At 47.8% G+C, this 62,965-nt stretch overlaps 10 protein-coding genes across 10 annotated transcripts in view; 4 read left to right on the top strand and 6 right to left on the bottom strand.

Annotated features, from left to right (window-relative positions):
- Positions 1–25,211: 25,211 nt before the first annotated feature.
- Positions 25,212–26,870, top strand: N7506_000123 (dynamin family protein; the record flags this gene model as incomplete). Its single annotated transcript, XM_056949419.1, has 3 exons — positions 25,212–25,568; positions 25,622–26,218; positions 26,274–26,870. Coding segments are annotated over 3 exons (1,551 nt in total), but the record flags the coding sequence as incomplete, so codon positions are not given.
- A 553-nt stretch (positions 26,871–27,423) lies between these two features.
- N7506_000122 (uncharacterized protein) lies at positions 27,424–32,982 on the top strand (the record flags this gene model as incomplete). Its single annotated transcript, XM_056949418.1, has 4 exons — positions 27,424–29,476; positions 29,517–30,655; positions 31,304–32,011; positions 32,965–32,982. The coding sequence occupies 4 exons, from the start codon at positions 27,424–27,426 to the stop codon at positions 32,980–32,982; spliced, it is 3,918 nt and encodes a 1,305-aa protein (XP_056815333.1).
- Positions 32,983–33,309: 327 nt separating this feature from the next.
- On the bottom strand, positions 33,310–34,678 carry N7506_000121 (Maltose/galactoside acetyltransferase; the record flags this gene model as incomplete). The annotated part of the gene is made up of 4 exons (XM_056949417.1): positions 33,310–33,659; positions 33,715–33,800; positions 33,871–33,902; positions 33,950–34,678. 4 exons carry the CDS (start codon positions 34,676–34,678, stop codon positions 33,310–33,312), a joined length of 1,197 nt encoding a protein of 398 aa, XP_056815332.1.
- A 4,239-nt stretch (positions 34,679–38,917) lies between these two features.
- On the bottom strand, positions 38,918–40,356 carry N7506_000120 (uncharacterized protein; the record flags this gene model as incomplete). The annotated part of the gene is made up of 3 exons (XM_056949416.1): positions 38,918–39,064; positions 39,119–39,995; positions 40,148–40,356. The coding sequence occupies 3 exons, from the start codon at positions 40,354–40,356 to the stop codon at positions 38,918–38,920; spliced, it is 1,233 nt and encodes a 410-aa protein (XP_056815331.1).
- Positions 40,357–41,080: 724 nt separating this feature from the next.
- Positions 41,081–42,670, bottom strand: N7506_000119 (uncharacterized protein; the record flags this gene model as incomplete). Its single annotated transcript, XM_056949415.1, has 1 exon — positions 41,081–42,670. One exon carries the CDS (start codon positions 42,668–42,670, stop codon positions 41,081–41,083), a length of 1,590 nt encoding a protein of 529 aa, XP_056815330.1.
- Positions 42,671–49,815: 7,145 nt separating this feature from the next.
- Positions 49,816–50,444, bottom strand: N7506_000118 (uncharacterized protein; the record flags this gene model as incomplete). The annotated part of the gene is made up of 2 exons (XM_056949414.1): positions 49,816–50,219; positions 50,273–50,444. The coding sequence occupies 2 exons, from the start codon at positions 50,442–50,444 to the stop codon at positions 49,816–49,818; spliced, it is 576 nt and encodes a 191-aa protein (XP_056815329.1).
- A 1,979-nt stretch (positions 50,445–52,423) lies between these two features.
- On the top strand, positions 52,424–53,185 carry N7506_000117 (ankyrin repeat domain-containing protein; the record flags this gene model as incomplete). Its single annotated transcript, XM_056949413.1, has 1 exon — positions 52,424–53,185. One exon carries the CDS (start codon positions 52,424–52,426, stop codon positions 53,183–53,185), a length of 762 nt encoding a protein of 253 aa, XP_056815328.1.
- Positions 53,186–53,534: 349 nt separating this feature from the next.
- On the bottom strand, positions 53,535–55,796 carry N7506_000116 (uncharacterized protein; the record flags this gene model as incomplete). Its single annotated transcript, XM_056949412.1, has 1 exon — positions 53,535–55,796. The coding sequence occupies one exon, from the start codon at positions 55,794–55,796 to the stop codon at positions 53,535–53,537; it is 2,262 nt and encodes a 753-aa protein (XP_056815327.1).
- Positions 55,797–58,218: 2,422 nt separating this feature from the next.
- N7506_000115 (uncharacterized protein) lies at positions 58,219–58,410 on the top strand (the record flags this gene model as incomplete). Its single annotated transcript, XM_056949411.1, has 1 exon — positions 58,219–58,410. One exon carries the CDS (start codon positions 58,219–58,221, stop codon positions 58,408–58,410), a length of 192 nt encoding a protein of 63 aa, XP_056815326.1.
- Positions 58,411–61,838: 3,428 nt separating this feature from the next.
- The window catches only part of N7506_000114 (uncharacterized protein), a gene marked incomplete at both ends in the record, with an annotated part of 1,481 nt that continues 354 nt past the window's right edge, over positions 61,839–62,965 (bottom strand). Inside the window, 2 exons of the mRNA XM_056949410.1 lie at positions 61,839–62,027; positions 62,082–62,958. Of these exons, the coding sequence (XP_056815325.1) occupies positions 61,839–62,027; positions 62,082–62,958 (1,066 nt within the window). The remainder of the gene's footprint in view (positions 62,028–62,081; positions 62,959–62,965) is intronic.

The following is a 62,965-nucleotide window of genomic DNA, read 5'->3' as shown; positions in this document are numbered from 1 at the left end:
TGATTTTATTCATTTCGTGTTTTTTTTTTGGCAATTTTGGGTGGAAGTGAGGTCGACCTATCGCTTTATGGGTCATGTAGTAGAATGATCGTCTTCCAAAGAAATACACCGAGAAATGATCTAATTACGGCTGATACTACTTCTCCACGATTTCATACGGCAACGCGACGTACGATGTTTCAAGTACTCTGAAGTATGTTTCTTAGTAGACAACAGCCTTTGGCATAGTAGGGGAATCACCAACGCACAGGATTTAAAGACCACCTCCCTGCTACAATTGACTGTTGTATCATTGTCGTCTCCCTGGACGGTAAGCTCTGCCGGGCATATACGCCAGAGCAATGCACTCGGTTTTAGTGAATTACAGGAGACAGTACCTCATTTCACATCTGATATAGAACCTTTCATACTAAGAGTGCGGGCTTGAATAGTACCGCTACGTAGAGATAGTAGTGAAGCGCGACTCATCAAGTTCGTGATGGCTATGAGACACACTGCCTCAAGTGTAAGACAACAACGTGTAGAACAATCAACATCAATGCCGAACTTCTTCCAAGCTTGTTTCCAACGAATATCCATTCAACAGCGAGCCACACTATATACGTCTACCTAGCCACTACGCGCATAACGAATTGTCTATGAAGAAATCCGAGGAGAATATACTAAAAATTGCATAATTCACTCTATTTTTCAAGAATCAGTGCTTCTATAGATTTGTTAGACAATACCAGAAACGTATTAAATATGCTTGAGATACAAGAGAGGGACAACAGAACACACCTCACACACGACATCTACAAATTTCAATCTTCTGTGTTGTGATGTCACTTATAGTCCTCGGGAGCTTTTGTAGTGACACTACAATGAAATAAATCATTACCCTTTAAAGCTCTTCTTCAACACTGCCGTCTCGATCTTTCAGCTTGGAGATTTGCTCTTGCAACCAAGTCATTGCTCTAGCCATCTGCTGGTCATTTTCACCGGTCCTCTGTCTTTTACTCCCGATGCCCATCTGCGAGGGCACACTCTCGTACTCAGGATACTGATTCTTGAGGTTGGCATGAAGCTGCGACGATGGATAATCCACGTAATGCGAATAGCACTCGCCGGGATGTATGTGTCGCCCATCCATCAGTTGGACACTGAAGTTATTGTTAGAAAGACCCGACGAAAATTCCTCAAAGAAACTCTCATCGATCGGTAGTCCGACGCTTTGTGTATTTTCCCCTAGAGTGATATTCATGACACAGAACACCGTTGGCTGATTCGCTACTGGAGCAACAGTTACCACATTGTGAGCCAGAGCTGTTGAGGCGGCGAGAGGAATCTCTGTGACACTGCCAGAATCCACATCCATGTCTGGTATCGCTGACACGTTCCTACCAACATCTCCTTGATTGAGCTGCTCGCCGTGATTCTGAGTATCGGTGTTGTTCTCGGCAGGATCACCACCGTGTATTTGGCCATTGCTATCCCACAAATAGCCAAAGAATGCCTTGAAAACAGACTGTCGGAGGAAGCCTGCTGTCACGCGAAATGGAATCTGGCTTTGCTGCAGCGACTCTGCGGACAGGGCGAATCGATCGGCCTCGACGGTATTCGAGTATGGCTTTCCGCATCTTTTCGTCACATCTATCTCTTCGGATATGTCTTCTGGGTATTCACACGGAGTGGGGGATGGTAGCTCCACTGTTGGAAATGAAGTGTCGTTTGGGACCGGTGCTTGGAATGACCTTGCTCTCATCAATGCAAAAAAATAGCGCCATATTTCCTGGTTCGGGATAAAAGACGATTCGGAGCTCTGTGGATCAAACGGATCTTCGGGATCAAGGTCTTTTGGCCATTTCAGGCGTTGGTGATCTGTCAATTCAAATCCGTACTGGAAACTAAAGCGCCAGAATTCGAGTAGGTCATCTCCTAGCCATCGCTGTCTCAACTCCATCGAGATGGGAACCGGATGGTGAAACTTCCTATACAGACCTTGGTCAATGGTAACCTTTTCGCCCCGCGGCTGGACGAAAAGTCGTTTCATGACACATTGAGCGACCTCAAGATAAAGCCGATCTTTGAAGAATGTTTTCAAGGTTGGGATTGGATAATCAATCTCAGTCAAGCGCGCCCAAATCCCCCGTTGGTCTGCTTCTGAGAAGTTCGGAAAAAGCCTACCTTTCTTCATATTATCCTCAAGGAACTTCAAATCTGCGCTGGAGACCTTAGGGACGCGAGATTGGAGCAGATCGACCGTGACTCCATCTATTAGTGGTAGAAGCTCGTCTCTTCCCCCAACCAATGTCGAAAAAGTGCTGAAGATCAATCCCCAGTAGCATGCGATTGGCTGTATTTGCAATAAAGTTAGCTGAGATGAATCTGATTGGATTCGGACATTCGATGAGACTCACCTCGTCGCAATGCATGGCTGTCACTTTATGAAGCAGTCCAATCCGCATGCCTTCCCAGAGACCCGGAATAACTAGCAATGAGTTGAGCTTTTGGTGTAAGGTTTCATGCTTGAAGAACAGTCTCAAATATTTTCCTTTCTTACTTCCCGCGACTGCTTCCAGCACAGCCCACCAGTTTTTCGCAGCGAGTGGATCCCGCGGTGTGTTGAGATGGCCCTCGTAGAGGTTGATACGCTCGTAGATCAGTCCATCGGGTGGCCGATTGTCGTTTGGATATCGCTCCTTTAGGGATTGGACGAACTTGTGATGAAGAGCCTCCGCTTCATTTCTGTGGTCATCTGGCGAGGCTAGAAAATAATCAGCGGGCATATCCGAGTACTTGGGTTGAGAAAGCTCACCTTCTTCATTATCTGTCAGATACACATCTACGATCCACCACTGGTTGTCGTGATCAAGGACGCTCCTTGCAGCCGTGATCAGGTTCTCGTGGTCGTATGCGCGCAAACGATAGTCCAACTCTACGTCCAAGCTAGGAATAATTCCACTGCCAGATCGCGGGCGTACGTAATCTTGCCAATGAGTTCTGGGAACTATCACTGGCACATGGTTTTCCCTAATCAAACGCTGACAGCCTTGAATCTTCATCATTCGTTCCAATCGACAGATGTTTTGCCGGCTGTCCATCCGTCTTCTGAACCCGGTCTCAAAGACAAGGTGCGAGAGATGCACTCTGGCAGATAATTCGAAGTGACGTTTTCGATAGTCGTATAACTTGCGCTCCCAATGTTCAACTTCTGACTGTCTGGAAGATGACATGATAAGCGCGAACAGGTTTTTGAAGTGTACAGATAAGTAAATGTATAGAATTGCGAGAGGACAAGTCCAGACATTGGGGAAACCATATGCGATAGGTTTTATAGCAGCTTGAGTACTGACGCTTACTTGATTTGTGAGCCTTAGCCTGATTCCATCGACCTTATCTTTTGGTATTGTATATCCTTCTTTTTCGGCTGTCAAAGTAGTCAATTAGTTGCCTGCCCAAATGCAGCTGATTAGTATGTGAAGCTCATGTTTGCTGGTTTATCCGCCGCATTTACCTACTGCCCATGGAGTGACACGAAAAATTGCATCAGCCTCAGGTATTGATTTGCCGAAGAGTGTTGAGAAACCATGAGCTGGTCATATCTTAGTATTGTATATAAGATCCTGTTTTCCCTGATTGTCGAATGCTGGCACGCGGTTAAAAAGACTGCTTCAGCTTATCGCTGTCAGTATCATGAAGTTCTCCACTAGGAGCAGATTGGATCAGCTAGTTTCAACCACGGCATTGTCATTTTCCGTCGCGGTTTTGGTCTGTCTATCTTTTGTCTTTGTCGGATGTTCGTCGCCTTCCTCTCCAAGAGGTCTACATTTTTTGAAAATAAGATACGCCTGAAAACATTTCGATTTATTCGCCTGGCTAAGCATTTGGCAGGTAGACCTGGAAGAGTTTCCAAAGCTCCGTGATTTGCGCATTCGGAATTCATTCAATATTAATGATGCGCCTATCACCAGAGGGGGAGAAATGCCGTCGAGGCGTGTTGTCTAGCATCGATACCAGCCCAAAAGACGCAATCAATGCAGCAACATCGGCTGCCAGCGACACCATTCAAGCTCAGATACACGATTTGAAGTCTCATCTTCCTCGGTACTATATTGTAGGTCTTTGGAGCTACTGCAAAGCCCAGAATGGTCCGGAGATGGTTTGCTCCGATCCTAGCACCTCATTCTCTTTTGATCTATCTGCGGTGCTTGACTCCGCGCCCAAAAGGGTCAGCGACATACTTCCAGATATAGACCAGAGTTTGATTTTTGGCTACCGTCGATTTTCCCAGAGTGTGATCTGGTTGTATATTTGCGGGTTTGTGACAACCACATTAACGCTGGTTTTGGCTGGCCGCAAGCTTTTTTTGTCAAAAGGCAGCAGGCTACTTGCTATATTTTGCGCGGTATGTGATACTCGAAAAGATATTGGAGAAGGGTGCTAATAAACCAAGCTTTCCTCGATGCTGATTACGACTGCCACATTTGTGGTGACCGTGATGTATGGGGTTTTTACTTCGAAGATAAAAAGCACCTTGCAGTCTTATGGTGTCGAAGTTACCCTTGGAGCCAAGATGCTTACCACAGCATGGCTGGCGGTGCTTTTTTCCATTGGCTGTTCAACCATATGGCTAGTCCATCTTTTCTGCTGTTGTATCTAATTCCCAAGCCCGGAGACCGTCATCAGGCTGGGAGAATTTGCAAATTGTCTATGTGGTCCATAGCTGTTGAGTCATAGGAACAGGTGTTGGTGAGCTCCTAATTAGTATATGACCAAACTACTGTGGTATATAGGATTCATTATTGTTGTCTTCATGCAAATAAATAGAAACACGGAGATTTCGTCTTTGTGAATATTACTCAAGTAGAGCAAGTCTCCCTCCATCGACCCAGGCTACAACGCTACCTGCAGATGTTCCACAGTCAATCCCTGCTTTGCGATGAGACCTGTGGGTCGGTGTACATCCTTCTGATGGGCTCCAAGACATCCCGCGCTGAGAATGATGCATTCACTGAGCAAAACTCTTCACATTCCGCTTGGGCTTGGCAAGCCTTTTCAACCAAGGTGCAGATTGTGTTTTGGAGCACTTGATGCACAGAATTGTTGGAGCGCTCGGTGCCGGTTTTGTGAAGCCGTTGTAGTTCGTTGGACGTGTGCTCCGTGAGGTCTTGGAGTAGCTTGAAGAGGGCATAGCAATCACGGTAATAAGCATTATGTGCTTGCTGTTGACCGATCTGACGTACAATTTGTACAATGTCTTCCATTCTGTTCGTTTGTCCGAGGTGCTATCATGCAAGAGAGAAGGAAGAATTACATTTGATTCTCAGGCCCTGCCTTGCATGAGGAACATCAATTACACAAACAGACGTCAAACAGTTTGGATCTGGTTGAGACTTAAACACTCTTTGGCTATTCAACATAAAGATTCTTTTTTCTGAGGTTCTATTCTCACCTTTGAGGTGGTCATTGAAAATGTGACGGTACCTCACTTATCGTTCTGGTGATCAACACCGCACAAAGTGTTACCCCAACACTTCAACGGTCATAGCAAACACCTATTCCCCAGTTATGAGTACAGTCTGAGCTCCATATCTGTCTATAAAACCACACCCTTGCCCGAAGAATCCTACCCGAAGAATCCTGCCAAAGACGGCCAGTACATTTACTTTGACTTCGCAAAATGGACACTCTCGGTTATCGAAACCTGCGCAACTACGCCATCGGTGCCATCATAGGAATGCTCGGGTTTTCCTACTTTGTGATTTACCTATTGATGTTCTTGATTTTTCATTTCCCTTCAACTCAAGAGTCAATCCCATACGCTCTAGCAGTGATTGCGTTTGGTGGAGGTATTGCCCTGTGGTATCTGTGTGTTGTCTTCCAGAATGGCTTCTATGCATTGCATAAGGAAGAAGCTGCAAAGGAGCAAGATTCCTTGTGGTCTGTAGGTCTGTTTCTGGTATGGACCGCAGCACTTCCGACGATCGCTTTTCTATTTCCGGCCCAGCCGTTGCTACAACTTGGATACGCATCGGCTTTCACCGTGATTGCTGTTGGAAGCCTTTCAGACAATTATCTCAAAGAGATGAATACTGGGACGTTTTCCGGTCGGTTGTCTCTCCAATTTTCGTCAGTGGGCCTGTTGGCCTTGGTGCCAACCATTCACGCATTAGCGGAGCCGCTCCACGCTCCCTCCCCACTGGCCGCTGCATTCGGCCGACTGGTGCTCATCAACCTATTCGGCTGTGCTCTCTACGCTTTGCGCCCTTTCGAGAGAATCGGAATAGTCCGGTCTTGGCAGCCGAGCCTCCACTGCATGCACTTGGTTTTGACATACAGCCTCGTGGAGTATTCCAAAGCGGTCGCGCAGGTAGCAATTCCTTACATGTCTTGATGCCGAGCTGCGGGTAGCCATGAGCGATAGTGGAACTGAAAGGCCAGTACATGTAAAGGCCTATTTGCTGTTGTCTGATGGAGGGATTATTGCCGGTGTTTCGCCTGGATCAACCACCTACCTACACCTACGTGACTTCATCATCACTTGGGATATTTGATCCATTTTGATGATACTATTATCAATTTGCTTTTTGCTTGCTCCTTATGTCATTTAACTTTGTCCTAGTTTTGGGGTTCCGCATTCATTATAGAAGCAAGCAAAACTGTGAATAATTTGACACAATATAGTTTCGGAGCAGATAAAACCAGATCTGAGATAGTAGAGTCATTTGCGTCATGTTGATCGACGCTTATTTGCATACGACAGGCTGTAGATCAGGGAAAATAATTAACAATACCCTTTCACCAGTTACCTGAAACCTATTGGGATGTAGGCGAGATGAGAGAGAGTAGTCTTAACCGTTTCAGGGTTTGGCCATTTGGCGCTGTTAGAACAAACATTCATCGGCTAACAAGGTATAGGGGCTCCCTGACCCATCATTAAGAACAACGAGATTCCAAGATTGAACCAGCAGCGCGTGTTTTGTTTTCTTTTGAGACTCTATAATGTCGCTATCCATTTTGTCGCATTCCATGGTGTCCCGACGGGTCTCGAAGCACTATAACGATGGTGAATGAAGCTTGTAGCCTCTGATTCTGCATTCCGATCCCAAGCCCTTTAAAAGAGGGAAGCGTATTGACTTTTGCTAAAGATGAAACTCCGATTAAAACATGGACCATCAGATAAATGCCTCTGTTGTTTCAGTCTCGAGCTGATAGATATCCCCTGGAGCCGAAATGAGCAATGGCAGAGCGAAGTTGCGGGTTACATTGCAGTTTGAGTCAAAGGATCAATGATGATAAGGTGATAGATTTTCGGCACAGACAGGTAACCATGGCTTGCTAAAACTGTCAAGGAGAATGTTCATTACATGTATCCATTCTTTGGGGCATTTTATTCAAAAATTTGTGAACTTTATACTATTAACCAGCCATATTAAATGATGGAATGCTGTTTTATCAGAACCTTGGGAGACTTCCAGGCGTCGTATCTAACACGGACTGTGTTTTGGAGGGTTTGTGGGCTGAGACCTGGAAGAATAACAATGAACTTCAGCGGCAGGACTGGTATTCAGATATCTATCAACCTGCCGCATTTCTTCGATAGCTGCCGGATAGGAAAATGCTGCAACAGTAATTCGCAACTCTCAAATGTTACCTAGATACAGCTTTTGCGTAATAAATCTAAATTTAGATGGTCATTTGCTTTTGACGGCTTGATTAAGCATGATACATATTGGATAAAAGATTATACCTAGGCTTCAACACGAAGTCTATTCTTGGGTCCGCACAAAGACTGAATAGACTACCGCGAAGCCTCAACTGAGGGGCCTCAAATTCGTCTTTCAGTGCCAAAAGGTTGAGGGCAGCTATTTCTTTTAGGTAGGAAGTTGAGTACGCTATCCGTCAAGAAAGTTTTACAACTAGATGAAGCGATCCTGGGAATTACACAGTACCAATTGAGCATTCTATCTCTGTTTGAGTATATAAGCCTCAAATGCTCAGTCAAAAAAATGCATTGGCTGCAATCAATCAGGGCCATGATTTCAGAAAACATCGTTAGATCCGTTCTAGTGACCGTTCTTCTGATTCTCAGCCTCGGAAGGCTATTTGTTTTGTGTCGGTATCCCTCCAATTGGTCATGGCACAAAGCTGACTTAGCTTTGTGTGCCTTGTCTTGTGTTTTCTTCGCTCTTCTCACCGGATTGTTCTGGAGCGACAGGTTACCAGCATGGGGTGAAGTGCTCTTCTGGGTTACTTCAATCTTTCCACCGCTACACGCCGTAGGTGGACTGTGCATGGGACTTGATTATGAAGAGTCTCCTTTTAGGCTAACCATACCATAGTATCTCCGTATAATCTTCCAGCAGCGGGAAAACCCAAACATTCCTCGGTCACTGCGCATCATGTACCCTTCTTTTGCTGCACTCTCCGCTGTGGCTAAAGTGGCATTCTCTTTCATTGGAACCTTTATCCTGAGCTCTGTTCATCTGGGCGGTCTTTTTATTCTCTCTGTGGATTACCTGGGTATAGCTGCGTGGTATTGGTGGTTGTTTAGACAGTCCACTCTAGGTCAAGCTCAGCTGCGGTGTATCTCGTGTTACCTGTCCGTACTAGCACTCCTTTTGCTTGTGGTTGCCATCATAGGCATGCTAGGTGAAACATGGATACTTGCACTGGAGGTAATCACAATCATTCCCACATTACCAACAGTACTGACACTCGGCAGATCGAACTGATCCTTGCCTTGGTATCTTCTTTGCAGTTGACCAAGTGAGCCACGAAGATGTAACTTTCGGTATTCTGCAAATGAATCACGCCATGTCGAGGCCATGGGCAAGGTGACTCAGGCAAGGCTTTTAAACCAATATGGTTTTCCGCCTACATGTGAAGAAATTCGCCAAGGAGACTCGAGGACAATTAGAAACCCAGCCTTCTCATTAGCTAGAGCAAATTATATTTTCCACGAACTCGGGAGATTTACCGTAGAGTACTTACTGCTTGAGGTTGCTTAGTTACATATAGTGTTATCACTTCTCAACAAAGTTGTAAATACATGTACGCTCTTTCAGAATCGTGCATTTAGATCGCAATGTACTTCTTTTGACAGCTCAATGGTGTTCCCAACCTCCAAGACCTTTATATTCCGATATGCAACTGTCTACGAAGTACACCACAAAAGCAGAGCAACGATCTTCTTACCGGCTCTCAATTTTATGTACAGGTCCGCTCGCAATGACTTCCACCACTTGATTCTTTTTGCTTATTCTTGAATTTTGGCCAGACCCACTTTAATCTATACCCTAGATCATCTTGAACTGTCGAATAGGACAAAGGCTATGATCGAGGCCTATCTTTACTAGCTACATTCAGACTGGCGCCACCAAAGATAGTGCTTGCAAAACAATGAAACAGAACAGGATAGTGGAACTGATTCCGAACCGCCCTATGTACCAATCGATAAAATCCCTGGCACGATGAGGTTCTTAAAAGAGAGTCCCTCTTGACGGGCTCATCTATCGTGCACGGTAAACCCAATTCATACTCATTTCTTAAGAGAGATGTTCATATAAACTAACACACGGACAAAACTAGACATTGAGATATGCCACCTACTGGGTCTTCATGCGTGCCCTGTATTTGCCTGACCTAATAACGTCTATGGGGCTTGGGACGAAGTCGTCGCATCCAATCCAATCGAGTTGCCTCTCGCTCGGAAAACGCTCGCTTCTGGCGCCAGCCTTTTTTGGCGCCCTTTCTTTGGGATTTGCCAAGCTGTCCTGCTAGGAGCGTAACACGCGAGCCATGGGGTCGACGATGAATCCTCACTCGAAGGATTTTGTTGGCTCGCCGCGAAGAAGGTGGGCTCGGCGAGTCAGCGCGAATATTGCGACCGGCATTTGTATCATGGCGAGTGGCCATCTTTGATGATGGAAGCTTTGAGAAGTCACACAGCAATGGCGTCAGATCGCACTCGCTTGCTAGGTTTTGGTGGCGCAGCCGGCGAACTGTTGCAGTGTTTGCCATCCGAACAGAGAAACGGCAAAGGGAAATGACATCGACCTGACCCTGTCCATTATATATCTCAGATGCCATGGTGAATATTTTGAGAACTATCTTGATGAACCTTACAGTCTGCTAAGTGGCATCAGTTTTCAACCCGCCATCAAGTCACTATGGGTTCCGCCGGAGTTTTGAAGGCAGGAATGCGAGGCAGCGTGAAGAGGACGGAACTAAATATGCTCTGCTGTTTTGCTACCAAATCGCTATTAAAGTGATGATTAGCAGAAATTGAGGGTCGCGGTTGTGTTCACGCGTCTAGTTCATGAGGCCTCAGTAGGTGAAAAGTCTTACTGGGTTTTGGTTAGAGCGCCTGAATCATCTTGCACCTCATATATTACTTTGGCCGTGTCTATAACATGGGGCGTCCCGATTTTGTCTAATAACTTGCAACTGATTCTCAACTAATCCGGAACTAATCCAGGTTTCATCACAAACTTGATCTCATCCAATAGAAATCGACAACTGGGAAAGTGGGGCGCCCTACCCATGGGCAACACTTTCTACCTGAGCAGAGCACGAATCATCGATCCTACACCGAGCTAGTCTTTGGTGCAAGTCGGTCGCCTAAACATAAATACCTGCGGGATCTCCCTTAGATAGCAAACGTACACCACAATGTCTAAAAGCAGCAACGAAAAGCGTTTCAAACTAAGAAAGCAATGTCGAGAAGCCCTGGCGGCTCATATATGTATTTGTAATCCTATTTTGCCTACCAACCCAGCTAATCCTCTTAGATGACCGACTTCTCCTTGTCGTCGCCCCCGAAAGAGTCCGCCTTCAACCACGGCCTGAAGATGGATACGCTTGGTCTGTCGCGGGAACGAATGCCGATTTGCTCAAATCAAGTCTAAGCAGTGGCTCGACCAGACTTTACCAGTTGATTTGCAGTAAGCTCGGTCGCTCACTCGAGGCTGTAAACCCGCAGTCCTTGGACACCTCGCAATCCAATACTGTCGGCCTTCCAAAGGAGGTGAGCTCTTTGCCAGTTGTCCGCGATATAGCCATCTGACGGAGCATGAAGGCACAGTATTTCAGTGAAGGAACAGGGGATGGTTCTTTCACGGCAGAGATTTGCGAGCTCAAGTCTACCAAAAGCCGCATAGAAGAGGAATTAGGACGCACTCGTTCTCGACTGGATGACAGTCGTCGCGAATGTTACACGCTCCGGGCTGAGGCCAACGAACTTCGCCACGATCTTCAAATTCTTCAGTCACAAAATGAAAACTTGCATGATGAGCTAGTGCAAAATAAAGTGGGTATCGCTGGGGCAATACAGACATTGAGTTCGTTGCGTACAGAAGAAATTGAGATCACACTTGGCACCCATGGCAGCCAATCATCAGCCATTGGGGCTCACGCGGTAACAAACTCGGCCTGAGCTCAGCTAAAGAGCAGACGACGGATCAATGATATGCTAGAGCGCACCGAATATGCCATTTGTCATCCATTGCATAGCGTGCATACCACCGGTGATACGCGATGCCATTTGGCAACAGGCTTATCCAGATTCAAGTCGGCGCCAATGTTTTAGCAAAGAAAATCTATCAATACTTTTTGAAGGAAGACCGCCGGCGAATGAGTAATAGCAGTCTCGAGCCGGGTGCTTGACAGACACTATTTTCTGAATGATATATGCTGAGACCAATGACGTGTGTAGCTTAGAAGGATAATTGTAGCTTGGTTGGTTTTCGTGGATTTTACTTGTGATTGCTATGTTGTGTCTGAAATTTCCAGTCAATGAGATATTCGGTCTATTGAGGACAGAAGTGATAGTCAACTTCGTCCAATCAAGGACGTATTTGGAACTGTCAATTCATCGCAGTATCAAGGCAAGTTCTGGTTTCTGCTCAAACTATTGTTTTGTGGTAGAATTACAGATCCTTGCGCCTCAGTAGTGTCTCTTGATGATTACCCCGCTTAGCAAGAAATGCGTCCATATTTGCACTAGTATCGAGAAAAAAATGTCCAATGATCCTTGCTAATCGAACTTCAAGTGTAACCACAAGTAACTCCTTGTTGAAACCCCCTATATATGCGGACTTAAATCTTAGAATTGTGTGAACGTCGCAGTTTCTTAGATTCAATCTACGGAGTGTTGTGGAAGCTAGCGACAGTTACAAAACAATGATTTTTATAGACAATATTGAGTCCTAGAGCATCTGAGTGGTATCCTGGGTCGACTCAGCTTTTTATCATGAGATAGAGTTGTCTGCATCAACGTGCATCTTTGTGCGGATCTGTTGATCGCGTACTCCATGATAGAACGGCAGTTACTTTTTGCGTTCCGCCTACGCCCAGCCCTCAATAATTGGGTTTGCGAACCTGTTCTTGGCACAGCTGCTGGGCAGGAGGAAGAGCACCTTCATTTATTTTCAAGTCTGCGTCTAGGACTACACCCATTACTATATGATACCATATTCTCGACCGTCACTGCCGATAGTTCTCTCAACCATTCTACATCCCATTGCTCATTCTACGATCGAACAGACCGAGCATAGCAAAGGATCACAGGCCTTCTGAGGAGCAGACAGGCCACAGGTCTGACCAAGTACAGCTGCGTGCTACACCGTCGTGTTATTCCGTTCGGTCTACTGTCTCAGATCCAAAGATGAGCGGAACCCTCAAACCGGTGACTAGGTCGCACAAGTATACGGTACCAATCCCTACCTTTTTACCATATGCTCTGACTCCTTCGTGACCAACACTATGCTGGGGGCGTAACCTGATGTACTCTACTGACTATGCTAGACCTCCTGTATCACGAAAAACCATGCACCGAAGCATGATAAATCGATCCATAGAAAATGTCTCCAGATGATGAGCAATATTGAGGAAGAAATTCAAAAAGCACAAGAGGAGAGGGATGAGGAGAGACGCAAGCATTTTCAGTTGCTGGACCAACTTGAAGCCGAGAAAGTCGAAGAAAATTCGAAATTGCAGCTGGCTCTCACAGCACGGGATGCAGCATTATCCGAGAGTCAGCGGGTCGGGCGAGAGATAGGCAAGTTGCAGCAGCAGCTGAAGTCCACAAACGCCGCTCTGGAGGATCAGGTCCCGTGGAATGATATTCAGCTGGTGTTGGATCAGGCACACGGAGACCTGGTGTCGACGACCACTCGATTTTGGAACACGGTCGACGCCCTCCAGAACAAACGATTAGCATCTTATTTGCCGGGATCTGGGTTCATCCACGCAGACTGGCCCGAGCAGGGAGGCGTGGCTACTCAGGGCCACGATTTCCCCCTCGGCTTCTCCGAATCGAATGTCCCGCTTCTTGATCAACAGGAGCCCTCTGCAATCAAACAAAATGGATCTCTAGAGGGATGAACGACTTATTTACTCATGTACTAGAGCTTTCGCACCAGTACACGAGTAGCTTATGACAAATATCTGGCAGCATTCGCACCGTATCATGACAAGGGTAGAAGTAACCAGTTGAGTGTAATGCGAGCCGGCTCGAGTCCGTTACCAAGATGAGCCTTTTACTCTTCGCAAAGTCTGGAAAGCAAAGCTGTGAGTGCTTTTATTATAAATCACACGCTGACGGGAGAAGAAACTCATCTTTATAATAGTTTCGGCCGATTTCAAGTCATTTGCAAAACGGTGTGATATTTGTAATACTACTCTGAACTTCGTTACTCCAGGCAAGTACTTCGATGATCCAAACTTGAGTATGCGACTGGTGGCCAAAGCAGAGTACGAATAGTCAACAAGGTTTGAACTGAAGAAACCTCAAATGGCTCGCCTAAATTGTCTTAGTCTATAGTCGGTTGGCCTTGGGAAATCCTTTCGGTACGCTAAGTTACATTTCACTCCCAGTCCTAAGATGTTGCGTACCGTGGTGGAGGATTGGTGAAACAAGACATCTCAATGCCCAAGAACAAGATGGTACAGGAGTGGACACGTTGTCAATTTGAAATAGAGACCATCGAGACATTTTCAGCGGCCGTCAATGTACGGGCTTCTATTAGTTTGCTCGCAGTTCATTCCATTTGATCTCTGGCAGTCGAACCATGTACAGATATCTACCTCAGGACTAAGACGAGCTGATGGCCTTGCTTCGGTCCATATGGCCAAAAGTCAAACTCTAATCACTGTTGCCCCGGCGCAGGGATCGGCCGGTGCTCTGGCGCCCTGTCGCTTTGCTGTTGCTCTGCTTTGCCACTTTCTTCATCTCAGTCTCCACGATGGCCAATCGAGCGAATATATCAGCCAAGTCGTTACGAACGGTATCGTTGCAGGTGCTTTGGGCGTACCATGAGCTCTCAATGGAGCTGCATAGAAGATTAGTGATGAATGCTACCACTCGAAGGTTGATTCACAACTGACTTCATTCGGGTATTGAGTCTGGACGTTGTCAGCAGGCAATCCCGATGTCATATTTTGTGATGAGCTCAATACTTACTCGGCCACGCATTCGAGTGCTACCGCATTGCCTTCTCCGTGGAGCTGAGTCTGTTTGGGTGTTTCCAAGACTTTATCACGTTTCCGCTTCATTCTCCGCTCTCGTCGAGCCTCCTCACTCTCATCGGCTGAGTGGATGTTTTCCTGGTCGTCAGAGTCATTTGCGTCCTGCAAGGCCTCGTCATCTGCCGTATCGCCTGACTCAGATGTCGACGGACTGCTGGCTTTCTCGGACTCAGAAGACGACAAGGACAATGCACGTTGCAATCTGCTCCGAAAGTCCTGTCGTTGATGAGTATGCGACACTTTTCGAATTCCACCCATGCTTGCGTTTTAGCCACGAGTAGATGGCGAGTGTTCCCGATTATGGTCGAGTGTAGAATAGAAGGAGACGGTCCACCGGATTTAATATATATTTGTAGTAAAACGGAATTGAGTGCTTTGCTTGCTTACATTGGGAGGCGCAAGGTCAATCAATTCCCACCCATACTTTCCACAACCGGGGCCTTTTTTTGAATGAATCTTAGGCCATGGCTCACTAAATGATCTTCGACTTCATCGTTGACACAATCAAATGAATTCCACATTTTCTGTCAAACCAACGTTGGTAGATGATTCAATGTGGACGATGGACAAGAAGGCAACGAATGTTGTACGAAAAGGCGGCCTAGAAGCACATGCTCCAAAAAAGCGGTAAGACTACGCTGTATGGCTAGGAAAGAAGGGCCCCACCATTGTTTTCACTTCAACGTTCCTGTGTCTCAACAGCCCTCTTTTCCCAGGGTGCAATAAAAATTGAGGACATGTTTGGACTGGTCAACGATGAGGGCCTAAGACCAGCTCACCAGACTGAGCCATGGCTCACAATCAAACAATAGTCTTTTTTAATGCAACGGTAGGGTCTTCCCCAGTTGACTCGGTAATAAAAAGATCGTTAAACTCAACAAATCTGCACCTTTGAGTTCACATTGTGTTGTCTTCTTCACCCGTTATTCTTTCCTACTACTTGCCTGAGCATCACCATGTCACCGCGTAGGGCATCTGGCTGGCCGGAATGGGAGGAGAAGAATCTTCTCTCTTGGCTGGATGCCCATCAAGAGCTGTCATGGAAAGCCCGCTCCGACGCATATTACGAACAACACCGGGTGGCCCGAAGCGCTGAGTCTCTACGGGGGAAGAAATACCACATTCTGCGGAAAAGCCGTCGCACACGCGCCGGAGCTTCTGATCGTTCAGGCAATCAAAAACCATCAAAAGGCGCTCGTCACTCAACCGGCCAAAGGGCTTCATTGGCAGCCCTCCCAACCAAAATTTCTGCCAAAAGTCACATTGACAAATGGTTTGAAACAATATTAACGGCTGAGGAGGCTGAGGAAACCGACGGCAAAGGATCAAGTCAAACAGAAAGCTCCAGACTAGGTACGAAATGAATTTCCTGTTATCACCTTTTATCATTTACTCATTACAAGCTGAGCCTCTGTCACAGGTCGTGCGACGCGAGTATCAAACCCGTGTTGGCCTGAAGAAACTCGATCGTCATCTTCGATGTGGGACTATGTGCACCGTGTTTGTGCAGCCAGGAAACTTAAATAGCAGTGGACAGAACGCCCATGCTAGCAGCAGATTGTCGACACGCGGTTTACACCGGGATACCGAAGCAGCAGTGGCCAACTATCTCTATAACTAATCCTTGTACAAGTTGCTATAATGAACGGCTCTGATAGCTCCGCAAGGAAGCCGCAGCATGAGAAATTCCGTCGTAGCTGTACATATCCCTTCATTTAATTATAAAAATAACAGAAATCACTCTTGGAATCACAACAGCATCAAGAGTGTCCCAGATGTCAAACATAGTCAGATGGGGCACTTTTCCGTGTGCCTTCGAAACAGACCCGTCTACAGTGCTGTTATACATCAGCTATACTTGCACATTCTTCATGTTTGTCTCCAATCCAGGCGAATGTCATCGGAGTCCCATGCGGCCTGGAAAATGCTGCGGGTAGTGTATAAAGTCTCACATTACTAGGATTGTCCTCGGAACAAGACCAGGTCATGGTAGCAATGGGGCCCTCTGTAAAATTTCAAACCCCACTTCATTCTTGTCAGCTGGAGGTATTATCTTTGCTTGCATCTTCAAAAGGATTCGGTTAGATGGGTGGTCGAAGGCAGAGTGATCTGTAGAGTAGAAGCTGAGGCATAGGACTTATTTTCGAGCCACGCACTAGTCATATTTGACGAGAAGCAAAGGTTTTCCGAGTCAGTCCAAAACTGGCAGACTCAAGTCACGAGCAAATAGATTTCGCGCAGACCGTGGAATCATGAGCGGGCCCGTCGATCAGTAGGCGAATCCCGAATCAAATCGACAGCTCAAGTTTTGATGAACCATGGAAACGCGCGCTCGGTGAGAGAATGCGGCTTTCATAAGGACTCAAAGTTGAACTCAATCGAAAGCTTATCTATAGGCTTCCGCTACACTTGTTTGTGAGATTCGCGTGATTAAATCTGTCAGAGTCCGAGAATCGGAGGGAAAATCGAGGTATTCACTCCAAGGTCTCACGCTGGCCAATTATAGTATATTATAGAGGGAAACAGCTTTATTCGTAAATTATCTCGGTCGCCAGATAAATGGTCAAGATGCACTGGTTGCTTGAAATAAAGTTGTGGGTCGGCCGGGACCAATCGGTTTCTCGGTCTCTAGTGCACAAACCGGAGACTTTATTTAGATCTACCATCGTGTCCTTACTTAGGTGGCATTGATTTCGAAAGCTATCTGCTAGAAATATCAGACTGGCGACCGAATTTGGCAGATGGAGAGGATGGGTCGGGCTCAAAGAGAGTCTACTTTATGCGGGGAAGGTGCAGGACAGAAGACATAGCTTCTAGAACGTTCTATAGGCCAGATAAAGATAGCAGCTGCTTCCCTCGACGGAGGACCAATCACTCTCTTGCGAGGGCAACTGAACCGCGGATCAGATCTCTGTTGCCAGTATTTCAAATAGTCTCCTGCCCCAGCAATACCTCCCAACTAACAAAGACCGCTGTTCCATTGTGCCCTAACGGCCGTCGGGTTTGGGTTTGTGGATCATGACTGGACCCTTGCAGATCGTTCCGATTTCTTCTCCGGGGCCAAAAATAGACCCTCCTTGATATACTGTCCCGCGGGTCGCCACAGGGACCTGCATCGCACTACCGTACCTGCGTCGGTTCACGTTCACGCACGGTGTTTGATCGGTGCAACCGGCGCTTCTTGTATCTGGGAACTCATCAATGTGACAGTAGCGTTGCAATCTGGCGAGGGGGTGGAGATCACGAGAACCTAGCTCGTGAGCCATGGTACCTGAAATGACTCACTTCACTATCATGGATACTGGACTCGGGTTTCTATTCTAGGCTTTCCACAAGGTATAGACTTTTGATTCTCTGTTAAAGGAAAACAACCAATACATGGACTTGGGAGTATGTTCGTAGTATTTGTATCGACAGGTAGCAAAAGAATTGGTAGAGGCACCATCAAGTGGTTGCGAACGACATACAAAAGTACCGTTCGAGTAGTGCGAGGGTACAGGTCCGCTCGAAATCAGTTTCACCATTTTATTCTCTGCGATTCTTTCTTTTGTCTTGGCCAGACCGACCCTGACCTACATCTGGCCTAGCCCAGCTATAACTGTCGAATTGGAAAAAGGTAATAAATATACTTTATCCAAATAAGGCCTAGCGTCGATAAAAATAGAGGTTGTGAAGCAATCAAGGAGAAAAAATTTGTGAAACTGATTTCGAGCGCGTCTGTAGAATTAGACAAAGAGGACTGTAATTGGATCAATGGGAGGCACGTCCTATGGCCAACATCCGGTACAATCGAATGTGACTGTCTGCCACATTGTCCAACCCATTATTACGGCACCTGTTGAAGCACTTCAACCCTCATGAAACAGACGGTGACCATGGCTAGTGACCATGGTCAAAATGGGCAAATCAATGTGCCACCGCGTTGAGGTATTTAATTGCAACTTGAAGGATATGTAGGAATCAGATTTTTGCGGCGTTTCTTTCTGCTCAACAGGTGATGATAATGGTTCACCACGCTCAACGCAGGTTTTGAAAGCAATGAAACCAGGTTGAAACTTGAGTCTGTAGGCCACAAAGTCTCCTAACACCATTTCAACGGTGTTCAAATGTCTTCAACGACAATAACGAGACAGTGATTCTCGCTACCAACTGCGCAACTGGTTCCTTGGTCGAGACGTAGCCGAAAATATATAAAAGCGGCCAGATTCCCAGCCCAAAAAAATCAGGACTTCGGTCCTCACACTCCGCTGTGTCACGATGTCCCTCTCTTGCCTGCGGGCTTGAGCGTCTCCGTGGCCACGGCTGTCGCTGCCACGAGCCCAGCGATGTAAGAGGGTGCTTCGCAGGATAGGTCTGCGTCAACAACAATCCTCGCAGGAGACCGCTGCGTTAACAAGTTCTCTGCAGGAGACCGCTGCATCACCAAGTTGTCTGCAGGAGACCGCTGCATTACCAAGCTCTCCGCAGCCTAGGTCCTGCGTCAACAACAATCCTCGCAGGATGGGCTCTGCGTCATCAACTGTGTCTCGCAGGATAGGCTCTGCGTTATCAACTGTGTCTCGCAGGATAGGCTCTGCGTTATCAACTGTGTCTCGCAGGACAGGCTCTGCGTTATCAACTGTGTCTCGCAGGATAGGTCCTGCGTCAACAATAATCCTCGCAGGGGGGGCGCTGCGTTACCAAGTGAACTCCGCAGGGGGACGCTGTGATGACAAGTGAGACCCGCAGGAGACCGCTGCGTTAACAAGTTCTCTGCAGGAGACCGCTGCATTACCAAGTTCTCCGCAGACTAGGTCCTGCGTCAACAAAGCGCCTCGCAGGGACATCTGCGACACCAAGAGTCTCCGCAGGGACATCTGCGAAAACAAGAGTCTCCGCAGGGACATCTGCGAAACCAAGAGTCTCCGCAGGGACATCTGCGACACCAAGAGTCTCCGCAGGGACATCTGCGACACCAAGAGTCTCCGCAGGGACATCTGCGACACCAAGAGTCTCCGCAGGGACATCTGCGACACCAAGAGTCTCCGCAGGGACATCTGCGACACCAAGAGTCTCCGCAGGGACATCTGCGACAAGAAGCCCCTCTAGCCCGTGCAGGCACCTCTTCGTGGTGCTAGGGACCAGTATTCGAGTATCAAGAGTACTCGAAGAAGCAAAGACCTGCGCACCATCTTGATGATGTATTTTGTATTTCGAATGATCGTCATTGGAGAAATAAAATGAGCCCTAGATAGAAGCAAACCAATATCAGAATCGTAACTTCATGATTCAACCTTCGTTATCGAGTGCCGTATTCCCAACCCTCCTGTCTTAATGGTTTGCGGCCGACTAGTCTTCCCGCCGCAATAGAATGTATCTGCCATCAGGGCGTGGAGCGAACAAAATGGTGAGTATTTGGGTGCGTCGTGGATGTGTTGACCGGGCGTTGATCAGCGTTGGTGGTCGTTGATGGTCGTTGATGGTCGTTGATGGTCGTTGATGGTCGTTGATGGTCGTTGATGGTCGTTGATGGTCGTTGATGGTCGTTGATGGTCGTTGATGGTCGTTGATGGGCGTGGACGATAGTATGGACGAGGTGTTGATGTGCGTATTGTGGTATATGGCCAGGCGGTGAAGTTGAGATGGTCACTAGACTTCAGCAAAGCCCAACCAAGCCCATTTCTATGCACACAACTACGGTATTGGCTTTCGTAACCCTGCTGATTAATGTTGGTTTTTTGTGCATGCTGTAAGCCCAGATCTCGGCCCGACGTTTTCCCCGGCCCAATCCGGGGGTTCAACTACTCCAAGAAGCAAGATATCAAGACTCAACGGCAACAACCTGGTAATAAAAGTCATAGAAAACAATGGCGACACTGTAGACCCGTTTGCATAGGAACTACCAAGAAAAAGTCGAGTTTGACCAGGATTCTGTACAATTCTGGCACTTAGAGGATTAGTGAGCGTCAGCACATAGATGTATATATCTCATAAAAGCAGAAGTAGGTGCATCTTCCTATTCAAGTATGACATTTTCAATTGTGGAAACCCTCATTTTTAGGTTTATTGAATTCAATTTTATACCAAAAGCTAGCTGATTTCCCACAATTAGTGTCCGTTTTCACAGATAATTGATATTGGGAAAATCTACACTACTTATGCAAATGCCAAGAATTGGCATGTTTATATTGGGCCTCACGAAAGCCCAGGGAACTTCTACCCTAGGCCCATAGAATATCTGCAGGTTGGGGTCGGGTCTGGCCTTGGGCTTTTGGGCCGGTGCGGAAGTCTACATGACACAAATATCAGTTTCATTGTTTCATTCTGCACCATTTGGCTTTACTTGCTACGATGGTCCCCTGGTGTTTACTCAGTAAAGTTCGCACACAGCCTCCAATTCGATTGAGCTGGTCCAATGCAAACACAATATCCCTCGGTGAAGCTATAATCAGGCAAACGCCCACGATCAGACCTACCGAGTGTAGAAGAAGCATTTAATGAGCGCTCGAAATACGTTTTGTTGCTCGAATAATTATGGTGATGCCATAGACTGTTCCTCGCGTAGTCAAATTTGCCGCTTCAGGCGGCTTGCAAATCACTCACTCCTACTCTGCTGTAGAATGCCTACATCCACAACGGTCGCGAGTCAAAGTGGATTCCCAACAAAGACAACCAAGAAATTGAGGGCTTTGGCTCAAAACCATTCAACCGGCCCCTTCTACAAATGGGAGCCGTCGCACGTTTGTCTGTAATCCCCGCCAGCAACTACGATTTATATTGCGAGCCCATCTCCCATGTAGCAGCCACACCGCACTCAAATTGGCGACCACTGCTTTTTGGGCGTTGGAGCCGCAGACATGCCCCTATTCCATCCCCTCGTTCCACCCCCCGAACGCAATCACATGAAGGCTGATTAGGGATGGAAACTTTGGCTTAGGTTGTGGGAAATAGTCAAAGAGGTCGCACAGCATGACACTTGGTGGTGTTGTTGCGGACATCAATTCCACCTTCACAAAGGATCTGCTGGAACAGTTATATGCCAAATGTCGTTCAAAGCGCAGTGTCTGACAAATAATTGATGCTCAAGGACAGTCGAGGCAGGGGACGTAGAGAACTCGGCCATTTCCTGGAAAAAGCTGCTTGCGCGCGATATTTTAGAAGACGATTTCAGTGAGAGAATGAGACACGCGCTCGGCTTGACTGATCTGCAACTGCAGTGACTTCCGGGGTAAATGCCCATTGCCCATGTTGCTCAGGCTTGGATAGGAAAAAGCATACTCAGGCATCAAATCTACCATGATTTGTGCAAAGACACCACAACATTTGGGAGCGCCCTCGATGAAGCGTCGTGTAGGGCTCCGAAAGGAATATGACTATTCATGAATATTCATGAATTTTTGCGAATATGAATAATATGAATTGCATAATAGGAATATGAATAAGAGACTTGTTGAGATAAGTGATTGTCTGATTGATTCAGATTGACTTGAGGAGTTAACTTTAACAGGGGCGGGATGTCTCATATATATCTGTTCCTAATCCCTGCCATCAGGTTCAGCCACCGTGATACCCAACAGCGAATATGAATAATGCGCTTATTCGCGCGAATACGATATTCATTTATTCATATTCGCAGAGTGCGAATATGAATATGCCCTATATTCGCATTCATTTATTCCTTTCGGAGCCCTATTCAATGGGATCCCCACGGGTATCAGTCGAGCAGAGTGTGCCCCGTCGCTCAGCCAGAGTGGCAGGGGCTCATCTACCGCGAGACCCATCTACCTCTGCACCGCTTCGCCGGTCGGCACGACTGAACTCCACTCAGCGTGGGTGATTGCAATTTACAGTAATCGCGCGACGGAGATGGGAAATCTGTCAATACACGTGACTGCACGTGACCAGATGCTGGCATTCGGACGAGCAATAGAGAGACATGGAGTTTTAGAGCAAGCTTAGCAACCAAATGAATGGGATCCTGATCGTTAGCCCCACAGACCACTTCGCCACTGCTTCATATTTGCAAGTGCTAGATGTTGATTAGTCTAAAAATGCCACTGGAAGATTTTCTCATCTGAGATAAGTATAACTATCTCAACTCGGAACCGAGAGCCAGTAGATAAAAGTTGTTTGTACATCATACCTAACGGCGGCGGCCAAAGTAATGCCGACAGCGAGTTCAGCTGAGCCTTGTGAAGCGCGCCAAGCGGACATTTTGGGCAGAAAAGCACAGCTCGCGGGTCGGCAGGGGAGTCTCGACAATTCTATCCGTACCGCCTCACGAGTCACGACGTAGCAAAACCAGCTCATCTATATTAATCGACAATTATTGTTAATCTGACTCTGGGAACTAACACATAGTTCCTGGAAACGTCAAGAGCAATTCTAGGAAATTTTTATCACCTGGGAACTCCTCTTTAGCTCCTGGAGCCATTTCCTGTTTCCAGGAAACCGAGTTCTACCCCTGGGATCTCCACTATACGATCCTGATTGAATACGAACTGGTTTTGGGAACACATTGGCTGCATCTGGGAGCTGTCGCGCTCCTGGGACCCTACTTCTGGATCCTAGAATCAATATTCCGCCTTCTGAGGTCGCGGAAAGCCCTCACAAGACACCTTCACCAGACCTGCGCGCAAATCTGCGTAATTCGCTACTCTAGGAAAGGCTTAGCCATAGCCCCAGGAACCGCACTTGAGGTTCCAGTAGGTGATGAACTAGTCAACAGGAGCATGACTTTGGTTCCCCGACGTCAAGGTACTAGACCCCAGAAGCTCCGATGGGCTTCCTGGGGGCTATGTGGCTCCTAGAAGCTGCTTCTTTGCACCTAGAGACCGCACGCAAGTCTCCGGGAGTGAGAGAACTCCCAGGGCCAAGACCCGTGGTTCTAGCACAGGTAGTAACCCTGACAGAAACATGACCGATCCTTGATAGTGATAATGGATAGACTGACAAGCTACGTGCGATTTGCTGGGGGGAGATCTTTACAAACACGAAGTTTGATGGATTTTTACACAGAGCAGATAGCTGGTCGACGGCCCAACAAAACCCGTCCGATGTCTTGGAAGTAAACCAACCGGCTCCTGGAATCACCCTTAGCTCCCAGGAACTCTTCCCTTATATAAATTGCCTCATATTCTGGGATTAGATGACCGCTCCACGTAACCATACCAGTGCATTTTGTGGAAGATTATCTGACCCGTACGCGAGGTCGTGGGGGTAGAGACACATAAACACGTGTACCCCGTCCTACCCTTTGCATATCTTCTATCCGTGATATCAACCGGCCCATCTCTCCCAATGAGTGGTCTACCATTCCCCGACACCAGAATTCAACTGCCTGTACTCTCATCTGACAAAGTCGTTCAATTTTACTCCAAACAACCATTACGTCCAGGTGGGATTCAACCATGGTAACATTTTTACGTCTACCGAACCGAGATCAGTCACTCATCCGCAAGACATTCTGACCTCCAATGTGGAGGGCAGCATCGATGCTGCCATTACACTAGCTTTGTACCAGGCTCTCATCAAAGGTCAAAGATGCCTAGGTATGTTTCAGGATGCAGCATCTCAGAATACCCAAATTGTTGGAGTTGCGGAACGCCTGGATAGCCCTCTTCTGGACAACAAAGACCTCAACCCTGAACAGTGGGGTTCTCTAGAAAATGGGGTCATATTTACTGACTTTTCACTCTTATACTGCTGCATCGTGGAAAATTACGAGATCAAACCTATTCCGCTCTCGCGATTTCTTACCTAGAAACGCCAGACAGCATGGACCCTCCCAATCCAGCTTGGTCCGCACCTTCTGGTTCTCGGACTTGGGAAGTCGTCCCAATGTTCTCTCATGGGTCAGCCCTCCGAATCCCTTCTCGGTCTCGCACTGAGGACAATCCCCCATCTTCGCCAGCCCCGCTGGCAATCTCGTGTCTATGCGATCAACTTGACGCCTGCAACTTGGCTCCTAAATCCGTGTATGGTGCAACTATTATGTATGTTTTAGTTCATCTATCTTGTTTTTTGCTATCTAAAATTCGTTACTATCATTTCTGCAATATTTTGTTGATCGGCTTCCAGAGGCTTTTTACGAATGTGGAAAAAAGCGACGTTTTTCAAATATATACCCCTAGGTCAGTCAATCATATCTGTCGATCCCAGGGTTGTAATGAAAATAGCCACGCTTTCACTACGATCACACGGACATTCAACGACCGTCGATAGCTGGCCAAATTGGTTCAGTCCACAAAGGTCGTAGACTGGAATACCTGGTACTTCTCGGGAATTTGATAAGAATTGATAGAATAATCCAATTTTGCTCTAATCCGCGCTAATGTGGATTAGGAGATATATCATTCCGGAGGAATTTGAAGGAGATCGCGTCGAATACGCGATATAGTATAAAGACAAAGGTGGCTGCGTCTCGATCACAATAAGGAATTCTTCAGAGATGGCGGACCAATGTTGGTCCATCACCGTAACATTGCGGTGACAGATAGCATTCTGAAGGGCATTCTGCCTGTGAGAAGACCAGGTATGAAGTAGCGTGTAAGAGTATGGTCCGGACTCCGCCCACAAGGGAGAAACAACGTTGCACTCTATCTTCCAGCGAGAGGATGTGTATTGAGGAATGCGGAATAATGCTTGAGCTATATAATCGCCCGTAATATCCTGAATTAATCTCATACAACAAAACCATGACAATCAAACAAGAAACTTAGGTGGAAGCCAGCGTGGTGTTAGCTGACCCTGCTCTGCTTGATAAAATTGACAAATTATTCGCTTGCAATGTGGGAGAACACATCAATTTATCACAACTAGTCGCTGTCGGAGACCAATCCAGCGGGAAAAGCTCCGTACTGGAGGGCCTGACGAAATTGAAGTTTCCCCGAAATAGTGGTTTGTGTACTCGGTTTGCGACGCAAATCATTTTCCGGAGGGATCCAAGCTTAAAAAGGCGGAGAATCTATGGCTCCATCATTTCAACAGGACACGACGATGGAAACGAAAGTGATAGTTGGAATAGGTCCGGCATTGAGTCCTTAAATGAGGAAGAATTCGAGACTATGATGGATGAAGTGGGTCTTCAATCCTGAAAGCAACGATACGCGCAAGACTAATCTTGTCTTAGGTTCACGAAGCGATGGGCCTCTCAAGGTCAATGGGAGACGACCTGCCCACATTTTCTCTCGATGTCCTGCGGCTGGAGATAACTGGACCTCATGAAAACCATCTTAGTGTCATTGATGTTCCTGGAATTTTCAAAACCATAACACCTGGCTTGACTTCAAAGTCAGACATCGCCCTTGTGAGGGGAATGGTGCTCAACTACATGCGAAATCCTCGGTCAATAATGCTTGCCGTTGTTCCAGCCAATGTGGATATTGCAACACAAGAGATAATCGAACTCGCCAGGGAGCAAGACCCGGATAGAACCAGAACCTTACGCATCCTCACCAAACCAGACCTTGTCGACAAAGGTGCAGAAGATAGGACTATTGAACTTGTGGAGGGGAAGCAGGAATCCCAAGAATTAGGCTGGGTGGTAGTTCGAAACCTTGGCCAGAAGGACCTCCAGAACTCTTCAAAAGACCGTGATGTTGAAGAAGCGACCTTCAGCAATTCACCCCCTTGGAACCGCCTCTCAAAAGATAACTACGGCATCGATGCATTGAGGACGAGGTTGCAAGCACTTTTGTCTTCCAACGTGCGGCGAGAGTTTCCATCGGTTAGTTTTTCTGCAAGTAATGGGATACAAAGTCTGACCACTGAATGAACAACAGGTGCGTTCCAAAGTGTCTAAACGTCTTAAGGAATGCAAAAGGGATCTTGAAAGCCTCGGGGAAGAACGTGAGTCCACAGAGCAACAAAGAAAATATCTGCTCGACATTGCTTCAAAGTTTCAGCGCATCACTGAAATGCTCTTCAAACAAACTACGGGCTCCCAAGATGCTTTTGACGAAGAGCCTGGCTTACGATTGGCAACTTTGGTTGCTAATCGGAACGCTCAGTTTTCCGATGACATCTCTAGTCGAGGCCATTTATACTGCTTCATGTCGCATGGCCATGACGACGACTCTGAAAATCAACCGAACATCACAGCCACCTCCCCACCGAGCTCTGTGGGAGCATGTATCGGCACGGATAACGAAGAGGCAAAAGCAGAACGAGAAGAGCGTGAGTCTGTCACCAGCAGAAAGATGGATAGTTGCAGCGATATTGAAGACATTCTACATGATCGTATTCAAATCCAAAATTTCCTGATAGAAGGAATTCTTCCTTGGATCGAAACTGTCTATCAGGGTTCTCGTGGGTTTGAATTGGGAACGTTTAATTCGTCCATCCTTCCAAGCGTACTGAAGAAGCAATCTAAAAGGTAGTTAATAAAATATATTTTGATTCTAAATTTGCTTTATCTAGTTTTTTATCTATAACTATTTCAATATTAACTTTAATTATACTTTTATTTATGCTTATGCCTAATGAATGATTACACTTTGTCGAACTGAGGGGTGGTATTTTACCACTAAGGACAGGGTTATTCATCAAGTACCCATTCCCTCTTTGTCTCTGTATGGTAAACGGGGTACGCTCGGCATACCAGCGTTGTAACACGCTAGGAACGACTCCTGAGATCTGATAACACTTCAACAGCAAGATCCAGATAGAACAATCAATGCATCTCAATGGGACACCTCAATACTAGCACATACCAGTATCCGTCAATCCGACAGTTATGAGCCCGATTGCCCGTTGCAATATCCATTAAGATATATCAGACCTCTCTGCTCTATATCTTAGCAGCGCGTATAATCTTCCGCAGATCTCGGATACCCCTGAATCGCCCGGTTACCCCCAAACGGCACATGCGAGCGTTGCCGACGACCGATTGCGAACAGAACGATAGGATATAATAGGGAAAGCAGTATAAGGATGTCAGAAAGCCTCTACTCAGAAGAACTGAGGGCAGTGCCTCAGGACCAGCGACTACGGTCGGAAGGTCAATGGAGAGTCTGGATAGGCCATATACGATCAGCAGCTATCTCCGAAGATGTGTGGGAATACTTGAATCCAGATCTTTCCGAAGAGAGCGTACGACAGGTTCCGGAGGCCGCCCAAGAGCCTCAACCTAGCAGTATTCGCGAAGACGTGGAGGATGAGTTTGAACTCACAGAGAAGGAATTTACCCAGTGGACTCGACGCATTCAAGCCTACGATAGACGTGAGACTCAACGGGTGCGTCTGCTGAAGGTGATGGCACGCATGAACAGTCTAATCACACGTTCTCTCGCAACCGAGTATCACTATCTCACTGTCGATGAGGTTTCGCCGCATCAGAAACTTGTCAGGCTAGCTCGTGAATTCAAGCCAAAGCCAGAGACCCGGACCGAAGAGCTTCGACTTGCGTGGAGAGCCATGATCAAACAACCAGCGAATAACGTCAATACAGATCACTGGCTCACTCAGTGGACGAGTCTATATGAGGAAGCAAAGTGTGCAGATGTGCCTGATGTGGTATACAGTGTCAAGTACGCTATCCGAGACTTCCTGCGCGCTATTCAGCCTATAGATGACGTATTCTGCACCGCGTGGCAGGAGAAAATCCTCATACACGATATATCCTTCCATGACGTTATCTCCTCATACCGATCACGTCGTAAGGCTCTTGGACAGTCAGCGAAGAAGGGATCGTCGAAGGTTGCACTTGCCACGCTAGATGGTCAGCATGAGGCGAGACTTGGTCAAAATAAGTCCAAACTAGCGGAGAAAACGTACCGTACACGGTGCCCGTGTGGTAATGGCGCCCATACGTATCAGCAGTGCTACTATCTCAACAAATCGCTGAGGCCAGAAGGCTGGAACCCGAACGAAGCTGTGGAGAAGAAAATCCCTGAATTCATCAAGAGGATGAGTCTCCAGGACCAGGAAGCCATCGCAAAGCTAGCCAAGACCGAATCAGCTCAGTTTGCAGCCTCAGAAGATCAACGGTCGATCGAACAGATCATCTCTATGTTTTCGCATGATCTTGCGGTACAAGCGGCGCAAGAGAGTGATGAGTTTCCGCTAAAGAATAGCTGGATCGTTGATACCGGCGCGAATACTCACATCAGCAACGATCGCGAGAGATTCGTCTCATTCACTCCTGCTGACTACACTGTCATCACCGGAGACGCTTCTACAAGAATTCAAGGCTTTGGAACGGTGAGAGTGAACCTCACAGACCCCGAGACCGGAAAGACCTCTATCGGAGAGGTCTCGGACGTACGGTATTCGCCAGGATTCCACACGAACCTACTATCCGCGTCGAGACTGAAGAGCAAGGGATTCATCATGGATATCGAGTTACTAGCACTCGTTCACTGCGGTCAGCCTATTGCAAAGCTCGAGGAGAAATGTGGGCTATACGTACTCGAATACCGGCCAATTCCGGCTGGGTTCGCGACAGTCAAGCATTCACAAAAACCACTAATATCCTCAGCCACGGCCGAGCGTTGGCATCAACGCCTAGGTCATATGTATGATCAGCGTATCCAGAAACTTGCAGAACTCGTTGATGGAATCAAGATCACTGGTCAACATATCGATAATGCTATCGGCAATCCTGAGAGATGTGAAGTCTGTCAAATGACTAGCGCAAAGCGCCAAATCTCGAGAAGAGTTCATGGAACCAAGTACGGCAGATATGGTCGAATTCACTTTGACCTTGTGCGGATCGAGACAGCATACAACGATGATAAGTGGATGACACACTTCTACGTCGAAGGGATACGCTTACATGCCGCCTCTACACACGAGAAGAAGAGTGGTTGTCAGGATGCAGTCAAGCATTTTGTCGCGTTCGCAATAACACAATTGAAGCTGCCAATTCGAGCCTTTCGCTATGATAACGAGCGCGCTGCCGGCCGCACGGTAGAAGATTTCCTTCGTGAATGTGGCTTCATCGTGGAACACAGTGTGGTGGGCACACCAGAGATGAACAGCTTCAGTGAACGATCTGGGGGGGGTGATAATTGCGAGGGCACGAGCCTTACTGCTAGAAGCAGGCCTTCCGAAGGCTCTCTGGCCAGAAGCCGTCAAAGCAGCTATATACATCATCAACAGATCGCCCACTAAGCTTCCAAACGGTCAGTGGATTATTCCATACGCTGAGGCAACAGGAATCGACCACGCACAGCCAAAACAACGCATCAACCTCTCAAATCTGCGGCTATACGGATGTCGCGCTTACGTGCGCCGTCAGGATATTCCAAAGAGCCACAAGATGGAGCCGCGCGCGGATATCGGATATCTAGTAGGCTACACAGCCTCGAACATCTGGCGAGTGTGGTTTCCGCGCAGAGGAGCCGTGCGAGAGGTCAGGGACGTAGTATTCGATGAGAATCTACGATATGACCCCAAAGAACTAGAAAAGCCACCTATTAGCGACGTAATCGAAGCTATGCCATGGGAAATTGGTGAAGACGAGCATGAGGATATCGAGCAGCTCACACAGCTTGACAACCAGCCAGAAACAAACGAGCCAGCTAGTGAGAGTACTCAGCAGTCACCAGAGGCCATACCGGACGTTCAACGCCAGGAAAATGCCTTTGAACCACCAAAGTCACCAGGCCAACCTCAACAGACGGTCACACCGTCTCTAACACCCTCGGCAGAGCCACAGCTTCTGCCGGCGCCTCAGACGCAGCAATCATCTCAAGGAGCATTTCCCGGAGATCGAAGGCCCGCACAACATGAGACAGCACATCCAAGAGCACCAAGGGATATCGTTGGAGATGTATCGGATCAAAACATCGTCACTGGAGCACGGAACAGGAAACCAGTGGACCAGGCATTTACCGCCGCGCTAGAAGAGCCAGAAGACTATCATGAAGGTGTCTTAGCAGCGTTCGCAACAGGACTAAACGCTCCTCACCTTCATAACCTCGTGCACCGCGATGATCTGCCTTCAGAGCCTCAGAACTGGAAGGAGATGATCAACCATCAATATCACAAGGGCTTTCTTGCCGCTGCAGGCCTTGAAGTTGACACACTCACTCGCAAAAGCACCTTCGAGGTAGTACAGCGTCCAACAGACCGCAGCATTCAGATCCTACCTCTCAAATGGGTCTTCACTTATAAATTTGATAGCAATGGGTTCCTGAGCAAGCTGAAAGCAAGGCTATGCGTACGAGGAGATCTCCAACGGATGACGGCAGAAGAAAAGTACTCAGCTACTCTCGCAGTGCGAACCGCACGTGCTGTATTCGCGCTGGTCGCTGCATTCGATCTGGACACACGCCAATACGATGCTGTCAACGCATTCCTCAACAGCCTACTAGATGAGATTGTATACGTCTCATTACCACCAGGGTTTGACAAAGATGGCAAAACCAAGTGCTGGAAGCTTCTTAGAGCTCTTTACGGCCTACGGAAATCTCCACGCCTATGGCAACGAGAAGCGTCTAAGATCTTCACATCTCTAGGCTTGCAGGTAGTACAGGAAGATATCTGCCTCTTTGCAGCGGACGGCATCATCGTATTCTTCTATGTTGACGATATCATCATCGTAAACCATGCTTCAAAGCATACGGCAGCCGAAAACCTAAGAGAACAGCTCAGCAAACACTGGGAGCTTCGAGATATGGGAGAGGCGCAGTGGTTCCTCGGGATACGCATTCTCCGTGACAGACAACAGATGGCCCTCTGGCTCTGTCAGGATTCATATATATCCTCGATGGCTCACCGTTACCATCTCACCGGATCTCGCAGATACGATACACCACTTCCTAGTTACTCACTCAAGCCATTTGACGGCCAGGCGACGCCTCAACAGATTCACGAGTACCAGGAGAAGGTTGGCTCAGCCCAATATGCAACGACAATCACTAGACCGGACTCGGCGAAAGCGACGGCTACACTCGCTCAATTCCTCACAAATCCCGGTCCCCAGCACCTTGATGCGATCAATAGAGTCATCTCGTACCTTTACAACACTCGGACATCGGCGATCGCGTACAGAGCGCGCGATCGATCACAGAAAAATAGTCAGATACCAGAGGCAGTTCAGTTCTTTAGCGACGCCTCATTCGCCGATAATCCTGATCGAAAAAGCTCTGAAGGATACACATGTATGATGTTTGGAGGACCTGTCGATTGGAAGGCCAGCAAGCAGCGTACGGTGACTACCAGTACAACCGAAGCTGAGCTCCTTGCGATTTCAGAAGCTGCCAGGACTGTGGCCATGTGGAAACGGCTATTCAAAGCAATACGCTTCGATCCTGAGCACGAGCTAAGCATCAGATGCGACAACCAACAGACTATCGGGATTCTCGAAAAAGAAACACCTCAACTGCGCACGAAGCTCCGCCATATTGACATACACCAGCACTGGCTTCGGCAAGAAGTTCAGAGCAAGCGCATCAACGTACACTGGGTGAGAACCGCCGATATGATAGCTGATGGTCTCACAAAGCTACTACCCCGCCAAAAGCATCTCGGTTTCATGCAATCGATGGGTATGGAGGATATACGGCAACATCTGGTAATGGGCGAGGTCTAACGCACACATCTGCAAGAGCAGAAAGGGCACTCGCTGAGGGGGTGTGTCGAACTGAGGGGTGGTATTTTACCACTAAGGACAGGGTTATTCATCAAGTACCCATTCCCTCTTTGTCTCTGTATGGTAAACGGGGTACGCTCGGCATACCAGCGTTGTAACACGCTAGGAACGACTCCTGAGATCTGATAACACTTCAACAGCAAGATCCAGATAAAACAATCAATGCATCTCAATGGGACACCTCAATACTAGCACATACCAGTATCCGTCAATCCGACATATATTCTTAATCAGAGTTGATCTCGGGCCTTCAACAGCGTAAGGCTTGACTATTTTCCACGAACGACTCGTTGATCACTACAGTGTCCATATTGCTGAGTGCACTGTCAGTAGCGTATGTACTGAAAAATGAAAAATTACAAGGCAAATTGTTGAACAGAAATGGGGGCGTCCCGTGTCATAGATATGGCCAAATAGAATAGCGGTAGGTATCAGATGCAGGACTATTCAGCTGCTCCAACACAACTGAACATCGAAAGCTCCTAGAGAAGGGAGGATCGGCACTGTTTGTAGTGGCAGAGCCAGCTCCTTCTATCTCCTATACCCAATTTATGAGCCCACTTCCCCCACCCCCTCCCGCGCAAAGAACCCCGACACAGAGATACTAGGAGGATACAAGTGTATGCTAGGGGGATGTCAAGGTGAGAATACCACTGCCTTCAAGGACAGGATTAGTAGCATGTACTCGCTGATCCACAACTTTATTTCTCGGCCAAAGACTGTAAATATTTTCCATTATGCGACTCTATGGATCACAACTTGGAGCCTCTATAAGGGGACGTACTATGTGCGACCAAGTCGTGCTGGGTTTTGCTGCGCGCACAACAAGTCTGGATAGTCACGGTCTTCACATCCCGCTCCATCATCCTATGCAGATGTGTCCAAGTCGGTGAAAGATCTGAGATGTCCACCAGACAGACTAGCATGCAACAACATCCCATGCACTGCCCCGAATAACCAGTTAGTGATACGGCGATAGAGAAGTCGTTGGTTTTTCGTGGCTTCCGCAGTACGGTTTGGCGAAAGGGGCATGGTTCTCATATTGACACGCGGTATTATGATTTTATCCAAAGCTCATGCGCGCGCCTCCTCGGTGCGCTCTGGCGTTGACGACCGCACTGGGAGGAAATCTGTTCACTTTGGCTCTTCAATGATGGGCTGGGCTGACGCTGTTGTCCACGAATGAATGGGGTGCGTAGCCAGGCTTGACCTTTGAACAGTTAATATTGCTCGGCCAAACTCCGAAACAGAGGCAACTTTGGATCCGAATGTGTTTCATGGAACAGTCGGCGAATTGATGGAATTACTTGATGATTTGATCCAGGACGCCCCACGCGCGAGGGGTTATGGATGGGTGGAGGCTTCCAATGATCTGGATCCGCAAAGTGTTTAAGGGTACACGCTGTATCGTTGGGCCGTTTCTGAGATGTACTGCCGAGGCCCGTGCTAGTCCCGCTGGTGCTGTATTGCTGGGCTGGCCACTCAGTGCCTTCAACTATGCCCGGCTCCATGTTTCGCGTTTCGACGACCTTAGCCATTTCGGAATGTCGGTCACAGCGATGGAAGTTTTCTGATGAACGCAGGCCATTGTTGCCTAGGCTGACTTCGGGTGATTGCAAATGTACCAACGTTCTTGGGCTGGAGGGCCTCTGGCATATACTTCGCGACGTGTATCCCTCGCATAGAAAGCCGCCACGAATGCAATTGTTGCCTGGAGCACGCGTTAGTGCACTGCCATTCGGGAATTGCCGTCAACACAAAAGACAGATAGCTAGACTTACATGCAGGATGCTGCTCGTCGCACTTCTTTTTCCTGCGGCGACAAGTCATGCAGCCAGTCTTAGATCTGTGGCTAAATACACGCTTTCTCTTCTGCGCTACTTGACCTGCAGCCTCGGGTTGCTTGGAGGCATGAGATGGGAAAGATGCAGATACGAAATCAGGGGCATTGCCATGTAAGGTCTGTGGTTCTTGCTTTTGCGCCTCTCGTTCCAGCGCATCCGTCACTTGTGGATTGGAATCATCAATCTGCTGGGCCCGTTGTGTCTGGCTGGTCAGCTGGGTATCGTGGTCAGGCCGGTGGACATGTGACGTTGGTGCTTGAAGAATTCCAATTCTGTCGGATCGGTATTCGACTGTGGCAGCAAGGGTTTTTTTTGAATTGATTTTCGACACTGGTTTTGATGCAGGTTCGCTGGGGGCAAGCAGGGTTCTGCCCTCCGAGCGGGGCCGATGCCGCATCTTTTCTAACTGAAAGGTGGCAGACTCTTCTCGTCCCCGTATATGCTGGCCCTCTTGGTATGGTCCGTTTGCGTCCCCCTGATCAACAGAATCAAGCTGGGATGACCGGTATTCATTTACTGAAGACCCTCCGCTCCTCGCGGCCTTCTCGGAGTCACACCCCTGGACATTGAGAACATCGTGGCTATGCGTAAGTGCTTCTTTTCGGGAATCGCCCAAGATCGAATTCTCATCCAACAATGCCTTTTCTGACATATTCTCTGGATGATTTGATACGGGGAGTCGCCGAGAATGCTCCGATTGTGAGCTTGCGGTGGTTCCGGCCTCATCGCTCCTCGTTCCCAGCATTATGGGGTCTCGGGATCTAGAGATTGAACCTGGCGCTCTTGACAACTGATGGTAATCAGAGATTGTCGGAATGACAGGGATGACTGGAATTGCTGCGGGCTTTAATGCCAAACGATTCCAACTATATGCTTTTTTTTTTCCTTCTGCGAAGATACCCCGCGCCTTTTCGCTCTTTTCGCCGCAATGTGGACCAAAGCTCAACCACGTCTCGATTGCGAGTAGAGTCATGCTGAAATTGCGCCTCAGCCTGTGTCTCAGGCATATGACCTCGCGTCTTAAACGATCCAGGTAATCGGTCTATTCCCTCAGTCATCCCTGGATAGTTATGTAAAAATGCTACACGTTATTGTCAGTCGCGCCTCCCACAAATATTGTCTTTGCTAATTCGAACTCACGCCTCTGCTTTCCGACTCCTTCACATCTACCTCCTTCTAGGGCTGTACCGGAATTTGGCCATGGTGTGAGAGAATTGCTCAAGGTAGAATTGCATGTGGAGATCGGTTGAGGGACTTTAGAAAGACACGATGCCTTGCTGACTTTCCCGAGGGATTCTAGCCTGTCGCTCAATTTATCAAGTATATCATCATTCGTCTTGATGACTACAATCCAAGAAATATCAGTGGCCGTAAAAAGATCCACGACGGTCGAAGGCATACCCACATTCCAAGGCAATCTTGTTCCATGAAGATATCTCTGCGGTCGCCAGCCTCAGAGTTTCTATTTCCGCCAGCACATCACTCGTGTGGGAAAATGGGTGAACAAGCTGTTGAGGAAGGCCTGACAGTATCAAGTTGTAGTCAAATTCGGATATCTCAATCCATGATCCGCAATTTTGAAGTCTGCAATGATACTTGCCATCATCCTGACGTTCCGACTCGTACATCTTGTCGTGGAGAACGTCCACCCAATCAATGTATTTATCGCACGCCTCATGATCGACTTCCAGAACACGCGGGCGGAGTTCACTGAATAATAGCATGACATTCTCCGCCAGAGTATCGCACATGAGAGGAACATGAAAATGTTGCGAAAGGCTTTTCTCGCCTTGCAAATAAGATTGGAATGACTTTGACTGCTCGAGAACTGACAGTAATATTTGCCGTGAACAGTCAAAATATCGAGAGCGAATCTGCGCTTCATAAGGTTTCATGATTGGAGCCCAGTCCTTCGAGCTTTTCTTGGTATGTCTCCGCGTTCGAGGTCAAACCTGGCGGACACTGCTAGAGGGAACATGAAAAAAGGCCCCGGGTTTATCTTGCAGGTGACTTGACCGCCCGAATTTATAAACGGCAGATTCGCTAGTGAGAAGCCAGGAAGATTCTCCAACAGGTTATATGGACATTGGATGTCGGGCCGCATGTTGTAAGAGCCTCTCAATTCCGATTGGCTAAGTTTCTACGATTTCTGAAAAATTTTGGTACCGAGTCTAAGTATGATCGTGCTCCGGCAGATCCCGACCATTTTGATCACCAACAGCGCCCAAGACTGGCGAGTATTAACTAGGCCATCTCCTTTCCTATCGCCCTCTCCTTGTTGGCCCCAAGACCCACTTTGGAACCATGTATGGTTTGTCAAACTCTGGAGATTGGTGAATCAGGAGCTGCCTTCCTCACCAGGCCTCATGCTCGTTCAAAGTCTCCTCAAAATGCCTCACATTCTTGGTCTGCCCACAGGAATACTTATTTGGTCATTCAGGTATTCGGATTACTCAGCAATACTTTGCGATTTGCGCGTATTGCCATCATCATATCCTCGCCCAATAAGTGCGATGGGGCACGACGGAGGGGGAGGACCTAATCTCAGGGGTAAACATTAGGGCCCACCGCGCGCGGACCGTGCCCGACGCAGATCAATATGAATACATAAAATAATCGTCCGGTTGGTAAACCTTCACCTGAAGCTTCTTGCATGGGACTAGTAGGCTAAGTCACCTGGAATACACAAAAAGATGAGACGGGAAAATATCAAATGTGTGGGTCCGTCCAGATCAATGGCTTGTCGATCGGCAACGGGTCTTTGTGCGCCAGGGCTTGGCTCTTTTTGCGGAGCGAGTCAAGCCCCAATATCGAACAGGAATGAACAAATCTTCTAATCAAAGGCAGTGAGTGAGGCGAGATATCTTCTTAATCGTCGCTATGGCATCAAACCAAAGTTTTGTGCACCCTCTGGCGCAAGATTTGCGAATACTTTCGTTGCCGAGAACCGCATCACATTCCCCGAGCGGGAAGTCTCGCATCAAGTATTAGTCTCAATGTGCTTGCATTAGCAGGAAAGCTAACCAATCTTCTTGCACGCTAATCGAACCCATCACCAACGGCGCTGCAAGTGATAGATTTCACATGTGATTAGCTTTGGTCTGGATGTAAAATAAAATAGAAACAGAAAAACGCCAAACGATTGAATAAACTTTTGGTGACCAGTGCGCGGTCCAAAAACTCTTTGCTTGGCCGAAAGACACATGTGAATAGCTAGCTCAGCAACAAGTGGGGTCGGGTAAAGACATAAACCTACTGATAGGTATGATAATCCTGGTATATAATAGCACTAATTCGGGGGGGGCGAGCAATATTTCCTTTCGTTCACCACAGAAATTGGCGTGCGCGTCTCTTTAATAAGCGCCATCGTGTATGCTGGACCATTTGAGCCCAAAGATAGGACTTCGTGACCATCAAAACATGGAACAAACCCCTGATGCCGTCGAAGCTCCGCTGTCGGTTCATGTTTAGTGTCATTCCCATTTGGACTCACCTATTGGTCCAAAGCCTGATCAATTACAAAAGATTCCCGATTTGCGTGCCACAACTGGGCTTATTCTTGGTTCGGTGGGCTCATACTCTACAGCTCTCGATGAAGGAAATGGTATCGTGAGGTGTCTGGACGTATCTCTACTCGGCAGTCGAGTTGAAGACATCATCGGTGGCTCCTTCAGCAGTCCTTGCCCGCATATTGTTGAGATGGAAGATCCGGCGAATAACCATGGAGTTATCCCGAGCCGGGTGGATCTCATTCGGAAGGCAAACAAACCCTGGTCTACCGGGGGCCACAATTCTGAATTGAGCCACCAGCGGGATACTAGTTACGGAGAAAGTGAGTCTGTGAAAAGGGAAGCTAGCTGTGTATAGGTTTTAGTGGGCTTAGTCTGCCACGCAGCGCCATCAAGAGATGGCCGCATGTCGTAAACCGTGAGGGAGAAGTTTATCAATCCATCACCTTGGAATTTCGTACTTGGCTGATCACTGCTTATTTGGCTATTTCCAAATCGGCTTTAGCAGAGCGGGGGTCCACCTTCCGACTTCCCCAAAATTATTTCACCCTTAGCCTCCGTAACGATCTTTACCACTCTGCTCCACTATTGATCAAGTTCGGTTTCGGGAGAATCCTTCCGGGTGTTCCAGGCCATCCCGCTGCCCACAAACTGTAGCCTTGCTTCTTCAGATCACTTAGAGGACGACAGAGCCAGTATTACGCAGGCTAATCAAGACACATCGAGCGAAAACACACCTTTTGAGTAATCGGATCTCGTAAAGAGGTATTTTCAAACAGATTACACCTAGACACACTCGTTGTCTTTCTTACCAGGTCCAGATCGTCAAAGTATTAGAATACAATGCGGCCAATCATAAATCTATATTGCTTCCGAAAAGTAACAATGCCTAGACTAAAAACCCCGATTTCCAATGACGTTTACTTGGGATCAGCAGCCGTTTGCTCTGCCCCCTTCGCTCATGGCACGTCTATCAACCATGAAAGAGGCAACAAGCATGAGCATGATTGACGCCAAGAACCCCAGGGCCATGTGCTACAAGGAGCGCGTGACTATCCCTTAGTGCCCTTTTCCCACCAACCGCGTTCAAAGCCTCTACTTTTTTCTCGAAGAGTCCGCAACCAGTTGCATCCTGAAAGTACTAGAGGGAAGGCCGAGTACTCCGCCTCGGGAAGTTGGGCTTCATCCATGATTGCTCTTTCCCATACATACGCTTTACCCGTGGGGGCTTTATACACAGCTTTGATAGCGTCTGAGTACACGCTAGACTTCAAATGGCCAAACTGTATTTTCCGGGTTCGGGGCTAAGAATCAAGCAAGAAGTCCCTTTTAAATCGCGTCGGCTTGACTGCCAGTCACATCAAGCCTCCTTGCCAGTCCTTTGGCATATAGTAGTAGAATATTTCTCGCCGCCTTTGAAAGTTTCTGGCAGGCTTTTAAAGCCCATCTTATTGTTTTACAAAGGCAGACTCGGGCTAAGCACAGATCTCAGCATTCTTGGAAAGCTCTGCCTGCTCTTCCTCGACAGTCCGGATCGGTGAAACTGAGCGTAGCAGATTCCAGAGGGTCTTGGGAAGTCTCGTTGGCCTCTTCCCGGTGGTTTCTCGTATCATGCCCACACTCTGTTCGAGGTTAGTATGTGCATACTCAACTTGAAGATTTCACTGTGAACTGACCTCGACGCTTGTTGTCTCGCTATAAAAGAATTCCTGTCTTCCAGTCACCCTAAGCAAGTATTTCCAGATACGGGCTTTGGTAGACGGCTCCAGAAGTCTATCGGCTTGTTCAATGTCGCCCACCTGGGGAAAGTTCTGGAGGAGATTGACATAAATCGGAAGTAGAGTTGGTTCGTGCATGTGCACGGCACACTGCCATATTTGCCGCACGTTGTCTGCCACCCCATCCGTGGCGATCAGTCCTTGACGATCACGGCTGAACTTGCCCAGAGCAAAGTTGTAACCAAACTTGAATTGCTTGGCCCTTGAAGTAGACATTGGTAGCAGGACCCCATGCAGGAAGAGCTTTACGTGAAACTGCGAATCGAGAAGCAAGTCTCCTTGAGGTGTCTCTACAACGGAGGAGGGATGGGAGAGCCTGCGGATATCGAGAGTGACCTGCAGCCACTCGAAGAACGTTTCGGGTGATATCGGTCGACTATGACTGGCACGTCCAGCCCCAATCACCACCGTGATGTCTCTTTCGATATGGAAGCGCAGCTTTGCCATATCATCAGCTGGCTCACGTTGAATGGCAGGACTAATCTTTCGGGAAGGAGTGATGATACAACGGAGAGACTGGTATTTCCCATGAAGACCAAAATTCCACTTACGGTGGCTTGCAGCCAAGCTCACTTTGTATCCGTCTCGACTCATTATTAACGCAGCCAGCTTGAGCCCCTCGCCATGGGACCCTGCCAGCTGTTCGTCGTCATCCTTGGATGTGAACCCCATTACGAGAGACTCGAGGGGAAGTTGCATGCAGGAGTTGGCCAAGATGACTCGGCCGGTCATTTTCTCGTACTTGATGAACCCCAGAGCTCGCCGATTGCCGTTGCTATTCGAGGTAGCTGGAACTGTGATGGAGAAATGGTCTTTTTTGTCTTCAAAAAATAGCTTGAAATCCAGTCGATTTAATTGAAATCTTTCCAGAATAGCATCTTTCCTATTCTGTCTCAGCAATTATCCGAAGAAATAGATGTCACGTACCAATTTTGATACAGCTCCCGAAATGCATCTGCAGTGTTCCAACCTTTCACGTAGGCAGGTGAAATCCCAACTGGGATAGTATGCTGTGAAGGCTCAGTCAAAACTTCTCCGCTCTGCCGTAATTCACGATCTAACTGCAGATTCGCTTCGTCACTCGTGCTCGTGGAACTATTTTGATCCATGCGATCCTTATCTGTTTGATTGCTCATTGTTGGGTACGCATTTGGAGCACTGCACCAGAGTGCAGTAATGAGTTTTTGTCTCTGGGTCGTGCGCCTGCTTTTTATAGGGGCCCTTGAATTTTTTTTCCGAGACATTCTCCCTGAGACCGTTTACCGTGGTGAACAAAGATGGTGGTATCCTCATTGATGATTTGACGAGAAAAAGATTAATCCCGATGTAGGGTATATATGAAACTAATCTGGCTTTTGCATTCACGACTCACCAGTCCTTGACGAACGACCATGCAGTGATGTGGAAAATCTTTATGGCTGATTGACTTGGTCATATCCGGTGAACTCGACATTCAACGTTGAATAGCTCCGCGTTGATATTAGCGTGCTTACTGTTGAATTGAGTTCAGGCCGAATGTTGAGGTCAGCGTGTCCAAAGATGAGGTATACAATCCGTTGGACCTTAAAAACCTGCCTGTTGTTTGAGCAATAGTTCGTGAACGAGATCCAGCGGTGGATTGGGATCATCATCGACCGGAAAACCCTTGAGGCATATGATTAGAAGCTTGTCAGCTCGATTTTTTCAAGTTGACGAACCATAACAAAGCTGAAGGGATGGGCCTCTTCAAGATAAGACATACAATACAATACAGTTATAGTCTTTGCAATATCCTACCTATATCTCCAGAAACAATCTGCAATGGTTATACGAACAGAACTTAGGAACTATATCAAAGATGACTGAGCGTGGTGACACCAGTCACGGCGTATAAAAACGGATCAGGGAGCGTTTCGTTTCCGCCCAAGGGCCATCAGGAACCATCTCATGAGGGAACGTTCCATCATCTGCTATGGCGTATCGGTCAGCCCCGGCCTTTAACAATTCGCCCGCTGCTGTCCACGTCTCTTCTTTCGCGACAATCCTATGCAGTGGCGTAAATCCAAGCATATCCCGAGAGTTCACATTGGCCCCGTATTGAATGAGAAGTTCGACAATCTTGTGGGCATTCCTTGCTTCAGCAGCATAATGCAGAGGTGATTGGCCATTCTTGTCTCTGGAATTTGCACAGCTTCCATGTTCCAATAGAACCTTTGTTGACTCAATAGATCCCATGTGCACAGCCAGGGACAGAGGCGTCAGCCCATCCATGTTTCGAGAGTGAACATCGGCTCCAAGCGACAGAAGGTTTCGAATACATTCCATGCCTTGTCGGGTATAAAAATTCCTAATAGCATTGAAAATTGGAGTTTCACCATGCTTGCCGCCGGACCAATTTACATCCGCGCCGGTATCGACAAGCCAGCCCAACATACCGGAACACCAACTCGATGACGAAGCAGCTAAATGGAGGGCAGTCTCTCCGTGGGCATCTCTAGCCATAATACTGGCACCACATTCCACAAGAGCTTGCGATTGTTTTATGGCGCTCTGAGAGACGGCATGGAGTAGAGGCGTCTTTTGGGCATGATTTCTGGTATCGAGCTCAGCCCCATGTACGACCAGTGCTCGAATAATACTTTTCCTGCCATTTCCGGGAATGCTGAGATTTGTTGCAACGTAGAAAAGAGCGCTCCACCCTTTCCAATACTGATGCATGTTTTTGAAGTTCGGGTTGGCGCCTAGGTGCAATAGCAGGCGTACAGCACGTGTGCATGAATGGCCAGCTGCTATTTGAAGTGGCGTTCTACCCATGTTGTCTTGGGACTCCATTTGAATACCAGAGGCTATGAGAATCTTTATAATTTCGGGGGTGGCGTTCTTAGAAGCAGCGATGTGCACGAGGGTCATTCCAGTTCGACGGTCCAAGATGTGTATATCAGCCCCATGCTTCAAAAGCAATACCACTTTGGACTCCTGATTTGACCGGACAGCCTCCAGTAATGGAGCATGCTTATCAAACACAACGGGATCGACCATGGCACCGTGTTCCAAGAGCAACTTGGTGATCGCCACGTCGCTAGGACCCTTTGTCGCCAAAACCAAGGGTCTTCTAGATCGGGCATCGGCCACATCTGGCAAAGCCCCATTCTCTAGCAGGATTTGTACAACGCCGATATGCTTGTTATTGACAGCCTCCAGAAGAGCTGTCGACTGTGCTCGATTCGGTGATCGAAGATTAACATTCGCACCTGCACGTAGCATATTCCGCACTCCCAGTTCGTCTCCGCGACTGGCGTACCACAAAAGGGCTGATCCACCACCAGAGCGGATATTATTTTGGTAGAGCTCGTTGGTCAGGAGATGGTAGAATTTTTGGCTAGTCCGGAGGAAGCTGAGAAGGTCTTTTGGCGAATTCAAATGGCTTGAAATGAGAAAAGCCAGTTCCGGTGGTAGAGAGAGAAGAGACATCACGAGAAGCTTGGACGAATGTCTAGGCTATCACTCAATATAATGAGCGAAGATATTTTTCAAATCTTGCTTGAACTAAGCGGACCAAAAGCGATTGGTCATTGTGTATCAGGCGATAGGAAAACTTAAGCAGAATAAAAGGCAGATGAGAATTTAGTCGATGCTTATTATATATGTGAAAAGGGCAATTAGGTTGATGCCGCCTGGTCCGATCAGGTGGTGTTGAGGTGTTGAAAAGGTGACCGTAATAACCGTTATCCCAATTGAACACTTCCAGTAGACCCTTTCTTCCTAGGAAAGTCGGGACTTGATCTCTTATCAGAAATTACTTTCATAAGCCTAGTCAGCACCTTTGTTTTATACAACGCCGATATGCAACCAAATTATTTGGATGTCTTTGGGTATTTGCGGGCAAAATCGATCCTTTTCTCGAACAGCGTTTGGGAGATTTGAAGGCCGACATTCACTCTCGATCGTAACTGTGGTTGGCTTGTTTTCCAGATCACCGCTAGAATCAACTATCCACATGCTATAGCAGCGCAGATTACGAGTGAAAGTTACTTCCTACGCTCAATTGCAGCCAACCAATGTTGCCATCCATGGAATTTCTGTTACCTGGCGGTACAGAAATGATGAAAACAACCTCAAATTCCAAAATATGATCTTCCTTTTTGGGCGTAATGTAGACTGAAAGCTTGAATCTGTTGCAAAGCCAACAAGAGGAGCCTGAGCCCAGTTCTCAGGAAAACCATGTGAGTCCGTTGAGCTACCAAAGGCCAGGATCTGGTTCCTCGTCGATCGCCACCCACCTCGCGAGATTGCAACGCTACTATTACACTCTGCTGGTACCCTGGTCGCATGCAGACAACTTTTCCATGGATCCCTTAATTTACAAACCTTACTTCGCTCAGGCACACGAAAACTTATTTGTCAAACGCCAGTCTGATTAGTATTCCGGTTGCTCTCCCCACCAAGAGATCCATCGCCTTGTCAATTTTTCCAGGATGGCACGTTCAAGGCACCAAAGTCGGCGCCAGCGACAAGGAAAATTCCATTTACAGGTGAAAAAAGTCCCGGAATACCAAGCTTTGACAGCCATGAATTTTCCGCGCCGCGAATCTTGTGAAGTGCGACCGCATCCAAGTGCCTCTATGGAGTGGAATCAGAATGATACAGCGACCAACAAACAAGGCCAGCCCGAGATTAGCACTGTTTCTCTCACAGTAAGCCGGCATTTGGGCGGAGGCACTTCAGCCAGATCTTCTTGGCTATCTCAGCCTGTGAATAAGCGGTAAGAACTCATGATCAGTCGTCACAATTTAACAGTTGTTACTAACGCCCTGCCCTCAGATTAGTAAAACAATTGATTGAAAGTTACCGGGGAAGATCGATACCATCTTCAGTAAGTTCAAGCTACAAATTTAGGAGCGCGCCGACTAATCTACGGGCTCGAACAACAGTCCTACACGGTCTATACTCACTTCTCGGAGTTCCAATGACAAGCATCCCTTTCCGCGCACAGAATCTTATTCTCCAAGCCATACAGCGACATCTCGAATTCGATGCATTTCAATTCGTTCACAAATGGCTCTTGGAGGAGTCTCTCATGGTTGGGTGGACATGCCCGGAGGAACTGGAGCTAAACAGGCTTTTCAGATTCTTGGTGGAACATCGGGACAAGATACGGTGTAGCTCTTGTCGTCAAGCAGCTACAACCATACAAAAGTGGCAAAGATTGGTTTCCGGCATCCGCCACGCTGCTGTCCACCGTCTTTCACAGGATCGTGAATCTCTCCTGCGCATGACCCGCGTCGCCATTGAATTCTCTCTCTGTATCGGTGGACTTTCGAGCGTGGAGAAGCTTCGCCGTCTACTGAAGTTCCTGGAAGATAGACTCCCAAAGTCAGAGCGCCCTCGAGCGCAGTCAAGACGAAATGTCAAACACCAAGCTTCTTTGCCAAAACTGCACCTCGAAAGTCTGAAAGACCGATTCATGTTGCTACCGAAACACACCCAGAAAGTTCTCCATCGGATTGAAGCAATGTACAATTTGGAAGTGGAATGGTTCCTGCAAGTTGAATTCAGATGATATCTACTCATTGGTTTAAATCTCGTGATGTCGAAATACGACGTGTTGTTGACGTGTGTCTAGCAATACGTAGGTGTGAAATGATCCGTTAGGAGGTGAGAAATTCTGCGCTTGAATACGGATCGACCATTGGAATCCCATCGGCGGCACAAGGGATAGCGGATCAAGTATATTTGAATTTGTGGCCCAGAGAAGAAATCATTATGATCTGTTCGGGTCCAGCATAGACCGCGTGACGCCAGCATCGCTTCCGTACCGGCCTAAAAGAATACGGTCGTCATCCTGGAGGTGGGACTATGTGCATCGCGTCTGTGCCGCCAGGGAGCTGAGATACCGGCGAAAGGAGCGTACAATTTAGCAGTATTTTATCGGCTGCAGCGCTACATTGCGATGTCGAAGGAACAGCGGCCAGCTATTTTGATATACTAGTCCTAGTACATATTACTATGATAAAGGCTGCGATAGCAATGAAGTCTCAGCGTGAGAAATACAATCGAGGTTGCCTATCATTCCATGTATTCCGTACGGAAAAAAGAAAGCGCCCTTTGTAATGCCAACAGTAAAGGGGAAGTTCAAAGTCAAAGGTAAGAATTCGAGCATGATAGTGGTGCCATTGGAACAGGTCCATCAATCCCATTTCATTCTTGTCATGCAAAACCAGGAGAATTTCATCGAACTGAGATGCGGCCTGCAAAATACTGCGGACAGCGTATAAAGATTCACGATACTATCAGTGGTCCCATAGGGATACAGGAGATAGTAGCAAGCGGGTTCTGAAATTGGAAAATATCTAGATGCTTGTTGGCTCAAGGTAATACGCCTGCTTGGATTTGATTGGATCGATGGTCGAAAACAGATAGTGTTCAGAGTGAAGTGTACGATTTGTTTCCGACCCACGTCTGAGTCACGAGGAAGTAGATTCGACATGGACCGTGGAATCACGAGCACAACCGTCGATCATTAGTGGAACCGCAGGTAATTCCGAATACTCAGTTTGGACGACCCATGGAATCCCCTGCTCGGTGAGAGAATGCGGTCGGCATGAAGGATTCAGGCCCAGGCTTCTGCCACACTTGCTTTCTAGTGATTAAGCCCTACAGCCCAAAAGAAATGAGTATTAGGGCAAAATCGCCAGCATCCCGTTCGAATGAGGGAAGGGAAATTGGAAAAGACCAACATGGTATTAGAAAGATTCTTCGTCGATACAGTCATGATCAAGATGCGTGGGGTGATTGAGAAAAAGTTAGGGGCCGCAGGAGGGCCGGCCCACAACGTCGATCCATACCCGGAAGCCAATCGCTAGTGCACAAACTGGAGACTTTGTTTGGATCTATCATCTTGTCCTTACATATTTACCATAGTTTCTACAAGCTATCTACTAGAGATCTCAGACTGGCGATCGAATTTCACAGATGGAGAGGATGGGTCGGGCTCAAAGAGAGTATACTTTCTACGGGAAGGTTTACGCAGGACAGGAAACATAACTTCTAGATCGTTCTATAAACCAGATAGAGAAAGCAGCAGCTTCCCCCTCGACGGAGGACCAATCACTCTCTTGTGAGGGCAACTAAACCACGGATCGGATCTCGCTGCAAAAAGTCTGTGATATTCCAAATACCTCATCTGCCCCAACCGACTTCCCAAGCAACAAAGACCTGTTCCATCTGTACTCTAACGGCCCGTCAAGACTAGGTTGTGGATCGTTTCTGGACCCTTGCAAATCCTTCGAATTTCTCCGGGCCACATTGAGAACCTCCATGATCTACTGTCCCGTGGGTCGTCGCCGGGATCTGCATCGCGGAACCGTACCTGCGTCTGTCTAAAGTCACGCGAGGTGTTTGATTGGTCCGTTGGGTGCTATTTGTATCTAGGGTCTCAACAGTGTGATAGCAGCGTTGCAATCTGGCGAGGGGGTGGCGATCACGAGAATCTAGCTCGTGAGCCATGGTAGCTGAAATAACTCACTTCATTGTTCTGGAAACTGGACTCGGGTTTATATTCTGAGATTTCCAACAAAGTCTCCACTTTCGATTCTCCGTCAAGGAAAACAACTTATACCCTGGATTTGGGAGTATGTTCATAGCGTCTGCACCGACAGGTAGCAGAAGTTTTAGGGGAGGCAACATCAGTTGGTTGCGAGCAACAAAGAAAAGTACCGTTCAAGTAGCGCGAAACTAGAAATAGGCAGAGAATTGTAGTGGGATCAATGGGAGGCACGTCCTATGGCCAACAGCCGGTACAATCGAATGTCACTGTCTGCCACATTGTGCAACCCATTATTGCGGCACCTGTTGAAGCACTTCAACCCTCATGAAACAGATGGTGAGCATGGCTAGTGACCATGGTCAAAACGGGCAAAGTAATCTGCCACCGCATTGAGGCATCCAATTGCAACTTGAGTGATATGTAGGAATCAGATTTTTGCGGCGTTGCTTTCTGCTCAACAGGTGATGATAATGGTTCACCACGCTCAACGCAGGGGGATTCGTTTTGTTTCGAGGTTGTCCCAGGAAATCCAGACGAGTCCTATAGTCATGTGGTGATAAGATAAGATAATGAGATCACGTGGTGGAGCTCGACCAGTCTTCCGCAACAATCTCCAGATGGTACAACCAACGAATTGACTAACTTAATAATTTTGTTTCTCACCTGTTGGCAGTTTTTTCTTTCTCCTCTTAATTATTCTGGCATTGGTCAACACGTTGGTCGAGGGGACTTTTGATTAAGTATCCTGGTGAGAGACTCATTCCCAAGTTTTCAGGCCTATTTGGCCAGCAACCCACGACCGTTGAATGCCCATGTGATCGTGATGCAAGATTGGGTTCACTCTTCACAGCATGATGTCTGATTTCAGTTTGCACAAGCCTCACTATCTGTGAAGCATCAACTCAAAACCTCAAACCACTACTCGGATATTTAGTAGGAAAAGAGACGGTGTTCTCAAAATTCCGAGTGATACACCTGCCAATCTCAAAAATATTTCTCATTAATCTGACTAGTTTTATCGAATCGGAGACTGTTTGCCAATTCCACCAAGTTAGCGGGTTAAATGGAATAGTTCACGGACTATGGATGATGTACATTAATACATCTCATATCGTCCGCGAAAGTTGAACACTCCCCTCACCATCAACACACCATCAACACCAATGTCATTGCCCGCCAACGCCACCGTCATTAACCACATCCCTATAATGTATGCTTCCTGTCATGAAATCTTATGGGCCTGATAATTCAACATACCGCACCGAGCATAGATATGTTCACAGTTTCGTATCTGCTCACCTCAGGTTTTGGGTAAACAGTTATATCTTTTCTAAATTAGTGTCAAAGTTGAGGTCCTCAAAATTTTTGGATGATCAAGTAATGAAGACCTGTTACCCAAGGAAGACTTTTTTTGCACAAGCGCTACGACTGTTTAAAGTGATCCTGTCCCGTCAATCTCAAAACATCGCCTGTCGAGAGTGCCACAAAATCTCAATGAAAATTCGATTTGCCGATATGGAAGCCAGCCGTTACGATTCAGAGTCCCGACGCGCACTACAACATAAGCCCGTTCACACCAATGGCTCTGTCGACCCAAAAATCCATTTCTGCGGCAGCGGAATTCTGCTTTTCTTTATTTTCCATATAATTCGGTGCTCTTCGTCAACAAGCAATGCGATCACAGCATTGGTTTCTCTGTTATCCAACCTCTTTTGTTTTGGTACTTCTGCTTTTTCCCATTACTTACTTGACTCGGGGAAGCAGCTCTCTTCCTCCTTCTTCCTGTTGGACCACATCGGAATTATTCTACACATATGGGGGACGTCCGTATCGGTCTTGCTATTAGAGAATTCTGGTAGTGGGAAAATCATTTCAGTAATTCTGGGAATCACACTGGCCGGGATTGTCTGTGCCACCTATTTGATAACCTGGCCAAGAGAGAAGAAAGAACGAATGCTGGTCATTGGGGTGTTTGGAGCATTGGCCCTATGCAGCGTCTCACTCTACAATGCTGTTTATCGAGCACCTCTCGACTGACGGCATCTTATATCTTCTTGGCTGTGGTCAATGGCATCGGAGAGTGGTTCTACTCCCGTGGGTCTATTCAAATACTGAATCAACGTTCAAGCAAGCCCTATACTGTTTCGGGGCATTCGTTGATGCACCTATGCTCACTGATTACATCAATATCTCACGCTTCAACTCCGGCATTGTCCATCTGCATCTGATAGACTTGAGTAACCGGACGTTCGAGAACCCAGTTTCTTGGGTTCCTCCCATATGCGGAAATCATTTTGGCTGAGATCAATACTACGATCCTCTGCTTCACCTTACGAGATGGTACTAGGGCGAATCAATGACAAAGCTGCTGTCAGGGGTGGTACAGTTGAGACTTTCGGGGGTTAGATGATCCAAGCGTACTGTGACATTGAAGCGCCCTGAGGATTTTTTGCGAACTTTCCCTCAATGCGCCCGATGCCATTGGCTGTATAGTTGTCCCAACAACGGATGAATATAATCAATACCTCAAAATTCCATCATTGCAGCGTGCTGAGTGACGGTACTATCATTTCGTAGTGCATGGTCTGTTCAGGTCCAACGAGTGGTCAATATTGATACAATGCTGGGACCAGCCAACCTTTGGACTTTCATGGGCTACTTTTTTGTAAAACAAATTTGCATGTATGTGAGTCAGAACTTCCCCTAGATCACTTTGAAAGCGTACTTAAGCTCAGCTATCACTAACATCACTATCACCGATATGAGATGATTTCAGGGCTATGAACCAGATTCGGTTGACAATAAGGAAATATATTTTCCAGACTAAAAAACTCCCAATCAGAAGAATATAATGTAATAATAATCCATTTTCGAACTGTGAACCAGTATAAGTCTACTACAAGATTGATGAACTTTCTTCCTGGCGCTGTAGCAGCCCCGTCACACTGGACCCAATACAGAGGAAATTCTACAATGAGACAGAATCGACATTTTGAGCCCACAGTGCATGTGGGAGTATGGACTCTACATCCGAAGGCGATAGCTCCTTGCCACGCGTTTTGGCTTTTTATCAGGAACAATCAGAGATAGGCGCGGTCTGGAAAGTGGTCGATGGCTTCGTAGCTGAGAACGAAGATTCCAGCGTCGTGAAAGCGGAAGAAGACATGGCAGAAGACAACGCGGTGGGGGAGAACTTGATAGAAGACGGTTCGGAGGTGGACGATTCCGCGTAGGAAGACTTGATGGAGGATGATTCGGTGGCGGGTAGCAAGTCTGAGGCGGTGCACCGGCTGCCATGCTTGAGTCCATTGTCCAATGTACATCTCGACTTGTTTCCTTGAAAATTGTAGAATGTGATCACGCCGGTTTCTTCAACCTTAACCCATGCAGCGGATGAATTGCCTTCCGTGCCGCAAGCCTCCGCACCACGCATAGGGTAGCCTGGATGGGTGCTGTTGGCGACTTTGTCCAACTCTAGAAATCTGTAAGTATGTTTTTCTTGATTCCCATACCGGGGATTTACTAACTTGAACAATAATCTCCATCAAGTTGACTGAAGAAGGTGGAAGACCCTGTGCAGCCATGGTTGTCATTGGACCAGATCGCGCATTTCTTGTCAATATCAATGATCTCAAGAGTACCACCAAGGGACGCACGTGCATACGCACTCGCGAGAATCACAATGAGAGAGAAACGCATTTTAGATCTAGCTTGACAACCTAAGAGGTTTGAATACTTTTGTTGTTCTGACGTGTGGGCTATTTGCTTTTAGCTCACAGATCCGGCGTTGTCTCGCTTGGTTGAAGCAGAGCAAAAGGATATTGAACGTCGTGGCTTTTATATAGTCGAGTTCAGATGCCACTGAGACTTCGATTTGCTCGCCGAGAAGGCAAAATACGAAGCATAGGTGCCATCTGACCAAAGTTGAGGTGCACTCGAGACGATTAATTTGCATGTAAGGTCGTTTATTGAGGCCGAAAGGGCAGCTCGACTGCACCAACAAAATTGACTGTACATGGCCGATAATTTTCGCGGTATCTGGCGTTGGAATACATGGCCAACCAATTTTGAAATGACAATATCTCGAATTGAGGGAAACAATGTTTCAACATCTCCCCAGCTCCACTTTACCAGCCTGCTTGAGCCCCATGGCTTATACTACCCTTACTGCGCCTTGTTGTGATCTAGTCAATTGTATCATCATGCTCCATCAGTACTGTTTGATCTGTGAGGCTTCATGCCGGAAAAGGCTAAAAAGTTGAATTATTGCGGTTTTTGATTTTGTCTCTTCCAAAACTTCGAAAGGCTTAGCCCTCAAAGTAACGCCATCATAAAGGAGACTCCGGGCGCTTGAGAAGTCTTCAATTGCAGGCGTTGAACAAGATCTTCAGTTTTGAATTGATAAGGGGGCTTAGAGGAAGAGTGGTGGGGGCGAGTGTTAAACCGAGGACTTTCTAGTCTAGCAGTATTCCATCAATTATCGAATGATGAACAATCGTAGTTCAAAGGATCTATTCGCTTTTCTTGTGATTTCGAGGGAGGGAGCACAATAGAGTATATACATACAGTGCGACCATTTTCCGTCCACCTTGGTCAATCAAACTCGCTGCCTCTTCACTCACAACCTGATCTTTACTGAATGTCATGAATATCCTGTTCGTGTCATTCTCGATTGCCGCATCGAAGTGGGCGCAGAGCAGATATTTTCTAGATTTTGCACGTTGAACTTGAATCCAGACCCGTCCGCTCACAGGGAAAATTATTACTTACGGAGGAATTTTTGGCTGTCCGCAATGGTTGCCCGCGTTTTGAGCCCCGCTTAGCTTCTCGCAGGCTACACGTTCCTAGCATCATATCCGACCCTGAGATCCATATAATGGCTGCTAGGCATGTTTGTGAGAATTCTGCGTATACATCTATGGACTTTCAATATGAAGAAAGCTATCGTCTACCCTAAACACAAGACATCGTGCGAGTAAGCAGCAGAATAGTGGATTCCTGGATCCACATGGACAGCGTGGGCCCCGTAGATCATTTCTCTAGATATCCCGTAAACTTCATGTATATCTGTGACAATCCTGCCTAGCAACCCTGCACACTAGTCCTGGGAGCTACAGCACCCCTGGAACGTTTCACCGAGATCCTAGGGCCATTCAAGGGTTCGAAGATCCATGTGAGGTCTCTTTGGGATAGTGGCGCCGATCTTGTTTCAATGCTACGGTGCGTAGAACAATTAGGAACACAACCTCCGTCCTCCATTCCACAGCATAGCCATGAACGCTGCACTGATGGATAGTATACCTTGACCGCCTGTCTCATCATCACTTTGCAAGTATTCGACGGCTATTCTTTGATCGAGATCATGTCCTGTCCCTGTTCATTCTCGCCTCCATCTCGGGTTTGGAATATGAGCTAGATACCCTCCATAGGAATGCGCGTCACTTCATCTTCGCCAATGTGATCCTGATTATCGAGAATGCTGAGGATATTCCTGAAAACTGACATATACAAATAGAATTATCTAGGTATAAAGAGGGACTATGCTATCATCGTATCCATTACCAGTCTCCTCATTTCTGTTCCTGACGCTGTCCCCATCTACAGCCATCTCAACAATTGTCCAGCATCTTGCTCAAAGCATCATGTCCGTCAAAAGTGTACCAGCTCAAAAATTCAGCATGGACATGTACAACCATGAGCTCCCTCCGAGTTTTGAGTACTGCCTATGCTGCAAACCCCCGCCTACGACTGAAAAAGACAGTCTGGAGGTGGTTGATTGGCTGATGCAGCACGACCGTGTGCTCGCGTCGTGCTCTCGCCGGGCCCCAAATGCGCTCACCTTGGCCATCATACAGGGCAAGAGCTGCGTCGTCCGACACCTGATGAAGCGCTTTGCTGCATGCGTCAACGATCCAGATTGGAGCAACCAACGACCAATTTTGGTGGCTATGGAATATCGACAGCACGAGATCTTGCAATCGCTCCTCTGCGATCCACATACCAACGTGAACGTCACAGATAAGAGTGGGCATACTCTTCTCCACCTAGCCGTGATTTACGACGATGTGACGGCGATCAAAATTGTGCTGAAGCACAAAAATGTCGACATCAATGCTCGAGACAGCAACGGCGATACTGCACTTCTACTGGCTGCCAAGATCCACGGCTGTGATCAGCCCAATAGCAAACGGATACTTGATTCACTGTTGTCGCACGAAGACATTCGAGCCGAATCGCTTGATTATTCCGGTCGTTCGGCCCTCTGGCACGCAGTGAACACCTGCAACTGGCAGTTGCTTTGCCTTCTCGCAAAATTTCCGCGGGTTCAGACCAACGTCCCTGATCGTCAAGGTGTCAGCCCGTTAGCCCGGGCCGTGATCCGCAGACGGCTTGACATTTTCAATTGGCTTCTTGCTACCTTGCCGCGAGACATTGCCTAGGGCTTACGGCTCTTTTATTGTAAATAGGGTGACATGAGTAGGTTCATTTCTATAGCTTGCTGAAGACCGTGCCAAACCACTAAACCGGCGTCGCAGAAATTCTGCGCCCGCTCTCTTAAATGTCATAATTATCACAAACCAAAATTTTCTGACTGGGAACAGTCGTGAGTTTTCATTCCGTAGGCGCATTTCCAACATGACTCGGCTGCATTATGTGATTGCAGCATTGTAAGAACACTCAGTCGTATTTAAACAGAGCTCGATTGCCCGACTGAAGTTGTTCAACTGATTTTTAAAAATTCGATCATTCTATCAGTTAGTGCTCACAGGCCGAAAGAGAGCATTCCTCTCATGACACACGAAGACGTTTTGCATCTCTTGTCCCCACTTGACGCGGTCGTCGTTTTGCGGCACCCCGTCGCGGCTTCGACGGTCGGCATCTCAGAGTAGAACGGTGAAAGTCGATGATCAAAGCACGCCGGAGCTCTTCATTCCAAAGAACATTTTCTTGCCTCAGGTCGTCATGTATTATCCCGAGAGATTTGATCTCCTTGTTCGACTTGTGAATCTCGCGGCAAAGCTGCTGCGTCAGCTCCATCGTCGCAGTACACTCACCCCCCCAACCCATGACGAGCATGTGGCGAATTCGTGCGCCATGAAGAAAATATATTTTTGCCAAGTCAATGGTACCCAAGAAAACTGGCACAGCAGATCCTTGGGCCTGGTGGAGCACTCGATACACCTCTGCTTCGCGGGAAACTTCTTTCCACAGCCCCGCAGTGGTGCCTTTCCCGATAACCGTGTAGCCGTATTTCATGCATGTCAGTTTAAATGGAGCGCCGTATGAGCCGCAATCACCAAAAGATATGCAACGGTCCATGTCTTCGTCCAGCTGGTTCTTCAATGAGAGCATCAAGTCCTCGGCCGATATTGGATGCTGAGTCGGATCGGCCTGGCCTCGGCGATGATGATCCACGTTTGGACACCGCTCATCCAAATAATTTTTGGTCCGCAAGCCAAGCAAGCACCGCTGAGTGCAGAATTGCGCGGCGCGGCGCTGGGAATAATCGTCTTGGCCCTGCCCTGCCCTATGCTGACGGCCTGATCGCCGAGCGGACGGTGAAGACGTGACCTGACTGATCCTCCGCTTATGGCCGGCTGCTTGATTGGTGTCGGAGCCGGAAGATCCAGGTGACTTCGACCGCGGTCGAACCTCCGAAGGCACACAGCTCGCTTGAGATCGCGTAGGAATCCGACGGCTCTCTGAGGGCGCTGGTAACGGAGATGACGATGGCGGTGAATAGGATGAGCCAGTATCTGGACTCGGAAATTCGGGGTTGGTGCTATCGGAGTGAGGAATTTGCTGCAACTCTTGTCCTGGGATTTGTGAGCGCGTGCGGTCGAAGCTTGTTTCCCATTTGTGAAGAAATGGGTACGCTCGATTTCTCCATTCTTGCCCTCGGGGAGATGAACGAAACGCCATCAAACAAAGACACAGTGCCCTCGCAACAGAAGATCTCCATAGGAGGGAAGCCATATCACTTTCTGGAGTCATTTCGCTGTGAGGATCACAGAGAAAGTAGTAGAGCGTGCTGGGCCGGTCGAGCGGAACGCGGAGCAGAACGCGGGTAAGCCCATTTGTCAGATATGAATATTCAAGTCCTTCTTCAATCATCACATGGTATTCCTGAGAAATGGCGGAGCAGACGAGTCGTTCCGCCTTGTGTCTCACCTTTTCTTCCTGGTCGGTTGATGTCTTATTGGCTCGGACCATATCCTTCCAGAGGTCCATTGGTCGAAGTCCCATGCGTATGATTGCAGAAGACAGCTTGTGAGGTGGCTTGTACTCGACAGTCGTCAGAATGGTGGTCGAGGCACCGTCGACGCGGTTGATGCAGAACTGGTCAGGCCGCGGTTGACTTGCACTGGGAAGCTCGTTTGCTTCAACCTCCGCGGCTTCATCTTCGTTCAGGAAATTCTTATGATTGCTGAACTGGATTCCGTCTCCAAGCTGGAACTCCTCACGAGCGGCTGGCAGTTTGCAAAGCTCGGCTATAATATCATGAACATGTTCTTCAACGCCAAATCGCTCGTAGGCCTCAAGTTGTTGCTCGCTGCTCAATGGGCTGCGAGCAAATCGACGGCCAAGCCCTTCTATCTCAGCTAGAGACGAAAATAGGCGAGCCGGCGGTTCCCGCTCCGGGCAAAGATGTTGGCACACGGACTTGTAAACTTCCGAGAGCTGTTTTGGACAGTCGGTCCAGTGTTCCAATCGAGCCGGGCAGTATTTTCCTTTGGGGAGAGGTATTTTTCCAGTTGTTGAGCGAGATGGTGAATCAACTCTCAATGATCGGGAGAGAAGGACATGGCAGTGCTGAATGAGCTCTGTGAAAGTGGTCTGTCGGGTGCGCTCTTCTGCCCGTCGTCTCCCTTCTGCTTCCCGCTTCTCGCGCTCTTCTGCCTGTCGTCTCCCTTCTGCCTCCCGCTTCTCGCGCTCTTCTGCCTGCTTCTCGCGCTCTTCTGCCTGCTTCTCGCGCTCTTCTGCCTGCCTCCGTCTCTCTTCCGCCTGCAAATAAAGAGTTTGGTAATCTGGAAGATTGGGATTGGCCATGTATTTGTAGATAAAATAGATAAAACCGGGTTCCTAAGACAGTTGTGACATGCTAGGTCCCGGTCGGCGGCTTAGCATTGTTGGCAGACGTCAGCTGATCCCGGCTCCCGGCAAAAGTATTCACCCGGAAACAAACACGACTCACCGTTTTCCGGGTAACGATACGCGATGCCGATCGCACTTCCTGCAACTCACTAGTCCAACACTCAAAAGGTCGGAAGACTGCTTAACACACGAGCCAAAATCCTTGAGCCGGTATTAATAGGTTTAGAAATAGGTTTAGGAATTGCAAGTTGAATTTTTTGGGTTCAGGCATGGGTTTGGGTTTAGGCATGGGCTCACTAACAACTGTGGGGGTAGTGAGATGATCAGTCACGACTAGAGGTGTTGGAACAGCTGCGGGCCTGTCGCATGCACGAATGAGATAGCAAGGAGTCTTGATTCGAAATGTCCCTCTGACCATACAGTTTTATATGATAGCGCGGACCCACCAGACTAGAGAATACTAAGATCACGTTCTTCAATACAACAAATGACATAATAAGGTTCCACACATATCGACAAGAGGCTTGTTGTTGGAAAGTAGAGTGGTTCGATCGGGTAGAATTGTGGAGTTGGCGAATTCCAGGAGTGATGAAGGGCGACGGAGGGCTGATAAGGGCTTGAGCTTCCAGTTCGCATTGAACTCTGGATGCTGAGAATTCATCCTCTTTTCGTCTCTTTCAGACCGTTCAGTCACATATTCACAGTCCGTCATGTATCTCGCCGTGTCAAGAGGTCGATACGTAATGTATATCCATATCGCTTTTTTGCGAGGGGTCAGGGTAAGTGAATTCATACATAATACGTACATACAGTATATCCAGTGGTCATCTGGAGGGCGTTCTTCGACATGACTTGGGGTTTATGGTGGGGTCAGAGGCTTTAGCTTGGCACGCAGGATTTCGTCTCACTTGTCTGAAAGTAAGAAATCTTCAAAACAGGTCGATACATCTAGTCTTGGTCGGTGTTGTAAACCTTTTCAGTCCGTTCCTTCGCTTCAGGGAACAGCGCCCCCCCCCTCCCTCCCCGGCGCAACACAATGAGCACAAAAGACAAGAAGACAAGGAACTCGCCCACTATATTTCTCGCCCAATTCCTTGGAGCATAGCCAGAGAAGATTCCCCAAGTGTAAAGCCTGCTTAGACCAACCCATACACCTTTTTGCTCCCAAACCATAGCTCCCGTCAATACTTATAACCCAGGCCGGTGATGAATGAGGTTCAAACCGTCTGAGTGGCCGCCATCTCCCCAGCCAAAGGTACTTGATCTGTGGTAGCACTATTTGGCACCGACATCTGAAATTCTCCGAGATGACATCTATCAAGGTCAGAAATAGAAGAATTGAAGTTTTCAAGAACCCACATCAATGTGAAAAATCAAGATCTTATTATGATTTTCCCATTCCAGTTCGATATCACTGCAGGCACTTCGCGGCTCTCCATACCACTTGCTCCAATTTTCTCCATCCTTGACCTTTATAGCTGTGATGTTACCCACGGGGTTTCGACCGAGTACTAAACCTTTCAGGTCCTTGATGCGCACATGATATGATTTGGAGGATCGGGGTTTAAAGCCCAGCAACTTGCCGTCACAAGCAATACCTGACAGGCAGATTGATGATGCATAGCTTGAAAATAAAAACTCCAATCGGCGACAAGTCTTTGCCGGTATGCATTGCTTTTTGTAATATGGGTTTGCACGTAGTTGCGGATCATTGGCGACAAAGGCAGGCGGCGGGGAATTCTTCATGGCATTGACCGCTTCGTGTACATTGTTCCACGCGACACGGAAGTTGTAGGTTTTGGGAAACCTGGATTGGTCACATTCTTTGATATTCTTAACTATCCTTCGAACACAAGATCTGACGTTCAGGTTCTTGTCGTTTTGTAGGTCGTACTGGTTCCACTCAGAGATCCAACAAGCTAGACAAGGATCGACTCGTTCAACTTGGTCCATTGTAATGACTTCCGGTCCCTGATCAAGTAGTGCAAAACATTTTTGGAAAAAATCAAGGGAAAAATTGTCTCGACATATATCCTCGTCGGCGATCTCTGAAAGAGCCTCCGGTTCTGCAAATAGGGCATAATCCAGCCCATCCGTTTCGCAGTCATAGGGCGTTGGTTTAGCGAAAAGTCTCAGGTTGAAAAGATGGTTTGCGACCATATTCAGCAATTGCGGATCGAAGCTGGAGCGTCCAAGTACCAATTCCGCAACTTTCCAGCAGCAAGCATGAACGGTTGGTTGCTCAGTTAAAGAGTGACGTCGGACTGATACAAGATGACCTGCATCTCCCAAAATGTGGAGAGGCTGGAATATGTTTCTCCAAGTGTCGGGCGCGTAATTCGAGAGCTCTATCGGTCGGCAACATATCCAGCAATAAATGGGCAAAGAAACCCCGGATGGGCAGCGGGCCGTTCCTGGAGGCGGTGCTGTTCCTGGAGGCGGTGCTGTTCTTGGAGGCGGTGCTGTTCTTGGAGGCGGTGCTGTTCTTGGAGGCGGTGCTGTTCTTGGAGGCGGTGCTGTTCTTGGAGGCGGTGCTGTCCTAGGAAGAGACACCATTTGGAGAGAATAAGCCAATCTGGGGGCTTGAGCCGACTTGAGCCGACTTGGTGGGTATATGTAGGTGAGTGTATGACACGTAATTACGCGAGGAAGGAGAGATGGTTGTTGCACGGAATGCGCGAGAATGGGAGGGGAAGGTGGTTTGGTTTTCTACCGACCCAAATCATTGACCGAAATCGAAAGGTCGCGCTAAAGCTACCTAGTCCGGTAATCAGTGTGTTATTAATTAGCTCTAGTACTTTTGTAGAGCCATGGCGACGTACCGTGGGAAGATCGGCGGGGCTCCAAGCTCACCTAGGCTCAGAGGGTGAATTTATCAAAGCCGAGATTTGGAAAGATCTCTGACTAGTTTACTACAATTGGCGTCGTGTGACAACGTCCGCTTTGCATCGCTATCTCAGCCTCCAAGTGGTTGATTTCGTTTGGAGCCGCAACATTTCCGAGCTGAGCTCGGAATTCTGCCCAAAGCTCATCAGACTTTTTGCTGATTTGTTTGCAGACTTGGCCGGTGAGCCTCTCAACGTCTCTTCCGCCAGTGGAAAGAAAAGTGGCAAGATCAACTATAATCTTTGCGGCACAGAATATGACAGGGGTTTGCGACAATCTTTGTCGAAGCCTCCGGGGGCCACGTTCGAGTACGGAAGCCCGCGTGGTCATACAAGCTGATATCCAACCAGGATTCCTGGCCTAGGCCACCCATCAGTGGGATTTCTAGCAAATTGGGGAGGGGGTGTGGTCCTCTTGGTTGGGAGTTGGAGTGGCGGCGGCGTGATTCGAAGACAGTGCACAACAGCCCGTTTGCCGATCACTTTTCGGATGTAAGTCGTCCTAATCTCGACCGACCGACCCACACATTTGATCCTTTCCCATCCTACCTTTGTTAATGCTATATGACTGAACACCACCAGTCCCAACGAAGAAACTTGAGTGAAAGTTAGCTAAAGGAATCTGGACAACATCACAAAGTGCAAAAAAATGGTACTGTACAGTCAGTTTTCCATGTACTCATGTTGATCCGTGTTGTCTCTGGGACCGGGCACGGACCGCTCGTGGTGGACCCCTCCATTTTTAGTCCTGAAATTGGGTCCTCTCTCATCTCACGCACACTGACTGGGCTGGGGATGCGATTATACCGCAAAATGCCAATTGTTGTTCAGCAATCTGAATAACCGAATAACGATTTCCGTGTAAGACTGGTGTGAGGGGGTTTTGAAGAGGCTTCCAAAGAATATGAGCGGTCATTCAGGAGGTCACGAGGAAAAAGGGGTGATTCAGCTCATCCTTGCCAGTTCTTAGGCGCTGTTGGAATGGTCGGGATCTGCCGGAGCATAGTCATTTTTGTACTTGATGTCATAATTTAGGGAATTCAGAAAAGCCTAGCAGGATTGGGAAATACCGAGAATACGACGATATGTACCAGACGTAGAGGATATCGTCATACGATAAACTGTCAGATTGACAATATGTCTAAGAGGTTTCTACGAGTGAAAGTTTATCAAAGGGTTCAAGACAAACAGAACTGCGAGATGAGGATAGGGCAGGAGTATTGATGTTGATCTGGACTGGCCGGGGTGAATCAAGAAAGTGAGGCATTCCGAAGAGATTTTCCACGAGCATAGGGAGCTGGTCAAGGGAAATGGGCAGGGGGGTCTTTACTCTCCAATCTCCGTAGTATAACCAACTATCCAAGGCTCCAGCGTGGGGGCCAGAGTTAGAGAGGTCTGTCCAATCTTGAAGCGCTGACGGTGATCGAAACGGTTAAGATCTGCCGCCGCACGGGCCATACAGTATTCGGTACAACAGTTTCAGGATTTGTGGAAACAAGCCAAAGGATTCTTGAGAAGCTCCTTCTTCCCGAACTACCCGATACGCCATATCGGCAAGAAGTAAAAGCGAATCAGTTGGGTTTGTCCGTCGTTTGGTTGTGGGAAAGCCACTAGGTCGCTAGTGCGTAGCCGGGGCAAATTCTGAAATCCCCGATACGCTAAACCATCAACGGCACGCGTGCCCGGAGACTGACTGGAATTATCCCGACACCCTGGGGGCTTTTTATCATTTTTCGAAACCTACATCACTTGCTGCAATGGTCGCATGGACTCTAGCGGTATCCCAAGGACGTGATCTTGCGCTTCAGTGTACTGCATGGGGGCAGGTTAAATGGATTGAGCTGAGCAGGGACTCCCAGTCAAAAATTGATCGCTGGCGTCGTCTTTTTTGACCATGAGCATTCCTAGAAGGGATATGCGTTTGGAAACCGGGTATTCTATCTCAATTTAAGGATAATTCTCGCATCACGTGTTGGTTGTAACTACCCTTCCCATTCAATCCTACTCCAAGGAGTGCGTTAGCTGAGAATTGATCAGATAAGAGCCATTTCTCAGGTTGAAAAATGAGGTTCAGAAAATTCAATAAAAAGTGACTTGATGGGAGCTAACGACTAGAGGCACTAGCAAATCTGCTAGATATATGTTTCAACAATCACAAACGACTCTCATGCGGAGATCGGAGCTGGACTAGTTTTGCTCACCGATTCATTCATGTTTTCAAAACTCCGAGACTCTTTGCCGTTTGTTTGTTCCCTGATATGGAGCTGGATCCACTTGAAGTGGAATTAAGTTGGTCTGCAACTACAAACTCCTATGTTCGTGTTGGCGATCAACGAAAGGCGATCAATGCAGATTGCACGTTATGTGATCGGGCCCATCCATGCTTGTGCCACGAGGGGACACCAGCTCAGATGGGAGGCCATAGATGGCCAACCGTTCATTAAGAAATCATCGCATAATACCTGGTGGAGTGATCTAAAGCGGCAAAGACGCACCATCGGTGCCCGTGAACGACGAGTTGCTGACAGTACCCACATGACGCGAATTCCATCCCACTCGGTACTGTGGCTCTTCAGCTTTCAATTCCTTTCACGGATCGGGATGGTGGTTGGAGAGCGTACCTGCGTCAGGGAGAACAAATTCCGACCTGGGGTTGAAACACTCCTCTGCATGGAGAATGACTCAGTACTGCGTTCCACCTCCACCAAGCTTTCGGGACCAATCTGCCTCATTGTTTTCCCAAGGCTCCCGAGCAGCGTGTTAGATTTGATAGTATGTGGCCGAAGTCGAAATAGACGTCTAGTCTGACGCATGTAACTCATCTCAGTCGTCCGCAGCTTCCAAATGCTTTGAAAATCGAAGAAATGGACAGATGCTAGAGCACTTCTACACGGTGACTGCAGAAATTCGGCATGTTCCTTTCAACCATGCTATCAGGAAACTATTTCCGACATGATGCTTCCCGGTTTATCGCATCAAAGTCCAACCATCGACGATGAAAATTTCAACGGACCGTGTCCGGTGTCATATAATACATCAAGCTTCCTTGCCAGTCATTTAGCATAGAGTACTAAAATATTTCTCGTCGCCTTTGAAAGTTCCTGACAGGCTTTCAAAGCCCGGTCTGTTGTTTTACAAAGGCAGACTCTGTGGGGAAAGTACAGATTTCAGCATTCTTGGAAAGCTCTGCCTGCTCTTCCTCGACAGTCCGGATCGGTGAAACTGAGTGTAGCAGGTTCCAGAGGGTCTTGGGAAGTCTCGTTGGCCTCTTACCGGTGGTTTCTCGTATCATGCCCACACTCTGTTCGAGGTTAGTATGTGCATACTCAACTTGAAGATTTCACTGTGAACTGACCTCGACGCTTGTTGTCTCGCTATAAAAGAATTCCTGTCTTCCAGTCACCCTAAGCAAGTATTTCCAGATACGGGCTTTGGTAGACGGCTCCAAAAGTCTATCGGCTTGTTCAATGTCGCCCACCTGGGGAAAGTTCTGGAGGAGATTGACATAAATCGGAAGTAGAGTTGGTTCGTGCATGTGCACGGCACACTGCCATATTTGCCGCACGTTGTCTGCCACCCCATCCGTGGCGATCAGTCCTTGACGATCACGGCTGAACTTGCCCAGAGCAAAGTTGTAACCAAACTTGAATTGCTTGGCCCTTGAAGTAGACATTGGTAGCAGGACCCCATGCAGGAAGAGCTTTCCGTGAAACTGCGAATCGAGAAGCAAGTCTCCTTGAGGTGTCTCTACAACGGAGGAGGGATGGGAGAGCCTGCGGATATCGAGAGTGACCTGCAGCCACTCGAAGAACGTTTCGGGTGATATCGGTCGACTATGACTGGCACGTCCAGCCCCAATCACCACCGTGATGTCTCTTTCGATATGGAAGCGCAGCTTTGCCATATCATCAGCTGGCTCACGTTGAATGGCAGGACTAATCTTTCGGGAAGGAGTGATGATACAACGGAGAGACTGGTATTTCCCATGAAGACCAAATTTCCACTTACGGTGGCTTGCAGCCAAGCTCACTTTGTATCCGTCTCGACTCATTATTAACGCAGCCAGCTTGAGCCCCTCGCCATGGGACCCTGCCAGCTGTTCGTCGTCATCCTTGGATGTGAACCCCATTACGAGAGACTCGAGGGGAAGTTGCATGCAGGAGTTGGTCAAGATGACTCGGCCGGTCATTTTCTCGTACTTGATGAACCCCAGAGCTCGCCGATTGCCGTTGCTATTCG

The sequence above is a fragment of the Penicillium brevicompactum genome, assembly GCF_028827555.1.
Source record: "Penicillium brevicompactum strain IBT 35665 chromosome Unknown utg000001l_segment0_segment0, whole genome shotgun sequence".
In the NCBI taxonomy this organism is placed as follows: domain Eukaryota; kingdom Fungi; phylum Ascomycota; class Eurotiomycetes; order Eurotiales; family Aspergillaceae; genus Penicillium; species Penicillium brevicompactum.
The sequence above is the reverse complement of the archived record's forward strand: the minus strand, read 5'-3'. Positions and strand labels throughout refer to the sequence as shown.